Below are 72,089 nucleotides of genomic sequence, written 5' to 3'. Positions count from 1 at the left end.
TGTACTTATTTATCAATATAATAATCATATGTGTTTCATGAAAGTTCTTTCCATTTGACACCAAAAAGAAAAAAGAGAACAATAAAAAACACATATTTATTGATAATTTTTTTTATGTATTTTCAAAACTTGTTTACTTAGATAACAGTAGAAAGATTTAGTTCCCGTCTGAATTCACAGAACGGTACAGTTGTAACAATTTACGTCATGTGAATGAATTAACTTTGTTTCTTTAAATTTTTAAAATTATTCAGAGTACATTTTACATGTGGATTATGGATAACATAAATCATGGAACTTTTTTTTTTCAAAGTTGCCAGATTGTTTGTGAAATATAATGTGAAGCTCAATTTAGAAGATAAACAATGGTTACAAAAATGAAAATTGAAGCAAGATACACAGCATGTGCCTACAGTATTTTCTATAATAGTTTTGTATATCTACATTCAGATCTTGGTAGAAAATGCCTTGCAAGAGGAGGCACCGCCATTTGTACAGCTAGCAACATTTTGTCATCGGTGTTAAAATGTGCAACTGGGTTCGAAACGCTTTGAACGTGAAAACCTTTATACTGCAATTCATTTACGATAAATATTGCAATTTTCTGTTGTTTTTACTTTATGCTGATTATATATATATATATATATATATATATATATATATATATATATATATATATATATATATATATATATATATATATATATATATATATATATATATATATATATAAAATGATTGTGTATTATTATTTGCTAATTTAATTCTTAACAAATTTTTCTTTGTTATGTTTTTCTCCTTTCACATTTTAAAGAAACAAAAATAAAGCATTTTCAAAACTGACATTTTAATTAATATTGACTTTTTTTCGTGTTTCGATGTCAAATATTAGATTATAAAACTCATTTATCATTGCTTTGACACTCTGTTAAAAAATTCAAATTTTGATTTTTTTTTCTTTTTTTTCTTTTTTCTTTCTTTTTTTTTTTGAAATAGACATTAAGAAAGAATTATAAGGAGTGTAATAAGTGTTGCTATCCTGCAGATTCGTCCACCTAAGGTGATAAAAAATAAACAAATGAACAGAAATACAACAGGTGAATAAATGGTTGACGATTCTAATGACAAATTCCTGGTTTATTCATTATTCTTTGTCCCTGTGAATTAAGTCTATATATTTACCAAAAATAGCGAAAGGGGGGGGGGAACAAAGTCAAGTAGGTTATGGTCAGTTAGTCATACTACATAAGTCAAAGAGAAAATCAAATAAAAATGGAAATTGTCTGTGTCTGTAATTATAGTGTGGGAAACATCGCGAGAGCCACAAGACGAGGTCAATCCTAGTTTTAGATACCGTGACCTTTCATTGATTTTGGGATTTGTAAACCACTTGTCACGTTTTGACACATTATAACATTTCTTCATAATTTTGGTTGCAAATATACTTAAGAACATAATTTGTGAAACAACCCTACTTAACTGTGGTTATTGCATGGTAACTTTTTTTCTCAAAAGTGTTCCCAGACACTGCTCATTGATACAATGTATAATATATATTTTTAAAATCTTTTCTATTTTAAAATCATATTTCCTTGCCACATTTACCACGTGCAGGTCGGAATACATACGCCTATTCTCGTTGGTTAATACAGTACCTATTGCAGTATGTCAAATGTAACAATCCTTTCTTTTAAATTTTGGTACATCTAAAGCAAATGTCCACAGTGCTTTGCAAAATCACCAAAGTATAGGTTTCATAAGTAATTGGTGTAATTAGGTCTTCAAGTTTTTATTTTCCTTATGCTAATTAAATTAATACAATTACATGTATATTTTAACGCTGACCCGGCCCAGTAAGAAATTATAAACATGACCGTGCCCGCGGGGTGTGACAAATATTCCATGATAATTAGAAAAACCAAGTCCAAACAGAGAGGTTGATGTTATTACAATTAAGATAATAGACCGATAAATACTCAAGAAATGATAAGCCAGATTATTTTGTTCATTCATATAAGACTTATTTTACTGATGTTTACAGTAACACTAAAGTTAACAATGATGATTCAATAGAAATGTACACCTTTGTCATGTTAAATCGCATGCCGACACATGCAACTACTAAAAATTATAAAACATCTGAAAACAATTTCATAGTAAGTGAATAAAATATTTTTAACTCATTACAAAATTTTTTAAAGAACATTTAAATGTTTATAAATTTTGAGGGTCATGCAGGATTTTGCGGCAATAATACTTTCAAACGGGTGGGTTAGGGTAAAGTATTTTATTTTTAAGAGGATAAATGACATATTGTAAATAATGAATTTATCGGGTGGCAGTGTACATGTATATACAAAATTTACGATTAGACTATTGTAAAAATTGTATTTACTGTCATCCATGCAGTAAATTCAAAATTTACAATACGACGTTATGAAAAAAATATATCTTAACCTATGACAAACAACTTGCCCAAATTTGAAAAAAAAATGGTCATAACACCAAATTTTATATTTTATTAAAAAATTGTAGGAAGGCAATTCTATTTTTATTATATAACACGTTGCTTTGACTCAAAAAAATATAAACAGTTAACATAAGATTTCCATAATTACATTTAGTATATCATATTTCATTAACTTTTTTCCTTTTATTTAAGCGACTCGGATCCATGCAAAAATACAAAACGATTGTAATATTATCATACGGCAGAGAACCAAGACAGAGTAAACGAATTACCACGTACAGAGAGTAGTTCAAACACTACTAAAATTGTTTGGAGAGAAATATTGCGGGATAACATCTACATCTATTTACAGTCTTGCCAATTTTATATTAGAGTGTACACATAAGAGTACTAATTCAAAAGTATTATAATACAAATCTTACGGCCTCAAGATTTTCGTATGCCCTTTACGACAACCTTGAAACATTTTAAAGGACAAATCATTCACCCATTGCCGTTATCGTTGTTAAAATTAAAGATGACAGTGAAATGAGTGAATGCCATATGATCAGTAAAATTCAATGCTGTTGTTTTAAGTTAATTACGTCGTCATTTGAGTGGCACCCGCTGTCACACTAAAAATAGAGGAGAAAGCTGTTAAATCCGCGCGCCAAATTAGCGCGGATCAATAGATTTTTACCCGAGATCACTGAACCTTATCCAATACAAAAGCTAGGTATGCATTCGGTTTAAAGCTCAAGACGCAGTGAATTGTGAAGCTGTTGTAAAGGGGGCCAATCATATATTTAAGTTCAAATACAACTGGATTTTATTTACATATAAGGAAGGTAGGAAAAATGGAAATTTTACTTTTTATGATCCAAAACAAAATAAATGTGTATGCTACAGAGATTAGGGGGTATATATACCATTATCCTACTTAACAAAGTATTGTTTTACTATAAGGGGTGTAGTATGACTTAATATGAATGATTCATAGGGAATTTCAAGATGGCTTTACATGTACGTAGATGTTATGTATCGATTTATTTTGAACGGATGTAAACATCAGCATCGCACCTGGACAGGTGAGTTTGCCATACCTTACCCTACCTTGGTCACCGAGAGAAAAAATAACACAAAAATTCTCATTTAGAGAAGAGAGACTTGTATATAAAACATAAGTACTGTTTTGTAACAATTTATTTATTGAAATGCAATTGTACAGTTATGGCGTCTTCGTGGTTTTTAAGGGAGACTAATTTGGAAGGGAAGGGTAAGAAAACACCTACCACGATTGCCTTCAACTCCAAAATTAACAATTCAAATTAGTTATTATTGATAGAAATCTGATCCAACATAAACTGAGATTATTATATCAAAAACAAAAGAAAGAATCAGATAAATGTCTGTATTTCAAAAGGAGGCTTAAAGACTATTAAAATGAATTTCATTTAAGAGAAACAGTTTTATTATACAGTAAAAGGTTTTATGTGATATATCAGAATCAAATTCAAAGCATTCATACAATTCATACAATTAACGCCATGATTATCATGGCAAACACACGACTTCCGGTTAAAAACTGAATAAGTCGCAGAACATTGCTAAACAGTGGTAAACATCGAAGTCTAACAAAGAACATGCAATTTCTTGTTAAAACATTTACAAGAACTTTCCAACAATGGAAAATTTGAGGCTAATAGTTACACCTTCAATTATGCAATAGACAAGATCGAGAGAAAGTCGGGCATGCGTTGATCAGATAATGCGGAGTCATGTATCAATGGTTTTACACACCGGCAATAAAACAACAATGTGTGATGCTGCATAATTTGAAACCACTTGCCAAAAGTAAAACACGCCCGTTCGAGTTAATAAACGGATTCACAGATAAGCTCAATGAATTTACATACTAAAATACTTGTGTACCGACGACGTCGATAATTTTACTACTCTGACATATATTTACATCAATTGTTCTACCATCTTAATTCATGATAAACTTAACGTAAAAGGCCAATCTCTATGAAGTTAAGAAAAACATTTATAACCTCTTTGTAATTTCAATTTACTATAATTCAGAAATAGACTTTGTATTACGTACAGCGGGCTTTTAGTTTATACGGTATACCGTATACCCCTGCCACTGCGATAGCTCAGTACCACACCAGCCAGGAGCCCAAATGACACCGAGATCTCATATTTTTAATTGCTTTCAAATTTTCTTAAATTAATCTCCGGGATTTACTAGACAAATGCAGTTCGATCTTCAGCTTAACATCTAGACTTAATACACACATAAATGCATGAAAAACTGTACAGTGTAAATGATTTTTTTTTCTTGCATTTTTAAAATATACCTTAGGATTAACATGTAAAACTATGTAAAAGTTTAAGTTTATACATCTAAAAAAGATTTTAAAATTTCAATAAGGTTAATGGACGCAATGACTTTTTAATAATGTCTTAACGAGATTTTACTTTCGAAATTTTACGCTGCTCTTTGCCCTCAATGACGAAGGCTTCACATGGTGCCGAACTCTCCTACCACCTAACGATCATTAATATAAAGTGATTTTGCGTCATAGAATGCCTTCTACATGCAATTTATCATCTCAAAAAAGAGTAAATTAAAGTGATCAAACATGTACTGCAAAAATACAAGAATGAAATTGAAAGTTTTATTGCAGGTTAAGCAGACATTCAGAGATGAGCCATGTGTAAAGTCCTATTGCTTTCTATCTTGACTTTGGGCTTTAGGACTGCACACTCACAGTTCTATGGTAAGTTTTATAGATATATTTCTTTAAAATGCAAATCGTAGAATATGTGCAAATATTGGCTTTCGATTGTAACATTAATTGTGCTGATTGCAAAGGATTGACAATATGCGCCTGTCATGCGCTTAGGGATAAAAACAATGGTTCCTATACCTATTTTCTATTCTACCTTGACGTTGGTAAATGCTATACACATCTATTCCCTTGTTATGTGGGTTAGCTCATCTCGAAGAAGTTTGGGAGAATTTATGTTATACTCCAATTCTTAGCGTTCCAGACCCCGGATTAAGTTTTGGAAGAAAGTCCATTCCACATATAGTAATACGTCATACCAACCAAATTTGCATGTTATTTATGAATGGATGATAACTACCTACCACTCATGCTTCGGGTACTCTGACATAGTAATTACAGTTTTAGAGTTTTTGGAGCAGGCCCTTTCCCTAGTAACTTTAAACTCTGCCGTGACTATACTTGCATGGATGATGCATAAAGTGATGTATTCTTCGTATGTTGTATCATAGTTATGTTTCCCGAGTGGTCCAATAATGGTTTTGAGGCAGAGCATTTCTTATGTAACTCAAGCATCACAAACTGGTATAACTGACATGTTGTAAATTATGAATTCACAGGCAGCGCATAAATATTATATAAATACTGCATGTAGCTGAGTGTAACATTGAAAATTTTCACCCCAAGAAAACCATTGTCAACCGAGGCGCATATAATATTACTTTTTTGTATTTACTGCCACCCGGTAAATAAATAAAATTTAAAATATGACATAACTAAAGATGCACAGCATTGTTTTGCTTTATATGCTTAATTTTTCAGATGAGTAACTACAACCCCTAAAATATTGTACATAAATATAAGATTGAATTTTTATATGGAGCAAAGTAAGATATAACAACATCTGATTTAGAGTTGTCTGAGAAAACAATACAATTTTAGCAATAGTGAGGCATGTCACAAGGGCCAGAAAGTCGATATTGTTTAGTTTATAATTTTCCATGCATTGATAATAAATATACTTATATCCTAAATTATGAAAGATCTATAGACAAATTTTTACACTGCAACACACACAACCAATCTCTATTTTTCTACCGGTATGTTATCAAATGCGTATTTCTTAAAAGATCAATTAAATTAAATTTTAGTCGGATATTAATTACATGCAAAAAATCTATGCAACATTACTCTAATTAATAATTGATTACAATTCTTCACACTTCTGTTTCAGAATGCCCGGATGATTGGGTATCGTACGATGTAGGCCAGAGATGTTACAAGTTTAAGGCGGTTCCCACCGCCCGATATGACATGGCGGTAGCTCACTGTGTGGTTAGTTATTAACAACATTAAAATTCAGTAATTCACCACTCTTCTTCTTAATCCAAGGTTTTCGGTCCGCTAACGTATCGGACCGAAAGCTTTTGGCTATAGGCTTTGTTGGAAGCGTAGTGGAGATAGCTTCACCACCTTATATATTTTTCTTTTGAAGAAAAAAACATATTTATTTCAGTGTAAATTTAGAGTAGGTACACAAACTTTAAATGAATCTAATTGTAAGCCTGTTTTGACTTTCATAGGAGGAAGCCAGCAGTGCCTATGTTTTGGCCATCAATGATGCCCAAGAACACAGTTTCATCAGCGATTGGTTGACAAACCAAGACACAGTCAGGTAAATAAGTCAATCATTACCATGCTTAGGAATTTTATATTTAAAATGTGACACGACTGTGACAATTAATTACCAAGTTATTTTAGACCTACAGAGAAAACAGAAAGAAAAACGCTTAATGTTTTCTTCTCAGTATCGAGAAAATCATAGTATAAGACTATAAGATAAAGCAAATCTAATTTGATTGGAAAGGATGGGGGTGAATGCGATTTTTCTGTTTATGTGCTGTCAAATCTTGAACTAAGTATTTAGAATTTAAACGTAAAGAGTGAATAAAACTAAAGATCAAAGAGAGCTAAGATGGGTTTATTTACCAATACCAAACACTAAAGCATAATGTGGCCGCTGTAAATCTTCATTTGTAAACAGGAACACCGGATTATCATCAGGAATTAATAATAATGTATCAGTCATCTTCAAACAGTTTTAAACATAAATGCATGCCTTCTGCTCTTTTAAGATCTGGTCGGTAAATCAGACATTATAAATTTAAACATGACCAAAGATAATTTAGATGGTACTAACGGACTATCAAATTTGTGACCATTTAAAACTTGTTTTCTCACTTTTGCCATCATATTGATCATACTTCTTATGTAGAAAAACAAACAACACAATATCTACACCATTTTTTCCAAAATAAAATTAATTTTTTAACTTGTCATTTATCTAAATAAATTTAAAGTTATCTACAGGAACTGTCAGAGACAAATGTTTGCTTTAGACATCTGTGTTTGCAGGCGATGACTACAAAAAAAATAAAATAAATAAAATTAAACAAAAGGTACCACTACAAACTAAAATCCCAATTACTCTGTAGGCGTGTTCGGTATAGCCGATATAACTTTGTCTGTTTAAAGGCGTGTTCGGTATAACCGTTAAAACTTTGTAACTGTTATAACTTGGTCTGTTTGTAGGCGTGTTTGGTATAGCCTTTATAACTTTGTCTGTTTGTAGGCATGTTTGGTATAGCCGTTATAACTTTGTCTGTTTGTAGCCGTGTTTGGTATAGCCTTTATAACTTTGTCTGTTTCTAGCCGTGTTTGGTATAGCCTTTATAACTTTGTCTGTTTTTAGGCGTCTTTGGTACACTAGTGGCATCAAGAATCCGTCTAATCCCAGCAATTACAGATGGGACGGGGATAATACGAATCTGAGGTTTGACCTTAATTTCTGGAATGATAACGGGCAGCAGCAACCCGGAAATATGATTGCTTACGCTTTCAACGGTAGGTCGCTCTGTAAACTGCAGAAACTATATTTGGTAAAAACAAAAATAAACTATATTTTTATTTTAAATTTATAAACTGAAAAAAAAACCAGTTTCTACCCAGAGTTGTCGTCCTTTTAACGCAACTATTGTTTGATAGGAACGACAACTCTTCGAAAAAATTGGCAATTTGCAATATATTGTAACTTCATTTGCCAGACAGTAAGGCATGCCCGGAACTTTCTCCACACTGTTGATGAGAACGTTCATAAATTACTCCATCGGACAACTTCGTAAAAATATTAGTCAATGACATATTTTTGGGATATTTATGCTTTAAATTTGATAGAGTTTTTTTTTGTGATATCAAAATCAACGCATTTTGCATAACAATATACATTTACTTGCTCAACCTAAGCCATTTTAATTAAACATACAACATTGTAAAACAAACAAAGATACTGTAGACACACATGCATGGCCATGCTTAATAGAAATCAACATCACAAGAAACAGTTTAATTTTATATCACACATCTGTTAGAAAGTAGGAAAGTTCCAAACATGAATGAAAGTGGAATTAATATAATCTCAACCATTTTGTGTTTTGATGTGGTTTTAGGTATTAGCTATGGATGGCAACATGTTTCATCCAACAGGAGTTTGTCCTACATTTGTGAAATCAGTCAACAAGATGCCTACACCATTTTGACACAAAAACGTGATTTCAGTAAGTGTGTTCAAAAATGAAATGTTGAATGAATGATTGTTATTTGAAAGAAGATTAATACGTGTTTTCAGTACATCTGTTAGACAAATTGTTCTTTCTTAAACCATAAGCGAGATTTTTTATATATATATACAGATTATATACATGAATAGACTAGTTGATAGTATATACTTTTAAATAAATTTTGTAGGCTTTGGGGTAGTTTCCACAGACAAGAACGATATCAAATACGGTCCAACCTTTACTGTGGTTCCCTCTGACGTCACAATGATCGCCAAAACTCCATCGCTGTTTATCGAGTGCCGGGCGTCGTCCAACCCCCCGGCCACTTACCAGTGGTACCGTGGACCAAAGACTAATCAAACTCTGGTAAAAATCCTCACATTGTACACAATAGACTAGTCTTACAATTCACTTTTTAGAAGTAGGGGACTGAACAAATCTGTTTTAGTAGAATTTTACGTGTATCGTTGCTATTCTATTCAACAGTGGATTTTAATATAATTTCAACATTCCTCATTATAAATTGGTTCTACATTTAATTTTGAAACCTTATTTTAATAGTAATGGTTTTTAACAATTTTATGTCTTTTTTTAGTAGTTAACTTAAGCAGGGTAAAATTCACTTCTTTTTTTACAATTACACCTGATGTAACGTGTTTGACAGGTGAATAAGGAAGAGGTAAGGCGCAGTCATATCTAAGGACAAAACTATACTCTGATGTATATATAGTATAGAAAACTAACGTCTTATACACGGACGATAACCAAACAGGTGCACATGCATCTATAAAAAAAAATCACACGTATTCATAAGCTGTATTGGTATATAACCAGGAGATTGATGATCAATTCATTGGCGGATCCATGATTTCAAGCTGGGGAGGGGCAAACTTAATAAAAAATGAAGACAACAAAAAGTCAATACTTGCAATAAATATGAGTTTAATAGCATAAGTTGAATTAAGTCTTTCTTAATTGATTATTTTACTGGGGCTCGCACAGGATCCCCCGACGCTGCAATTAATGTAGTAACAAATATAATCACTGATTCCTCAATATACCAAATAAGGTTAATACACGGGGCTGAGACCGATTTTAAGTCACAATAAGTCTCTATACTTCAGCAACTCTTAAGCAGAGATGAGCAAAGTGCAGGTATTTCACTTACAAAAATAATGACATGAAATTTTCGCTGTGACATGAAATTATATCCCTTAATACATGGCATCTGAAAATTCTAATATTACATGTATTATATTCTTGGTATTAGCGGACCGTCTAAATACTTATATTTATAATGGTATTCGATGTCTTACTAAATCCACAGGGAAACAAAATAATTTTAAAAGTTTATGACAGTAATAGCCAAACATACTGGCTTCAAAGAAGTTTCAAATGTCATATGTACATGTACTTCTATCTATTTTGGAAATATACAAGGATATACAAAAGTCTATTACCTATACATTTATTTTCAAAATCGAAAAAAAGCACACAACTCATTATTCTCTGGAAAGGAAAATAGGACCGGAATTTTTTGCTGGCCTTTAGCTTTTAGACAGGATATACACACACAAAGAGGATGAATATAAACAAATGTGACAAAAAGTAAAGAAATAGCTGAGGAACCTCTCGTTACTTTTTTTGTTTGTTTTATGCATCTGGAAGAGCAAATTATGTTAAACTTAAAAAGACAGCTTCTAACCTAAACAAACAAATGATATGCCGTCGCATTCAAACCAGTGAAACATAGATCTATTTAAATCAGATTCAATGGGAATTCAATTTAAAAACAAATAATCATCCATACAATGTTTAAACATATCAGAAGATTTCACTTGAACCATTTTAGTTCTTGTATCTGTAAGTTTCCCTTACCATACCATCAAGACATACTTACCCACATGTTTATCATGATATCTCCCGCCATTTTTGTGACATTTCCCCCCTCCATTTCCAGATTAGTCCCCAGACAAACGTTCGGTACACGTTGACGAATGGTAAGCTGTCCATTCAGAGCCCCGTGGAAGAGGACGAGGGTCAATACCAATGTAGGGCCCATAATCAATACGGAACCATTGTCAGTAACCCCATCAATATCGACTTTGGATGTAAGTCCTTTACACCGGATATGAAGTATCTTTTGTATTTTTTGAACAAGACTTTGTCGGATTTTGAAATTTTTGTTACATAACTACAAGTTTCGCATATTTGTCAAACACATGTAACTGAAAACGAAGAATATAAACGTATAAAACCACTTAAAAAAATTAAAGCCTCATTGTGGAATCAAAGTGGAGAGAATAATATACATGTACATTCGGTTGCAAAAGTGTTTTAGGTGATAGTGGGGAAATCATGATATTTAAATCCGTTACAGGAGTAATTTTTCTGAAAGCAAAGACATTCTCCATTTTTATTTTTAGATCTTGGAGAATTCTCCAATGTTGAAAATGCCCCCACACGATCTCTGGCGTATGAGGGAGCGGTCATTGAATGCTCGCAGATTAATTATAAGCCAGGTAAGAATTCAATCTCTGGCGTGCGAGGGAGCAGTCATTGAGTGGTCGGAAATTAATTACAAGTCAGGTAAGAATACAATCTCTGGCGTGCGAGGGAGCAATCACTGAATGCTCGAGAGGTAATTACAAGTCGGGTAAGAATACAATCTCTGGCGTGCGAGGGAGCAGTCATTGAGTGCTCGAGATATAATAACAAGCTAGGTAAGAATACAATCTCTGGCATGCGAAGGAGCAGTCATTGAGGGCTTGGGAGATTAATTGCAAGCCAGTTTAGAATGCAGTCTCAGGAGTGCGAGGGAGCAGTCATTGAGTGGTCGGAAATTAATTACAAGTCGGGGAAGATTTGTATTTGTTTTACCCTTATTACAAATTAAGCGGTGCAGATCTGAAGTACCGCTTTGAAATAATATCTTTAAAAGTAGGTTGATGTTCATTTATCTTATGTGTTTTATCTCACGTTATAATCATTCTTTATACGACATTATTTTCATTGCATTGCCAAATGATGTCTAAATTATTCTTTATACGCCACGTTTTCATAGCATTGCCAAATGATGTCTGAATTGTATTTAGTTTCAATGAAAGTAGTGCTTTTCAAAGAAAGATTAACAGTTACAGTGCTGAAATTTAGCAAATGATATATGTTTTATTATATTACGGGGTTATCTATGTATTACTGGTCTTGTTTCAGCGGCAACCTATACCTGGAGAAGACGCAGTACGAAACACGACAATTCACACAATACAAACGGTTATATAAACGAAGATATTTATATCATCGAGACTGAGAAATTACCATACATCTTCATCTCCAATAACGGCAAACTTTACTTCACCGAGGCCACATATGCGGACGCCACGGATTATTACTGCGAGGTAAAATATAGGCCCTTTACGAGATGTTAATGATATATCTAATTATCTAATTTACCTGTCTCAGTATTCTAATTCAGCTACTCTAAGTTAATCTGATAAGTACATGTAAATGAAAAAAAAAATGAAACTGCAGATGTTTCACTGATAAAGTGTTATGACTTCATCAGTAGTTAGTTATACGAATTGTATGAAAATTTGGGGGGTTCTTTTTGGATCAAAATTTGTCCGTCTGTCTGTCAAATCTTAGACTCTTTTTCAAGATATCCGTGCTAATGTTAATCAATTAAACTTACATGAAGATTCCTTTGGTGAAAGAAATTTAAATGTGCTTTAAGAACCCTCTATTCACTGCACACTAAAGAACTGATTCTATGGTATTTTTTACGGAGTCAGAGTAATTTGTCCTTTGACAAAAAAAATTAACAAATTGAAATATTTAGCCCATTACTCAAATTGTATAGTGAATTTAGGCATTCTAAACATTTGAATAGTCCAAGATAAATAAACGGAACACTTTCTTTGCATGCATTTCCCCCACTTTAGTAAATTTCTGTTCATCAATACTTCAATATCTTTAAATAATTTTCTTGGGGGTGAATGTCACATACCCTATGTTGAAAATGAAATAGATAAGCTCATTATTTCTACCTTTATGCGACAAAAAGTTTCTCCATGTCCAGATAACATTTTGATTTAGTGTATAATTTAAATGGAATTCTTCCCCTTACAAAACAAGCAAAAGAAACAGAGTGAGGCGAACAAATTGAGAAAAATAGAATTGTTGCATGGCTCATGAATTTTTAGGTTTCAGAAAGTTAGAAGTTTTACAACCTAAAAATTCTACTTTTTCAGCGTGAAAATTTATAACCGTATTGTACAACACATAAATATCACGATGCCTCGCTCCCATACGAGAATGCAAAATAGATGGCGTAGAAAGTCGTGGACCGATTATTTTGACAGAATCTGCATATTACTCCGATTCCTAATCTATAAATGTCACGTGACGTTGTAATTGCTGATAACGACACGGTTGATACAACCTTAAGTTTGTATTCCCGGCATTTACACATGTATATCTCACTCTGCTGGTTTACAGTTTATCAAAACTTTGCTAAAATTATATTTTTAAAATAAATCTTGTAATTTATGATACAAATATAATAAACAAAATGTGTCATTACGACTCACTGCGTTTCTTTAGGCAGGAAACAGAGAAAAATACAAGAATTATCATGATAGGGTGGAAACTTGTTTTAAAGAACTACTAGACTATAAGAACAAGAACCACTAAAATGGGGTCTCCTAAGGGAAACAAAAGACCAACAACACTATATCTTGTCTTATTTATTTTTAAAATGGAGGTTTTTCGTAAACTGTGGGTTGAAACTGTGAAAATCATCTTGGTTTGGGTTTCACAGAGTTAATTTAGGATTCATTATTCAGAAAAAATATGAGCATTGTTTCCCATGCGCCTTGTGTTGTATCTTGACAGGTAACGTTAAACGTCCCTAGCAAACAGAATGTGGTCGGCTCAAGTCAGGCCCCCAGCCGAATGAGCAGAAAGATCCCCTTAGAAATCCTCAATCAAGGTAAGCCTTATGGAATAAATGCGTATCCACTTAGAAATCCTCATTCCAGGTGAATTATTAAGCCTTAATAATGGCATGTATCCCCTTAAAAACCTCAGTTAAGGCCAGCTATTAATTTTTGAAAATCCCACATCAATTATGGTATATGTGCGGTATATGATTCAATCTTATAATTAAATGTATGCTACAGAATAAACCGAAAAGTTTATTTTGAAGCGCTAAGACTTAATGCATTTACCATACTGTTTAGTAAAATCTTCATGTTTTGTGATACATTTTTGCTGGACTTAATTAAAACTGGGTAAGAAAGGAAAGACAGTCGCACCTTGTTTAATTTTAATCATTTACAATATTACCTTTCAGCTGCAAAGACAGAGTGGGGTCCAGTCATCCACCCTGACTTTATCGAAGTCTCCCCTAGTCCCCCTATGAGAGGACACAAGGTCAGAATGGAGTGCTTCGCCTACGGCACGTAAGTCTTTACAGAATACATATAAATAATTCTTGTATACAGATAATCAAGAGGCTCAAGGGCCACAACGCTCCATAAATCACACTATTATAAGTTTGGCTCAGGTGAACTGAAACGTCATATGAAAGTAAAGTTGAACACAAGGGCGGACTTTATATTTATTTCTGTGAAAACTGCTTTATAACAGGGCTGTAGAATACGAACAGACTTGGTCCTACGGCTGGAGTAAGGTTGGCGGGAGAATGCCGGACAGGGCAAAGTATCACGACTTTAACCGAGTGGTGGAGATCGATGATATCCAATACGAAGACGAGGGGACGTATCAATGTATCGTCAAAAGGAAAAGCTCTATTGCCACAAAAGAAGTCCTGCTGTCTGTAGAATGTAAGAGAATTAGACGAGAACCATTACTTTCATACCACAATTAAAGTTGCCACCATGGATAATATACACATGTATACTGATAAGGTGTTATGCATATGATCAAAAGGCAGATTTAGCTTATAAAGTAATGTTTGTTGAAAATGTTTCATAGTAAATCTTATTTGCTTACAGCTAAGCCCTATTTTCTGATTCCCTTGGACCACAAACACTTAGATGAAGGTGTGGAGACTTCGTGGCGGTGTCTGGCTTACGGTAAACCTACTCCTACCTACTCCTGGTATATCAATGGAACGCTATTTGATCCCAACAGCAATAACGATATAGTAGTAAGTGTATGTCATAGTTATTGAATATGGCCCTGCTGTGGCTCTGCTTTAAAATGCAGCAGTAATCGCCATGCCTGTTTGTGAACACTTTAATGTGTTCTTTTTTTAAACTCAATAATACATTGTTACTTCATCATGTTTACCGTAAAAGTGAAAGAAGGGTATATATATAGATGGTTCTACTTACAAAAAAACTATACCACTTGATACACAGTTTAATCATTTTGTTATATGCTTGATGTATATATAATATATATGATTTCTAGCTCTCTGATTGACTTAGATAAAAGATTGTAGAAATCATTTTCACCTCGCCATTGGGGTTCAGTGAATATTGACTCCTCAGGTAGCTAAATCACTGTACTGATTAAAAAACAGCAATATATTATGTTCCTCGCAGGTTAATCGGAATACGATGACCATAAGAAACGCTAACGCCCTCAAACATAATGGCATGTACCAGTGTGCTGCCACCAATGTCCACGGCACGTCATTTAGTGCAGCTCAAGTCCGGGTGCTGGGTAAGGATTAAAAAAATACTGATTAAATACAGTTTCATTGCCGAAAGGCATCAAGCTCTTTGAATTTGGCACATCGGTCTTGTGAATTGTCAAACACATAAAATTTCATGAAAAAAAAAATAATTTATGGACTAGATTTGCTATAGATAACACTAGCTATTTTGTACGGTGGTGCACCGTCCACTTACTTTCTCAGTTTCTACATGTATCTAATTATTTTGTGCAGAATAAAGATGCATTATGTTTTCACCACCCTACTTCTACTAGCTTGTTATTCATTTTAGCATTCCAACCAACCTTCAAGAAAAAGCAACTCCCAGAAAGCATGGATGCAGCTCTTAACGGAGAAATCATCATTCCTTGTGAACCAGAAGGAGCACCCAAACCGGAAATCACGTGGTTAAGGAATGGTGCAGCGATTGGTGGAGACTCTCGGGTTCAAGTTATGCCCAATAATTTTTTGAAAATAACCAACATTGGCTATGGAGACCAGGGCTACTATGAATGCAGAGCAAAGAATACTCACGGAAGTGATGCAAGTTTTTGCAAGCTTAATGTGAAAGGTAATGTCATTTTTTTTTTGGTAAGCAAACTACTAGTACTACAAAAAAATCAGCAGTTACAAACCAATTAGCTAGAAGTTAGAAATAGTAAATGTACCTCATCAAATATCGGGATATACAAATTACTAAGCATAGAAGTAGCACTATATCAAAAATCGGGATATACATTTATATATGGAAACATTATCACACACATAAAGGATTTCAAATAAAAATAACATCTATACATGCAAATTTTACTGTGGAAAAACTCGCGATCAAATTGAGTAACACTACATTCCAAAAAATGCGAGTACATGTTAATAAACATTCATTACATTTAAAAATGTGACTTTTGTGATCAGAATTTTTTTTAGTCAAAATCAATAGAGAAAAAGTGGATTTAATATGTTTCCTTAACAGTTGGTACAACAATAAGTTACCCCCCTAGTCCCAAGACCGAGGTATACCAAAACAAGACGGCTCTGATCTATTGCACGGCGTCCTATGACGTGTCACTGGATCTCGTGTATGTGTGGACCTTCAGCGGGAAAATAATAGATCTCCAGAGAAACGCTCACTATGAAATGGTATAATTCCACAATCACCGTATTAATTTCTATAGTGTGAAATGGTATTTTACAAAATTCATCTTATTTAGCTCTATCTAGAGATTTACATAAAATAAAACACAGGCTCATTTGAAGAAACTAAGCCATGAAACACCATAGTGACATCTATTACTATTACATGTAAATTCTCTCTACATCAACTATAATTTTTGTTTACAACAGGCAAACTTGCCATCAGGCAAGGGTTTATACATCAAAATGGCACAGTTCTATCATGCAGGGAAGTATGAATGTATTGCACGAACGCCACTAAACGAAGCTAGGGCGGCAGGGGAACTGGCGGTGTATGGTAAGCGATATATTCTAAAGTTTAAAAGAGAAATGATCACTTAGTCAATATCCATGAAGTCTTCAGTCAGCATTCTTTTAGAACTTTCATGTTTTATATGCTTTCTCTCTCAGGACCCCCTGGCGTGGTTGGCGGTCTTTACGCAGACCCAGGAACCCCCACTACTACCTCCATCGATATTTTATTCTTTCCTGGCGCAAGTCATGGGTTTCCCATCGAGTACTTCATTGTAGAGTTTGAAATTCAGTCGGAGAAGGGAACGTGGTATTTCAGCAATGAAACACACAGTAAGTAAAGGTTTTTTTTAAAAAATGACACAAATTACTTTTTGTTTAGTACATGATGTGACCACTGAACGTGCAGAAGTGATAAATAAGAATACTTGGTAGAATTAGAACATGATTGTTCTTGTTTTTAGCCGTTTTTGCGCCTTCGACGGTCATTTCTGGAAACGACCGTGACATGCGGACCATTACAGTGCGCGGGTTAAATCCGGGCAATGGATACAGCTTCCGGATAAAAGCAGTAAATGTACAAGGAGTCGGTCCACCCTGTGTCCCGTCAAGTGAGTATCTAGCAGATATAACGTATTATGAAACTTTATTAAGACTGGCTTTACTTTAAAGAAATTCATTTAAAGACATAAATGTACAAGGACGAATACTGACGAAACAGCGCAACTCAAACTTCCAAAGTAAACACCATAAAAAGACATCATAGTCTAGGGATACGTTTTACGAAAATTATAGTCAAGCTTAATATTTTCTTTTTTTATTAGGTGCTGTGAACACATTAGAGGCTGCCCCGGCTGAGCCCCCTAGCAACCTCAGTAGTCGAACAGAGGGCGTGGAAGTAGGTCAACTGATGATCACATGGAAGGTTAGTGTAGATAAATTAAAGAACTGAAAGTGATGAAAAGAATTAAATCTGCAAGTCGAAATCAGTAGGTCAACTGATGATCACATGGAAGGTTAGTGTAGATAAATTAAAGAACTGAAAGTGATGAAAAGAATTAAATCTGCAAGTCGAAATCAGTAGGTCAACTGATGATCACATGGAAGGTTAGTGTAGATAAATTAAAGAACTGAAAGTGATGAAAAGAATTAAATCTGCAAGTCGAAATCATTCTAAGACTGTAATAATGTTATGGACCGTCCGTAGAAGGTCACGATTCCAAATATAAGACGTCGTAGAAAGGTCTGCTATGCTCGAACCACCAATCATGATAATTGCAGGCCACACAAAGGGGTCGAGCAGCTGGTTATGTTGATTGCTTCTGTCCATCTGTATAATCAAAACTTCCAATTGAAATTGTACTTGAAACGTTATAACACTTTTAAGTTACTTTACGATGGAGTATTATCAAACATTTGTCATATTACTTATATTAATACAGCTTCTCAAAATTTTATAACATCAAGCATAGAAAGTTTAAGACCAGGAAAAATGGAAAATAACACTAGTATGCCGTCAGTCTTGAACTAGTCAAGGCCATATCATGGACCTAAAATGTTTCTGAAATAATCCTTTAACCTGAGCTGGTTCTTAATGTTGTTGGAATGCTTATGAGACAGGTCAGTGGTGTATTTATAGCGAATTTCGGAGTTCACGTCACTTGCACTATGAGAGACAAATGCTACATGTGTATGCTCTCTTCTGACTTGGTGGTGGGTAAGCAATCTTTACATGACAAATTAAGCTGGGATTTGCGTTGACTGACATTTGATCACTAATAAGTCACCACAAGTCGCACGATTGCCTCCGACTTTTATTGCCGTCGATCTTTTCCATTGCTGGTGATTATAAGCACCATCAATCGATTATCGCATGTATCAGAAATCAATAATCTTATCCATCTGCAATCGATGTCTTACCGCTAGGCTTTAGGAGCAAATAAAAACTGCAACCACTTAAGGAATTCAACCAAAGAGTCAAAAATTGCATGAATTTGTGACGTCATTTATTGTAAATGTTTACCTGAAATTAAAAAATAATTATTATGTGGTCAGTGTTTTACATGCGACTGAAATTTAATCTAGTAGAGGTACATGTCAATTAACATCAAATCCTTAAAAGCAGTTAAGTTATCTCTTCTAGTACCTATTATTCAAAAATTTCAACTTGCATTATGAAGTCCTTGTTTTTCTTGTATGGTATAAAGTTATTGGATATCTAGACTCCTTATTTATTACATTTAGTTGTTTATAACTTTATATATTGTATTGATATTCTTTTCTCTTCTTTTGGTTTTTATAGAAATTACCTCTAAGATACCATGGCGCCAATGACTTGTCATACATAGTGTACTATAGATTGTTCAAGCCGAACTCTGCCACCGACTCTTTGTGGAACAAGGTGAATTTTTCATCAAGTCAATTTTGAGGGGAAAAAAAAACAATACAAGTATTTCACCATTAATACCTCTGTTTTTTACTTACAGAAAATCATAACAGACTGGCAACAGGAGCAGGTGGTTGTACAGGTGGGAGAGGACTACTATTGGACGCAGTACGAGACTAAAATACAGGCCAAAAACAAACACGGAACCAGTCAGAATACCTCTATAGTCATTGTGTACTCAGCTATGGGCAGTAAGTACTAACACACTTACCTATTAAGCTCTGTAATATGACCAGGTTTCTCAAATTCAGTTTGTCTTATTCCTCAAGTAGAAACAATACGGCAATAATATGACCTATTTATTTGGATTTGTTTTGACCTACTTTATGAATTGATTTTATTAGGAATCTAAACTACAAACCAGACTGTATACGAGAATTTATTAATTATATACCTACCGTGGTCTTAAAGAGATTTAGAACCATGTAGATAAAGAAAGTCTTAAGAATTTTAAGTACCAGTATAGGAACTCCTCGGATCTTTCAGACAAATGGGAAAATCTCACTCCGAATGTACGAGTACTACTGTAGGTAACAACAACTGTGATACCCGTAGATAACCACCCTCTTTAATCCACCCTACATCATAACGAAATGCAAATTAAATCTACCGCACGGAATGCTAACAGGACCGGACATAATATTAAAGGATCGGCATCATCATAATAACAGAAATACTACATATAATGATGAATATACTATATACATGTATAATGTGAGAAGTACATAATATATTGTTGTGTTCACTGCATATAATGTTAGATCTACCGCATATTATGTTAAAAGCACTTCATATAATGATAAAAACACCTCATATAATGATAGATGTACATAATATAATGACATGTCTACGTCATATAATGAAAGAAGTACTGTATATAATGGAAGTTGCACACCATATACTGTAAAAACTACTTCGTATAATTAAAATAGTACATGTACCACATATAATGAAGAGAGCACTGCATATAATGTTTAATCCTCATATAAGACAGTCCCTGCGTTCCATCACCCTGTACACGACATATCTCTATTGCAGGAATTTCTTTCATCCGATGATCTTAAGAAAGTTCATGATATTTTTAAAGCGTGCAGGAAGGCCCGAAAAATTGTGATTTTGAAGACTTTACTCTTTGTATATAGCGGTAACTTATGGGCAGCGGGGAAAAAAGGAAAACAATTAATTAATTAATTAAAACGATTAAGAGAAAAACAGTTATTATAATTTCAATGGCTATAAAAACTTCATAAATGGCATTAAATACAACCAATAAATCGTTTTGCAATTTAAATACACATAAAAGAAAAATTAACGACCCGGCACGTAACGAAGAAAATGTAAATGCAAAATGAACAGTTACATGTACCTTTGCAAAACGAACGATGCATATGAAAAAGACGGTAATACATAACAAATCTTCTTCCTCCATATCTGGCCTCTTTCATCAAGTTGAAGATTTTGCCAGTTGGGTGTGCGCATGTTTGATTAAAAGAAACCACGCATGCGCACACCCAAATGATTCTATATACACAACACTGTTATTTGCCAAATAAATGAACTGGTCTCTTATTATGTATGTTAGACGTATTGAAATCAACATTCATAAGCCAGTAATGATACAATCAGATATGTCTTCAGCCCCTCTAGATCTAATCACATCTGGTTAAAGTCAATGAAATAATATGCTATAAATTAAGCCTATATCCCCACCCTCTGTAAATTCATTATTTTTTTCTTCAGTGCCGATTGCAGTCCCCACTGAGATCAGAGGAGAGGGCTACAACTCCACAGCTTTAGTGGTATCCTGGAACCCGGTGCCAGACACCAGGGAGGAAATCAAAGGCAGATTAGGAGGCTACCAGGTAAAATATTGAGTGTAGTAGCGTGTCATACAGGGGTCGGCTCCCACCCCTTGTATTTTCAGTTATTAAATTCATACAGTAATGTAACGAATGAAAAAAGAACACATGGACCTCTTGTAAGTCATGTTTGAAGGAAAATGCTTGTCCATGAAAAATGGTATTAAATATAAAGGAAAGCGCAATTTGAGCGGGTATGGAACCCGTTAAAATTCAAGGATCCGCCAATGAAGTATATTTAACCAGATAATTTTGTCAAAGTAATATCATGAATGGGGAGCTTACGGAGTAAATTAAGTATCTCTTCGTACACATCAGCTGATACTTTGGCAGGATATCGGATGAAATACGCCATAAGAATAATTATAACTATCGGGGAACCTCTTTGTTAAATTGGGATTTTGAAAAAAATATGAATCGGAGTTCCTATTCTGTATAAAGATAACATGCTTGCCATATTCAATAATGCAAATAATAATGAACTCTCTCTCTCTCACTAAATTGATTTTTTTTTCAGGTAAATTATTACCTACGAGTTCAAAGTGAAGATGACACGAAGGATTATAAGTACAAACAGTCTATAAGGTTTCACGGCCAGAGGGACTCGGGAGTGATTATAGGTTTAGAACCCGATACGTACTACATTGTGGAGGCCCAAGTATTCACCGATGCCGGGCTCGGTCCACTGGGAGAACCATATCCCGCGGAAACCATGAATCCAGGTACATCCTAAAGTTTCCAAATTAGACACGTATATAGGAAATTTAAATATAAAGAAAGAAACATGATGTCAGTGAACCCCCCCCTCCCGACCCACATCAACATATCCATTATAAAACAGAAATCCACTGATAGCTATTGTGACCATGTTTTTGTTGTAGCTCCGTCCCTCTATCCACAGGAAGTGGATGTGGTATCGAAGGACGCTTCCTCTGTTATCCTCTCATGGCGAGGGGTTAGCACATCACAGAGTGAAGACTCATTAAAGGGATACAGGGTATGTGTCAGATTTAAATCAGACTTTTCAAAAATAAGCTTTTCTTTAAGTTTTAATACGAATATAATTGTGGAAACTGTTTTACATGGCATGATTTTAAAACCATCAATATTGATTACTAAATATATGTGATTGAAATGGTTAATAAGGTAAAATTTTATTTGTCAGATAGGGGAGGGAAATGGAAGTGCTAGTTATTGAAAATATATGTATTTGTTGCAGGGTATCGAAGCCATTAGTTGCTAATGATTTATGGATAACACACTGACAATAAAAGAATTCTTTTCCAGAGCCTACTCAGACACTATTAAGCTTAATGACAGCATTACTTCTGTTTTCCCAGATCTTTATTTGGAAAGCTAATGAGCATTTCCGTACGGCGGAACCTATCGATGTCGCCAAACACCCGACTGAGTACACCCTCACGGGGATAGAGAAGGACTACGTGTACGCGGTCAGGGTCGCGGGGTACAGTTTTGGAGGAATCGGGAGGAAATCTCCAACATTATACTTCACTCTAGGTAAGACTGTTGTGTGATTATGGATAAGAATATTAAAAAAAATATTATCTAAACTTATTGAACATTATTTAAAAAACAAGAGGCCCATGGGCCACATCGCTCACCTGAGCACGTTGGCTAGGAGGACGCAGAAATCAGTTCAGTATTTAAAAGTTTACCGGAGTAATGGGGGTAGGGACAAACTTATATATACTCTACCTCCGGATGCTTCCATATCAATATTGCTAATCATGACTTTGCTGTTCTTGAGAAGAACAATTTTAACGATTTTTTCCCTGTGTATTCCTATCTAAAACTCTGATCCCTCATTGTGGCTCCATCCTACCAACCCTATATTTCAAAAAAGAACAAGGTTCACTTAGGGCCTTTTTTGGCCCTGTGAATTTCTGAAAAACTGAAACTGCTTAGTTTTAGTTGACAATGCATTAAATTTCATTTAGACATTTGGCGATTGCGAATCTACCAAAAATGACATAATTTTCTGGCTAGTCAATGCATTATGACGTCATGAAATGCGTCATTTTCTTCATATCCTGAACAATTCTACAAAAACAGCCAATTTTTAAAGCTATTTTTCGATAATTAATATATAAAATATGCAATTATTTACTGATAGAACCGTTTCTGAGGATTACAAAACATGTTTTATTTTTTAGATCAGAGAGTGCGCTCATATTATTTTTCTTCTCTGAAAGTACTTAAATATACATGTACCTGTTTTTTTAAAGTTCAAGAACATTGCAATTCAATAAAGCTTGTTTTCCAAGACCTGGACTTTAAGGAGAAAAATTTTAATAGGAAATGAAAGCACTAAGTCTCTACTTTATCTTGATGTTTAAAATGGAACATAAGGTGTTAGTCAATAAATTGGTATATCTACAGGGCCATTTTATTCATAAAGTGAACCTAGCTCTTTGAATCTACACTACCCGAGGATGCTTCTATAATAATATAACTAATCATGACTTTGCTGTTTTTGTGCAGAATATTTTTCAAGATGATTCCTATATATTCTTATGCAAAACTTTGATCCTCTGTTGCCCCCCCCCCCCCCTCCTTCAAACCTGGGATCATAATTTGAACAAACTTGATTCTACAATACCTAAGGTTGCTTCTGTATAAATATAACTAATAATGTTCTTGGAAGGAGGTGTTTTTAAGATATTCCCTACGTAATGTGTATGATGATCAGATTCTTACATACAATGGATATATTGGTTTTCATTTTACTCTGAGTTAATGATTGGAGTGATAATTAAGACAGCTCTGTCTGAGGGTAAATCACACAGTACTTAAATTTTCTCTTATCTAGAGATGGGGACTGGGTAAGGTTCTACTTGCACCATGTTTCTTCCCTAGGTTCCAATTGATTGATAAGAACCATCTGTCTCAAACTTCTTCAGATTTAACTACACCAGAACTTAACATCAGTACCCTAGGATACTTGCCACTGGTGCTTATAATTTTTATTTTGCTCTTACCATTCACTTCTTTATGGCTTATTCAACCTGCACCTTCTTCTTCTAGCTTCCAAGTGCCTGACTTTCCCAAATCTTTGCCTTATATACCCTTTAGCTAGTCGTTTCCAAGGGTTGTCAGGCCATTCCACTATTTGAAGTCTTTCATGCGTTTTACGCAAATGCCCCTTAACCATTACACCTATATATTCCTATGTAAAACTCTGAACCACGGTTGTGGCCCCACCCTACCCCAGAGGTTCATCATTTGAACAAACTTGATTCTACACTATCTGAGGATACTTCTGTGTTAATTAATATGACTAATAATGGCTTAGCTGTAATTGAGAAGAAGATTTTTAAAGATATTTCCTATATATTCCTATGGTAAACTTTGACACCCGTGTTGTGGCCCTGCCCTACCCCCAGGGGTCATAATTGGAACAAAATCTACACTACCCGAGGATGCTTTTAAGTTCTATTATAATATGAATAATCATGGTTTTGCTGTTCTTAAGAAGAAGATGTTTAAAGATATTTCCTATATATTCCTATCTAAAACTTCAACCCCCTCTTGTGGCCCTGCCCTACCTTCAGGGGTTTGATATAAAAAATTTGAATCTAGAGTATGTAATGAAGCTTTCACATAAGTTTCAGCTTTTCTTGTCCAGTGGTTCTTGAAAGAAAGATTTTTTAATGATGCCACCAGTTTTCACGAATTCTTAATTATCAGGGCGTGGCACTTCCTGTGAACAAACTTTAATCCCCTTCCCTCAAGAATGCTTTGTGGCATGTTTGGTTGAAATTGGGCCATGGTTCTTGAGAAGAAGTCGAAAATGTGAAAAGTTTACAGACGACAGACGGACGCCGGACACACTTTGATCAGAAGAGCTCACTTGAGCCTCCGGCTCAGGTGAGCTAAAAATTGTAATTGAATGTATTTCATAAAACGATAGATTGCATCACGTTTTTCTTTGCAGCTGGCTCACGTGTGCCTATTGATAGAACTATTACGCAACAACTTCTAGCAGACCGATCTAACAGAATCCAGAGTGGCGCCCTCTATACAGTCGCTTTATCACTCCTTATATGGACAGTAGTGCGATATATTCACTAGTAAGCAACGGGTTCATAATATCAGGATGGAATCTCGTATAAATTGTGATATAACAGTAGTTACTGTAATGTTTCTTTATCGTTACAATTCTATTATACTAGTGAAACTAGTTCAGTGAAATCCATGCAATAAATCTGTCTTAAAGAAAAGAAATTGTATTTTTTTGTATATAATATTTTTGTTTTTAGAAATTTTTAAGAATTAATTTGTAATTTGATATAACATACTGGGTATAAATGTTATTTGAAGTTTTGTATATGAGGAAAGGAACGTCAGAATGATGTATGTTTTTGAAGACTTATTTTTTTTATCTCATTGCCTTTATTCACTATAATTTTATGTATACATCATCATCCATTTCATCTTTCATGTTTTATTCAGCATAATATTATCATATCATTTTATTAAGATTTTCATTGTTAGAGATTTTGTGCTAAAACCGTGTCGGGATGAATGTTAAGCATATTATATAATAATTCATTTCTAAGGAGATGGGTGAACATGACGAGCGATAAGCCTATAGTGTGACAAACATGAAGATGAGAAATTAAATTTCAATTATATCAAAATTTTCCTTGATATTTCGTCTAACATTAAAATATACTTTATGTAAAATCTCTACAATTTGCAAAAATCTCTCAAAGATTGAAATTATTTGCCTGTGAAATATTAGACACACACTAAAGCGGGAAAAAAGAGTCATTTTGGCATACTATAGCACTATTTTTCGATGTGAGTGGGTCTTCGCTCCACCTTTTTGAAAGTTAATCCTCAAAGTTTGCATAAAAATATACATTTTTTGGTTACCAAAAATATGGAGCAATGGCCCACTATACCTTAAAAATATACTTTTATGACATAACATTCGCTTCTTTTCGAGAAATACTTGAAGTCCATTAAGTCAAGGGTCATATCACAAACATGATTTAAATGCCACTGTTCGTCAGGACTTGTTTAGTCTAGTGGTTAGCGTGCTAGTCTCGAAAGAAAATGATACTCAGGATTTTTATTGCTAGGGTTCCAACCCCACGAATACCACATAATTTTTTTTAATAAAAGAATACATTTTGCCGAGAAAATTTTCCTCAGAAAAGTTTTGTTTATCACAATTTCATAAATTTCAATAATGAGAACTTTACTCTAAATATTAAATTCACAAACTGAACATTATATTTATATTTCTGAAGCTATAGGCTTTCTGCACGCTATGTTCGCCCATCTCCTTTAACGTTTACTTTTCTTACATAACTACCAAAGGTATAAATGTTTTGTATACCAAGAAATAAATGTTAAGCATATTATTTCATTCATTTCCAATTTAACGTTTATTTTTCTTATATAACTACCAAAGGTATAAATGTTTTGTATACCAAGAAATAAATGAGATTTAATTTTCAGATAACTTTTATTTTGTATTGCATAAAAAATGTTCTAACGCAAAAGCTTTTATGACTACATTGTTATCAAGAAGTAAAAAAAAAATTAATTTAACCAGAAGCAGTGGTTAAAAAAGATACAAAAATTACTGATGCAATAGAGCCGAAAATCCATAGAAAGATAAACAGTATGATTTTTTAATAATTCTTTTCCACGTTTCTAACAACTATACAAAATCCTTGTTTCGCATATATTCTTCTTCAGTCAGGCCGGCCTAAAATAATCCAAGATTAGTCTGAATATCTTGACATAAATTTTATTAACAGTATGGAATCCAGATATGGCCACGTAGATCACTATCGCACCATCTAGCATCTATTGTTGGATCGATGACGCGATATCGATGGTGCGATAACGATGCAGCGATGACGATGATGCGATTGCGCGACAATGCGATGACGATTGTGTGACAGCATGATGAGCGATAGTGAACATCGTCATCGTACCATCGTCATCGCAACATCATGTCATCAATATTGCACCATCGCGCTATCCCTTCATCGTACCATCACATCATCGTCATCGCCCTATCGTACCATCGCTTCATTGTCATCGCACCATTGTTTCATCGTCATCGCACCATCGACCCAAACTTCGATGATGCGACAGTGAACTACATGGCCCTACCTGGATACAACAAGGAATACATATTTTTTTCAGAATTCATTTCAGAAGCAAGTTATTTACAGGAAATTCAATTCGGCACAAACACAGCAGTATCGGTTTTTTAAGATTTCAATTACATATTGGGGGGGGGGGGGTTCCGTCTGATACCCCGACTGGCAGAAAATCAATAGACGGGGTCAATTTACACCAAATATAAAAAGCAGCAGTTGATATACGTACTTTTTTGGGCAATATTCTTTAGATTTGTGAAAAATGAGCGCAGTCATCGGTGCGTCTAAGGTTTCAGTCATGGTGTCAACAGAATTTATTAATGATCAAAGAATAGTAGCATGCAAAGCTGTGAAACAAAACTCAAAGCACGGTACCAGTAACTTGCAAATATGGGACGAACATGTAGATACTTGTACCCAAAAATAAGTTTAAAGACGTGATGTAACCACCGGAGACCTCCCCAATATAATTGAAATGAAAAGAAAATCGAATTTGATCCTAAGTGTCATCACAGATGCGTTCGACGCCCGGATGTATATTGTAAAGATGTAATATTAATGTAGAATGATTTAGGTATACTGCTTCTTTATTCTCGTGATCTTCAGACTGAAACTAATTCTAATTAAGTTTGAGTTATTTACGGCTTGTTTTAATACACAAGGTAACTAAATATGAGTCATTAGATGCATGTTACATGTACATTGTACATTTTATGCATGTATCTGTACATTATACATGTACATCTAACGAAAGGGTTGGGGGATATTTGCATGTATGTCTCCCATTTGACGAAGGAAAACATTATAGTTTTTTGAATTCTTATTTTGAATTCTTTTTGTTTTCTACTCTTGCAATCGTGGCATACTATTATATATTTCCGTCTTCAGTATGCAAATTATTTTTCAATAGTATGTCGGCATGCAATATAGTTATGGCAACAACTAGAGTGTTCCAAGGAACGCACGTGTCGCCTGCTTTGTAGCTTCATTGAAGATGTACTATAGTAAATAAATCCAAGAGTGGTCAGCTTTTTTACTATTAGCACGATAGTTCATGCATTTGCCTGCAAAGACAAAATGGCATCCATGGATAGTATAAGCCTGCTAAAGAATCTGATCAAAGACAAGAGGCCCAAAGGCCTTAACAGTCACCTGAGTATAATACAACAATTTAGAGGATCCATTGAAGTATAAAATGAGGCTTAGTTACCCAAAATTAAGAGAAATAGGAAGATCAGGATCAACAAAATACTTAGTCCTGTATTCATAAGTTCTACCTGCCCCCATTTATCACTAATCACCAAGCACACTATTAACAAAACAAAAGTGCTTCTATACAATGTTTTTGAAATCGCGGACATATTCAACCACACACATTGGTCTCTCTTGGTCTTTGAAGAAAATTTAATATAATGAGTTATTTTTGCCTTATTTTTATTTATCTATCATTTACAAGATTACCTGGTCATTAAAACTATGAAAGTACTTTTTGTACTATACAATAAAAATTCTTGCATATAATTTTCTTATTCTATTAACCTTTCAAATACATTATTTACAATGATTAATTATCAAAGGTGAATGGCGAAGGGGATTACCTTCTCTCAGTAGAATACAAAATGTTAGAACTCTGAACACTTAATCAAATGGTCCATAATATCAAAAATCTGGTAAAAATACCCTTGCTTATTAAAACTATATAAAATAGAGTAATTATGCAACAATATTGGAAAATTTCACTACATTCCAAGAACCATTATGATCACACGAGCTTTCTTAACATGTACAGCTGTAAACCCCCCCCCCCGGGGGGGGGGGGTCGGAGACCTCGACGTCACATTAAGTTAGGTATGTCACGTCACGTTCTGGGAGCATCTCACCCTCACGTTCAAATTGACTTAGAAATTCTACGGAGCACTGCATTCTTTTCTCCATTTGTGCCTTCGGGAAAGCCTTGTACCCATCTCGCACCCACTTTCTTCATATTACGATCATTTATTAAAATACGCTCTGTCGTTCCATATGATTTCCGATTTCAGTAGCAATATCGAGCACAATGCATCGGCGGTCCATGTCCATAGACGCTCTCAATTTGTCTACGAGGAAAGAACGACCTTCCAAAAGGCTGCTAGATATTTTATCATCATCACAAGTTCTATTTTCCTTGAATGTCTTACGCCACTTGAAAACCGGCTGCTTACTGTACTTTTGTTCTGCCTGTATCATTAATATATATGCGTCTGAGTCAGAGTGTATCCGAGATTTTCACAAAACTTAACTGACCGTCGACATTGTCTAACGATGTCATCATGATCAACAAATCATTAATAAAAAACACTAAATATCCCGCAAAATCAATAAAAATTTCACACCAAGGGTTATAAAAGTTCAACTAATTGTAATTATGATATCATTTTCGTTTTATATGAAACTTAGCGCATTTTCCCCACAGTGAGTATCAAGAATTGAAATGATAATGAACAAAAAATGTCTCCCCCGCATTTTCAACCGTCCATTTCTATGGCAACTACCAAAGTATTACTATCATGAATTTTTAAAATATCTTTTTATTAAGAAAATTCAACAAGCCTCTATATTTTCACTTGAAATTTTCAATCACTTCCATTAAAAAATAAAGAAGTTATAAAAAAAATTCCACGAACTTTTGGATAAACCCTCGTATTTTTACACGTTATTTTAGGAATGACTCTAATTTTTGGCCAAATTATTCGAGTATAACCTGGTTTGGGTCAGTTTACGCTGTATAATCCGCGAAGCACGTTATTACCTCTTCTGTTTTTTTTTTTTTTATTTTAAACATTATTACACCTTTTCATTCTGCATATTTTTTTTCCGTAGTTTGATTCCAATAGTCTTTCGTAGGAGACAGAATAGTTGGTAGTCTTTAATAATAAGTATTTAAAATTGAAAAAAAGCAAAAAAAAAAAAAAAAAACAAAAAAACAAAAAAACAAAAAACAAAAAAAAAACAAAGACCTATAAAGCAAATTATAGACAAACTCTGACATATCGGAGCATTTCTTGACTTGTATATAAACGAAATAAAATTTGTGCTATGAAATTAATTTTGTGTTTTTTCTTAAAAAATAATTTCATTACAATATTGGTTTCAATGATTTCCATCTCTGCTCATCTTGTTTTATATTTCTTTGATTCGTATGATGTCTTCAGTGTTGAAAATTGACCGTGTAGTGATAATTTCCAGACTAAGCCTGCTATATGGTTTCATACTACACAAAGCAAATCAAACACTTATAACTGAAAGAGAAGCGATATTATCGCTCTAAGCATGTTAATCTTTTCCCTCTTTGAATTACAAGAATTGATCTCTCTCAGGAAGAAGACTTTTTACCTTTATAAAATGTAATTAAAATTGTTTCAATACTCTCTGTGTTGATAAAGAGAAAAATCCACCGTTTCTCTGATTAAAGATATCCCACTGCAGACAATGCTGTTGTCTCCAGAAAAGTTAATCAATGATTTGTCCGATTCCGAAAGAGCAAATACGTGCTAGTGTAGTGATCACTTTGGTGGTAGAGATGGATATGGATACATCAGTAGGATGAAGGATATGGAAAAATGTTAAACTACCGGAAACTGGGAAAAAGATATTTGGAAAAGATCCAGAAGTGATAAATAGACAATACATCTGAAATAGGAAAATGCAGAATGTATGTATAAAAGGGTATAATAGCGTATTATGGTGTAATATCGCAATCAGAACTGTAGATTCTCTTCACAGCTCTCTAGAATTTGCTAATTGAAGAGTAAATATGGCTTTACAATTGTGCCTTTGCGAGGAGGATGAATTGTGAAGGTTTGTGATAAGTCCCTGATTGGCTCATTATATTGAATATAGAAAAAATGAGAGCAGACTTTTGTCAAAGTGAATTGAGTATATGATGTGTGATTTAGATTCTGTATAATGAGATAAGAACATATAATGTACTGCTGATATACATGTACTACTTAAAGTGAATAACTTAAAAAAAACACTGATAAAAATGACAACTGCAAGCGCGCGAGTCTACCCGATGCTTGCAGACGATCGCAAACTGACCGCTAAGCTTACAGTAGCAGACGAACAAGCCATGGATGGGGAGGATGAATGGACAATTCTCCACGAGAGATTCCCGTGGAAACGCTACAAATCAGAGACTATAGAGCAGAAATACATAATATTCAGGAAGGAGAAAATGCTGTGTATCTCAAAACACTTACCTTTATCGTCTGTTATATTCGGAGGCATTATTTTTGCGCTCAGTATTTTCCATTTTGGAGAAGAGAAGGTACCGACTATATTATCAACCTGCATCTTTCTCCTGGTGAATATTGCCGTTCTTAGTCTGTACTGCGCTAAGGAAATTCAGACTAACATTTCGCACATCGTTTCACAATTTGTTAACATTTTGCCCTTTTTCCTGTTAGTATGTATACAGATTTTGGATCTACGGGATATTTCGGTTACAAGTACCCGGATGGAATGGGTGGTGTTCTTGGTCTTTTTAGCGTTTGTCACCCTCCCTGTAAGATACTGGGCTTGCTGTGGGTGGATTTTCGTGTTGTTTCTCGGACACATATCAGCTATTGTTTTCAAATTGCTAAGAAGGGGAATTTCCTCTACTGAACTTGTATATCAGGTGAGTTTTTAACATTCAATTAAACATGCATTCCACAATAAAGTTATTTCCACAGATTGAAATATACATGTATGTAATATTTTTAGGCAGTTTTAAACACCTTTTTGTCCTGTGTACATGTAGAATTGACGGGTTTTCTAATTTCTATATATGTCCATTGCCATCAACTTTGTTAAGTTAATCTTACTGTGCAGTCTTAATTTCACGATAACAATTTCTCACCGCGAAAATTATGCCGTTACAGTAGATTAAATAATGCTGTAGATCATAAATATTCGCGAATAACATTTAGTTTGTACTAAACTTTTAAAATATATGTAGATATGCGTCAGTGCTGAGATATCTTTAATGTTCACTGAAAGAGATTTATACTGTTCATTTTAATAATAAAGGAAACTAAGGTTGTTCTACAGATGGTTCAAAGTTTTAAGTCCTCGCCAATATTATAGACTCAGTTTTTGAAAAAAATGTAATCACAGGGAAAAAAGCTTATAAGCTTTTTATAATAAAATTATGTACATGGTTTTATCAAAAGCAGACTGTAATTACCATAGTGTAGACATTTCCCGTGTTCCGAGAAAACAACCATGTTTAACCAGACTGGAAAAGCATGATAAAAAAGTATTTGTATCTTCTCTTTGTTCTGTAAAGCAATGAATGAAGTCTTTATTAACTTTAAATTGATCACATATGAATACAATACAACATAAATGAGAATTTTAAACCAGAAAATATTGACCATGTACATATCAGCGTGTGAGTCTGCTACTGATGTGTAACTGCTTGTCAAGAATCTCTATATACGTATCATCTAGTCTACGACGATGTTGGATTTGCTATATTATATACATTTACTGGTGCTGTGTTAAACAAGCTTCCAATGACAGGTGTTGCCGGGTATCCCACTATTATATACCGGAGATGGCTCTCATTACCATTATCTACAGCCACGGCTAAAATCTCATAATGGCAAATCAATAGGATGCACTTCCATTTACATCTTAGTCTCCCGGGGTTTTATTTTTCTGTGCGACATCTGCTGTTTACTGTCCATTTCAATATAGGACTCCGTATCATGTTAGAACATACCTATATATTCCAGGTACACTGCATTTAAATTCAGTACCATATATAAAAAATTCAACATCAAATATGGTCACGAAGAATTTTGCAAAATACCTATAAATATAAATATCCTTTATGTAAACAATATTTTTTTGCTTTAAAAAATCGTGTTATTTATTTTTATTCAGAATAACCGAATTGTCTTTGTAAATTGAATAAGGGGGTGTTGATTATGATGCATCCAAAGCATCAACGGAAGTTTGAAAAATAATCCTTAATTTCATTTTTTAGATCAAGGAATAAAAAAAACAATTAATAAAAAAATTGTGTATTCCTAAAAGAAAATTGTCCTGAATAGATTCCATTTCTTTTAGGAAAGGGAGAAGCTGTTTGCTTCTGCTTTGGTTCAATTTATTTTTTTCTTACTTCTGTATGTGATTTAGAATTTTAAGAAGTCATGGCAGCTCCTAGTGAATCTGTGACAGACCTTCGTCGTCCAGAAATGCCACCATTTGATACCGTTACTAAGAAACTGTCGGTTGTTACATTGATCCGGAAATTTCCAACATTTCTCAACGCTCGAACGTATTAAAAAAACGAAAACGTAGCTGGAAATAAAGCCATGAAAAAATCAAATCACGCTCTGTATGTACAACTCAGAAGTCAGAAATCTACAATTAAATCAATAGGTTACTTTAGTATAAAAATGAGTGACATTTGGATCTGGAATAGTCAAGGTTCGTAAAGATTGTTTACATATTAACTGGATTAATTAATAATCATTAACATAGAGAAAACTCTCTATTTTATGGGTGATAAAACTTCCCAGTTCGGTAGCGTAAAACTATGAAAACCCAATGGGTTTAAAATTATAAATCGTTTTATTTTATATAGGCCCCCTCCTCCCCCCATGTAGCAATATTAAAAAGATTCAACTTAAAATTTAGAATGCATTTAATGATAGTGAAAAAATGAATAACCTACAATAAGTCAGGGGCAAATATAATTCAAAGTTTTGATCTCTATCAGATCTCGATATCATTAGGAGTAATTTACATCTTAGGGAGAACCAATGTACCAAGTTTGATGTCGGTCAAGCAAAGGGTTCTCTAGAAACTGAGCGGTCGGTGTCTCCCTATGTCCAATATGACCTTGATCTTTGAACTTATGATTTCAAAATCAATAGGGCTTATTTACTTTCTAGGGGGAACCAATGTACCAAGTTCAATGTCAGTTACGCAAAGGGTTCTCAAGAAACTGAGAGGTCAGTGTCTTCGTATACATGTATGTCCAATATGACCTTGATCTTTGGCCTTATTACTTCAAAATCAATAGGGGTTATTCACCCCATGGAGAATCGATGTACCAAGTCTGATGCCAGTCAGTTTTGAAGATATGAAGCGGATAATATCTTCCTCTATCTTGAGTAGTTTGACCTTGACCTTTAACTTTGTGACCTCAAAACCACTCCCTAGAGAAAACAATGTAACAGTTCTAAGTTTGATGTCATTCGAACAAAGGGTTCTCAAGATATTTAGCAGACAACACTTGGTCTACCGTCCGACAGGTGCAAAAATAATATGCTCATTTCTCTTAAGGGGACACCAAAAAAAAAATACCGAGAATGAGAGAACGACTTCTTAAGCGGTCCTACTAAACAGAGAACTCTAAAGAACTATAGAGAACTCTAGCTATATTTGGTTAATTCAAGTAAACAGTCTGCATAATTGATTTGATAATCACTTTATATGTCATTATGATATTCTATTAATAAAATTAACAAAAAGTTTATTTTAGGAGTGTATTCCTATGAAAATAGTTAAAAAAAACGTAACAATATAAGACGGTGAGATATTTTTTGTAATCCCGATCCCGATTGAATTTCCCTAACCTCGTTATCTGAATTAATGTTTTTTTTTCCCACATTATTTTACTTTTTTTTCATGTTATGTTAAAAAATTATGTAGATTGCTTATTCATTTAATCCGGTCCAAAAAATTAAATAAAATTAATTTTTATCACTTTTATTACAATAAGTATGATATAAAGTCTTCAGTGATGAGTAATTCGTCGATTCTAAGCATAAGATGTGTGAAACATATATTTTTAAAATATTATTTTGTTTTTGTATTATATATTTAATATTAGAAGACATAAATAAATCGCTGAAATACAATAAATAATTAAAAATCATTAGGGTTCTCTAAGGTTCTCTAGGGTTCTCTGTTTAGTAGTACCCATTTATACTGACAATATAATTTTAATGCAATGAAAAAAATTAAATTGCTAAAATATATTCACACATTTATTTTTATTTTAGATATCTTTGAATGCAACGATATTTTTCTGTACCTGTGCATTTGGAACCTACATGTATCATCAAATGGACATGTATCTTAGGAATGCTTTCTATGTGATGAAGGACTCTTTCTTCACTAACATTGCAATAGAACGCACCCAAACCCTACAGGTGCGTAATTGTCGATTACTCTCAGATCCTTAAGGTACAGTGTATGGCACGTATACAAGGCTATCAAATTCAAAAGGTATGTAAACTAACTGAACGTTCTCAGATCCTACAGGTATGTAAACTGAACGCTCTCAGATCCTTGAGTGTGTGCACTGAACACTCTCAGATCCTTTGGGTATATAAACTGAACACTCTCAGATCCTTGAGTTGTGTGCACTGAACACTCTCAGATCCTACAGGTATGTAAACTGAATGCTCTCAGATCCTTGAGTTGTGTGCACTGAACACTCTCAGATCCTTCAGGTATGTGCAATGAAGGAACAGTCATAGATCCTATAGGTATGTAAACTGAATGCATTCATATCCTTCAGGTATGTACACTGACTGAACGCTCTCAGAACCTTCGAATTCAGGTATGTGCACGGAAGGAACAGTCATAGATCCTACAGGTACATGAATGCATAATGACTGAAAATTCTCAGATCCTACATGTATTTACACAAGTTGAAAGCTATCAGATCCTACAGGTATGTACACAAATGGAAAGCTCTCAATTCCTACAGGTATGTACACAAGTTGAACTTAACGTACTTGTATATCAACTTTGTTAGTGAATTGTGATCTTACGTGGTACAAGATTAAGATACCACTTGCTATGGCTGACGATGTTAAATATGAATTTTTCGACATGAGAAAGTATTGCTGTTCAAATTTTGGTTTTTGCACTATGTGAAAAAATTCTGGGCTTCAAAATATTCGCTTTTGTACAGTTGTCACTTGGGATTTATGACCAATTGTTGTATCAATCAAAATCAATAATGATAGGCATATATTTTTTATATATATTTCAGAAAAATCTGCTTTCCTCCACTTTGCCAAAAGCTGTTGTAGCAAAGATATCGCGAGATTTCTCGGTATACAGATCGAATTCCTTCCGCGAGCTATGTCACATGTGCCATGATGACGTCAGGTAAAGTACCGCGTTATATTTTGTTTCATACATAGTTGGTTTAGTTAGAAGATATTTAATGTTTTTAATTAAATTTTATCGGGCAAAAGTTCTAAAAACTTAATTATTGTGAGTTATATCAAACAACTTTACACATATGGGAAACAGTTTAAAATGAATAAACACAGAAAAACATTATAATCAGAGGGTCAAATACATGTATATAACATACAATTTGGAGAGAATTCGCAAAAAAATAATTATTGTATCAACCAAAATGACCTGACTTGTTAATAAATTATTATTAAGGGATACATTAGATTTGATATTGGTTTGCCCTCATATCAACTGTGACGACATTTAATTTTCCTTGTCTTCTCAACATAAGATTAGTACATTTGCAACATTAATTGTATTGTATTTCAAAGCGTATATGCATGTGCTTTTATTTACTCTCTATGGAAAGAGTATTTTTCATCATTATAATCTGTAGACATTCCGGATATATTTTTTGAATAATTGTAAAAGAAACCAAGATTATTTTAGGTACTGCTTGTTGTACTGTTCTTTTATGCCATTTTTTCAGCGTGGCACTGTGGAATCTTTGTACATTAATGGATTTAAAACAAAAGTTTTGTAGGTTTCACATACGTCTTTTTTCCTTGAGGTGCAACGTTAAAGCTCACACAGTTTCAACATCTCAAGTTAATTATTAAGTTATTTGATGTAACCAATTCCCACTTTGGGAGAGGACTCGTTTGAACTACAACCGTTGGCATATTAGAAAGATGGAGAGTGGGGAAACTCGTTTGGCCCACATTAACTCTAATTAGAGAGTTCTCTGGAAATTTCTTAAGTTACATATTTCCCATGAACATACATCAAAATGACATTGTTACATTAGTAATACATTTGTTAATTAATAATAGCAAACATCATAAAACATACTTCTCACTGTTAAAGGACGAAAATAACACGGGGCGAAAATAACCCTGCATACAGTATTTACTTTACGTACACATGTATCAAACTGGCATTAATTTGAATTTTTGGATCCCCAATTTCAATATATTCTTCCACAATTCGAAATTTGCAAATTCGATTTGCTATACCTTAAATATTACTTAAATGAGAATAATGCTGAACACGTTTGTGGAATCTTACCCCACTCCAAATTGATATTATAATGAATCCTCCAGGGTACTCGTTTTACTCGCACTTCGTCACACTATCTTCTTCCTCTAACTCTGAATGCATTAGCTAATTCATCTTCGGGATATGAAGATGGTGAAAATATAAAGACAGAGTTGGTGGAGTCCTGTAGATCTGCAATAAGGTTTCCGAGTGTTCATTTTCATCATGGGGACCAAACGGGGTGTTCTAAAACTACGTTTTTCTGCGAAACCTGGTTTCCCAAAAGCTCTTTTGCATTTACTATTGCCATATCTTTATTTTTGATAGTGTCCTTTAGAGGGGGGAATAAGATTTTGGAATTTTCATTTTATCCTAGGAGCCAAAAATCGAAGTTTTTACTACAAAAAACTAAGTTCTCAGATGTCCTCTTAAATTTAACACCGTAGTTAAATATCTTTTGGAATACTACATGTATATGGTTGGTAGTGTCCTGTAGGTATGAAATAAGGTTTTTTGGGTTTTATTTTCATCCAAGAGGCCAACTGGGGCAGGCATGACTTTCTTCCATTAAAACCTTGTTCCCAGAAGTCCTATCATATTTTAAACAGTAGCCAAATGGATCTTACTATATAAGAAAGAAGGTTTTGGAATGTTTTGTTTCTGTTTGTTTGTTTGTTTTTTGATTTGTTTTGTTTTGTTTGTTTGTTGTTGTTTTTTTTTTTTTTGTATATCGGGAGGCCAATTCAGGGTCCGAAAAATGATGTCTTTCTACACAAAAACTACTATCCCAGAACTCTTACATTTTTCTATGGTATGAAGGAGAACAATTAGTCTAAGAGGCAAACGCTTACGTGTGGGTATTACTGTCTAAAGAAAGTATTTAGTTTGATCATTTATTTAAGTTGTGAAGTTTGTAAACTCTAAAGTGAGCTAAAAGTATTTAAAAATGTATACAAATGATAGAGAATTGACATTTAAAAAAAGCTTTTGTATGCGTTATATAAATAATCATCAGATTTTTTTTTTTTTAATTTTAATGTTGTCACCTCTTCGGATTATATGTAACAAGCACTTTATGATTAATTTAAAAGAAAAGAAACCTCACCTTTCACTTTTTGGAACTCAGTTTTTCGCTGCAATTAAATTCAATAGCAATTATGTACTGTTTATATATAGTGTCTAGGTATTGAAATCTACTCAGGGGTTGCGCAATAGGCAATCCTCGGCTGATTCCGCTACGCTCCATACAAACCTCGGATGTGATTGGTGTAGGAATCTGCATCAATTTGATGCTTTTCTCCACCGGAACTGTCTTTTAACTCATTGCATATTTCGCATTGCTTGAAGTTCACCCAAAACATTCTTCTATCTTATCTAATGCTTCCTTGTATATTTGTTTTGATTGCAACCTTCTTTTATATAGCCGTATGTGAAAGTAGAAACTTAAGGAGTTATCTGGATTTCAAAGGAATAATTTAAGAAATTTCGAATTCGATCATATGATTGTATGACAGATGGACTGTATTAACAACAATATACTAGTATCCAGACTTTCTTTTTGAAGAGGTATAGAAATAGGTATAAAATATCTATTTCTTAGTTACCTCTTAGCGTGAAATTTTTATATTTTTTTTCTATACAATTTAAAAACAAAGTCCACCATGGGTTTAAAGGGCTTCTTTTTACCCAGTGATGGATATCCTACTATTTAGTTTTGAGAACACATAAAATTATCACAGCATATAACGTACAGAGACAGTGACGTCAGAATTTTTAAATCTCTCTACAATTCACGTTCAAGAAGGAAAATTCAACCTCTGACGATGGTGGAATAGAGAGGCTGTCATAAGTGCAGTTTCTTGTGCTTGTAAAATGCTCTCAAATGAATTCGAAAAAATGGGATATATTGCTAAAGTGTACTTAGTTTATTATTCCCTCTGTAGATGTTTCTTTCCACAACTACAGTAGAAAGGTTAGGTTTATTCTTGGATTGATTCTTTTAAAAGATATATATAAATAGTGTAATTTGAATTCGAATTTGTCCTGATCAGAATATTAATGTCCCTTATCCGAAACTTTTGTATAGGCCTGGAGGGGTTTGCAGTTTGTTTTCACATCATCACTTCTTTGATCAAGAAATATATTTGGGTTTTTTTTCTTATGGATCGGAAATTAAATTATTATTTCGTTCCGATAAAAAGCCTTTTTAAATGACATTTCTAATGTTAAGCACAGTTTCTAGAGGATTTCAATGTATGTTTTAAAGTTGTAATAAATGTAGGTTATGAAGTCCTCCACCTTTAATTTTATAATAGAGATATGGTTCTATGTGTTCCTTCTCACTATTTATCATATAAATGTATTTAATTTAATATGATTTAGAACATTTTCAGATTTTGCTTTAGTCTCACGGATATTCATCACTTCCTCTCACAAAATAGGTTATCCTATTTTTGTATTCATATGAAACGCAATCTATTTCTTAAAAACTTCTCCATGAAAAGAAGTTTATTGCGTGGCCTTCAATTCGACATTTAGATAAATCGCCGAACTTTTATCAATTGAAAATATTCATTTTTATTCCTATATTTTGCTACATAAATATGGAAAGTTGACGATAGAAAACTTGAAGTCATCACGTTTATCAGAAAGTTTTGTTGTTAGTTGGCCATTAATGTCTTTCGCCAGTAAAATATCCAGATATGAAGCAGATGTGTCAGACTCTGTGGTGTCTTTTATTTCGACTTCAAAGGGATATATCGAATCAACGTCTATTATCACTTGCATGTGGAGTTTGTCTCCCAGATGATTCGATACACAAGAGCTGTTCTACGTACGAGCAATTTCGAAAACGAGGTAAGCTATTGACAAATAAGTTGATAATACAAGGATATCAATAGCCTCGTTTAAAATCAACATTTTCTAAATTCTATGGTCAATATAATGACCTAGATAGCAAATACAATCTATCGTTAAAGAACTTGTCCCATATATTTTTATAAATAAAACCGTAATTTTATGAAAAATATTATCTACAACATTGTTTATTAAAATATTGAATAAAGTAAGGGTTGTTGTAAGCATATTTTCAGAGAAATTTAGAGTTGAAATTTAAATAACGGCGATATGCATATTTTAATCGGATTTCGGCGCCATACTGCTGTGACGTCATAGGCAACAATTCAGTGATGGAGAAATGAGAATCTGTATACTTTAAACGAAGTTATCAAGCAAAAAATGCTTGATAATAAGGGAAAGTCTGAAAAAAAATTCTTACATGCTTTTCAATTACTATGAAAGTATGAACTCATTCTAGTTTAAGTATAAACATTTATTTAAAAATGAATTTATAAATACCATATAAACGGATTACGGTGTGGTGACATGGTGTGATATGTTAATAAGAAAATAAAATAGAAATTTTAAATCACGTACAAACTTGCTGATTTATAGCGGAGCTTGTCAATTTTAATAACAGAATATGATTAGAGAAGAAAGGGTAATTAGTAAATATCCCGTCATCTTTTGTCATCATTGCAGCTGCTTTTTCAATAAAAATGGAACTCGTAAATTTACTTACCTTGTCATTGGTAAATATTATTTTGTTAAAAAACATTCTGATTGTACACACAAGTACTCTGAAGTTGATATTAAAAAAGATGCTTGAATTTCTGATGACAATATCTATGTGGTTTTTGGAGACCAAATCTTCCAACAATCTGTTGGAATTCCCATGGGTACCAATTGTGCCCCGTTGTTAGCAGACCTATTTTTGTATTCATATAAAGCAGAATTTATTCAGAATCTTATACGTCAGAAAAAGAAATCTCTTGGCCTTCAACTCGACATTTAGATATATCGACGACGTATTATCAATTACCAATAGTTATGTCCATTCATATGTCGACACTATATATCCCAGTGAGCTTGAAATAAAAGATACCACAGAGTCTGACACATCTGTTTCATATCTGAATATTTTACTAGAAAAAGACGTTGATGGTAATCTAACAACCAAGCTTTATGATAAACGTGATGACTTTAACGTTTCAATCGTCAACTTCCCTAACTTATGCAGCAATATACCCTTATCACCTGCATATGGGATGTGCGTGTCTCAGTTGATTCAATACGCAAGAGCATGCTCTATACGTATAAACAATATCTAAAAGAGGTAAGTTATTGACAAACAAGTTGGTGAAACACTTGAAGAATATCAACAGTCTCGTTTAATGTCATCATTTTCTATCATAAGTTCTATCATAAGTCGATACAATGACCTTGTCTGCAAATACAATTTATTATTAAGTCATATGGTGATTGAAGTTTTTCATACTAATTGTTAGGTCATTATTTACACACTGAATTGTCCACGAATTTTTCCATTAATTACCGTTCATGACAAGGAGCACACGGCGGGTGTGACTGTCAGCAGGGGATGCTCACTCCTCCATGGCATCTGGAGGTCCGTGTTTACTCTGCTCCCGATTTGTAATGTTTTAATGGACTTTGAGCTTGAATGGTGTTCGTTATCTCCATATTTCATTATCTTGTGCAGGAGAGTTCCTTCTTCTTCGGCTCGTTTCCTTCGCTATCCTCACTGTTAACAGGTTATTTTACCATGTTTACAGATTTTTCGGATTTTTTCTTGCTGGCAGTTCAAACCTGAAAGGTTTGATAGCCAACTTCATACAGACAAAATCGGTGATTTGGTCGTCCATAACGCAGAAAACCCAGTTTGTATCGCGTGCATTTTAGTAAGATTAACGTAGACAGCTGATCAGCCATTGTTGCCTATGAAGTATCATGGTCACATGATCGCTATCTAATTAACTTTGATTTTTAAGTGAGTGGTTTTTATTTTAATCAATAATGTTTAATTACCGCTGTATTTACGCAATAAAACACGAAATTTATGAACTGTGATCACAAGGAGCATAATACGCTTTTAATTTCAAGTAGCTGAGACTTTAAGTCGAAAGTTGGCTGATGTTTTTCATACAAAAATTGTTAGGCCATTATTTTCAAACTGAATAGTCCACGGATTTTCCGTTTGCTGGATCATGACAAGGAGCGCACTGTGAGTGTGACACAATGTGACCGGTCGACAGGGGATGCTTACTCGTCCATGGCAACTGGTCCCAACTCTGATATTTTTAGAGGTTCGTGTTACACTGCTCCCAGTTTGTATTGTTCCAATAGACTCTTGAGCTTGATTACTGTTCGTAATCTTCTCTGATTTCCTCTCCCAACCCACCTTTTATCGTCTATATGCACCGATGTAAGTGTGAAAAAATTCAACTATTTCTCTGATTTACATACTCCCTTTAGGAGCTCAGTACTATTGTAAGAATTGTTATCTCTGTTCTGTATAAAGATCTGTGTTTTCTCCTTGTGTTTCCAAAGGCCTTTATGCTTGTCCAATGCGTATGTATTAAGATAACTTGTTTTCACTTTCAAACAAAATGGCTATTGATTTTTACACTATCTACGTACTTTTTACACTGGAACTGAGGATTTTGAGATTAAGAAGAGTATACCTTCTGTAAGAAAGATATATGAATAGGGATTTCAATGAAAAAGGAGAATTTTTACATGGACGTAATTTTTCTATCACAAAATCAAAAAAAATTCTTACACAGTTTGTTTAATCACTCATGAGAATGTGTTTTTCTTTTATTTTTATCATGTTTTGCTTACATTTAAGTAAAAAATTTAAAAAAAAATTCTAATATACATGTTTTATGGTTCCTAATCGTTTTAGAAGAATGTACCTTGAAATGAGCCCGAGGCTACCGTCACTTTAGAACAAAATAGTGTTAAAATCGTATCCCTTGGCTTCGTTAACGTTCACAAGAAGACTGGGAGGGGGCTACAATGCAGTTTAATTTGTAATAAGAAAGACCAATGTTAATGAAATGAATTTTGATGATGTCTTTTTAGCTCTACTGGTCATAGAGCTTGTAAACAATCTGTCTATTTCTGCGCATTCGTCTCTCTCAAAATATTAATCCTCCTACAGGTTTTGCTTGATCCCAATAAAACTTAGAACACAAGTAGCGCAAATTAAGATACATATTTTTTGATAAGTTTTTGATTTTGGTAAACGATGTTGCGATTGTTACTTAAAATAGGATAAGTTGTTAAATTCTTACAAAATGCTATATTAAGGACATTTAAGGTAGTACTCAATAGATAGGCAAAATTTTCCCTCAAATTCAATTTTGTTGAAACTTTGATATTACGTTCTAGGATACAAATTCTTTCTTTATTTGTATTTTGAAAGAAATTCAACCACACATTTTTTGCCCATATAGTTTGAAATAAATTCTATCAGACCCATATAAGAAGATTGTGAAGTCAAACATTCGACCCGAGAACGTGTATTATATAAAAAATTACCAAACGATCTATTACAAACTTGTGTGATGCTGTTTATTAAGACAGCCTTTTTGTTACAAAAATTCAGCAAAATATATTAATACCAGTAAATTTGAGTACAATGAAATCTAAAATAGAACATACATAGCCCGGGAGTTGAAAATTCTCGTCTAAATATGTTACACTCTAAGCCCTCTTGAGAGAAAATGTATTCTTCAATTTTTACAAAAAATTAACAGAATAATTGAAATAGAACCCGGATTAAAATGTGTCAAAATAAGGAAAATTGAACCTACAGTTTCATATATTTTAGCTATTCAAAGTAAACCAATGCCCCCCCCCCCCCAAAAAAAAAAAAAAAAATTAAAAGAATCAGTAGAAGACGTGACTATATTTGACCTCTTAATATGGCCTTGAACTTTATGGAGACTCCTAATAAATATGTACAAATATCAGGTCTGTACTAGGAATGATCAAAAGTTACTTTGCATTTAAAAACAGACGGTAATAGTTGATGGCATAAACACGATCCAAAATGTAGGCTCCGGAACGACAAATATATAGGATGTCTCTAATTTTGTTTTTATTACAAAACATGGCGAAAACATGTGACAGTTTATTTTTTTCCTAGAAGTTCCTTGATTATTGACATTCTGGTGACATTAGTCTTATTTCTGGTGTACTTTATGAAAAATGGGCTAAAAAAGATGTCATGGGTGTTTTGTACTACCTTAAAACACATATATTTATTCTCACTTTAACAGTTAATTTTAATGAAGTTTATTGAATAGGATGATTTAAAAGGTAATGAAAACGAACAGTGATCAATCTCATAAATCTAGTGAACAAAACGAATCGTGAACAGGGAAAAACACGGACCTCTGGAAACACCAGAGATGGGATCAGGTGCCCAGGAAGAGAAAGCATCCCTTATCGACCGGGCAAACCCGCCGTGAGCCCTGCGTATTGATCAGGTAGACGGAGTATACTCCGTAGTCAAATTTAGTGTAAAAGCAATGACCTTACAAATGGTTTAAAACATACGACCCTAAGATTGGTTGTGTTTACAAACAAGGTCATTATAACCACCGTAGAATTATATGTTTGCAAAAAGCTTACTTTAAACGAATTTGTTTAAACCAGGTATTTGTCAGTGGCTTTCCTTGGTTTAAGGTCAGACGATACGTTCCTCAAATATCTGTTTTGATATCTTCATATTGTATGGAAAATATTAGAAATTTTAAATACTTTCTGATTTCTAAACTGGTTTCTAATTGTCTTTAAAAAATTGAAACACTAAAAAATGTGATATTGGCAAATTAAGTTTTTTCCCAAAAGGATTTTATAGGAAACAACATCCTCTGGTATCTTACACAAATGCCTGGTAAGGTACCTCAATTTTTTTGCGAGAAAGCATATTAAAGTAGCAATACTTCAATGACAAAATCTTAGAAAAAATATATATTATTGAGGAACGTATCGTCTGTCCTTAAATATTAATCGTATTCAAAGCATGCTCTTGCGTATCGAGTCAGTTGGGAGACATAAGCACCACATGCAGGTGATGCTGCAGTATTGCTACATGGAGAATCTGAAGTCATCCCGTTGGTCATACAGTTTAATTATTAATTGGCCATTATCGTATATAGTCAGTAAAACATCCAAATTAATCTCAGCGAGATCCGTAGAGACTAAACATTTTGGTCTGGTGTCTCTACGTAGAGACACCAGACCAAAATTTTTAGTCTCTACGGATCTCGCTGAGATTACATCCAAATATGAAACAGATGTGGCAGATATGTTAAATTCTCTTCGATACTGCTTGCATTTAATAATTTTAATGAATGATGTTACCGTAGTTGTTGTTAATTAAAAATTTCTTAGAATTACAAAATAGTTTGTGCCATACAATATTTGTCTGATTTGAATGAAACATATGTGAGTTATTTTTTTCTTTGTTTTTAAGTTTGATTTCAAAGAACAGTGACTCGCCATACATACATCATATCAGATATTTTTTAAAAAAAATGGAATTATTATAAAAAGCCATGCTCTATCCAACTACTTAACCAGTGGAGCTGCATTTTCATAAGAGATTTCTTGGTTACTTTGGGATAACTTAATCTTTCAGAATGATCAGCAATGATACACTATTTTCTTAATAAAGGTCTTACTCTTTATGTAATAAATTTCTAAAAAGAGATTAATGTTTCTGATTTCAGTATGCTGTTTTGTAATGTTGTGGGTATAAGTGATCTAGCCGATAGATCTCCCCAGTCCTGCCTAGCGCTAATCAACGACCTGATGGTACAGTGCACTGTCCTTGCAAAGGTAGGGCTTGAGAAGGGAAAAATGAATATGAAAAAAAATTCGGTCATCAGGAGAAAAGGTAAATTAATAAACCTTACAGGATATACGAGACCTTTTCCAGGTCCAATTCGAAACTGTGATCGTGATTCATGGGTCGTTGCTATGACATGTCGCGAGATTTCTTTAAATACGCACAAAATTAACGATTTCAACCAATAGCTTTGTATAAATTCAGTATTATTAACATTATCGCGCACATAAGCCCACGCTTATGTTTTTACTTCTCATTTATATAATTAAGAACGATCATAAAATCCACGTTAAGAGTTAATTTCAAGAAATATTGTCGCCATGGTACCTACAATAATCTTTTTTTATTTTTTATTATGCTACAGATTTGGCAGTATTTTATATCCAACAAGAATAATTCATAATGCTCTATAGTGGCTAATACTTATCCAGCAAGAATAAGTCATAGTCCTCTATATAGTGGAGTAAATGCCTAATAGCTATTCAACTAAACTAACTCATAGTACCTTATAATGACATATTATATAAGTGTCTTATATTTATCCAACTAGACTAACTCTTAGTACTCTATAATGGAAGACGTGATATTTATCCAACTACAATAAAATACTGTTTAAATTGAAGGTCTTCCTGCTTACACTGTGTAAGACAGGCCTTCTTGGTTTTTTCCTTTAAACACCTATAACATCAAAGGTATAGTATAGGACAGCCGTCAGGGATGGGACCCTGACTAAGCTCCCTCTACAAAGGTATAGTATAGGACAGCCGTCAGGGATGGGACCCTGACTAAGCTCCCTCTATAAAGTAACTAGATATTGTAGTTAACCCAACAGCACCACGCAGGATGCTTTTTATCTGAATTCAATACAATTACACACATATTCATAAACGTACATTGAACAGGTATAATCACAATGACTTAATGATTTACTTAAGAGTTGCATTACAGAGATGATGCTGTTTTGAAGATGTTAACCCCGGATTTTACTGGTAATGGTTATATCTCGAGGTAAAATTGACAAAGCATTGGCAAAGATAAACTTTCCTAGTTGTATACTTAATTGTGATTTGATTTGTCTTGATTTATACAAGAGAGAATAATCTTAATGATTCAAAAATGTTACTCCTAAGGATGTATTAAACAGGCTCTGGTTTCTGTAATACTTTTTTAACCAATAGTATAATAATAACAACACAAGGTATCTAACTCCGAATTACATGGAGTAACCCCCAGAATCGCAGTCACTTACGCTTTCAGGAAAAACGCACTGGCAAAATCATTATTATTACCATTATCTTCTACAATAATTTATATGGCATACCACTTCGTGGTGTGAGACAAATTTTCTAGTCGGCGAAAAGAGTTTTGACACTGTTTATGGAGATAAAAGAAAATAAAGACAGACATCATAGAAGAAAATATTAATAAACAGTTTGCTAGTGCATTTTCTCTGAAAGTTGAATGCGATTCTGGAGAGGGATGTATACTCCATGCAGCCATGCAATTCGGAGTTAAATACCTTGTGTAAATATTATACTACGGGTTAAAAATATTATTACAGAAACAATTGCCTGTGAATTATTCTCATAGAATAAATCTTGGCATTTAAAAAAAAATAAGAAATACACTATTTTTTATTAAGGTTAATTTCTAAGAATAAGGTTCCATAAGGTTTTTAACATAAAAAATCGTTATTTTCTAATACAAGTGTTATCAACATAGAGACACATACATCTATACACTGTAATCTCTGATTTCTGTAAATGACATGGACATAGTCAAAACTAAAAAAAAAAAACCCGTTCTTTCTGATCAGAATTAATGTTGTTAAATGTAGAATCATCAACTTGAGATACGATTTTTCACAAGATTATTATTTTGATACTGAAGTGTCTGTCATCATGAAAGAGAAAAGAGATTCAATTTTAGTATATGAAACCAATACAATCTCACAGGCACTTCTACCTTCATAATGTAGAATTTAAAATTATAAAATCCTGTCGTGTTTCGATGGCAGAAAACGGTAAGCTGTTTTCATTTTTACAGAAGCATTTTATGGAGGAAGTCGGCTGGTCCCTAAATGAGTATAGTGTCGTCTGCGGTGCCATGGAGACACGAGCGGACCACCCTATACTGACTGTCTATATGGCTATGGCTATGTTAGATTATTTCAGGTATGTTAAATAAACAACCAATAGCAACACTTCATGCTAAACAAACATTCTGTTTTCACAAAAAGAATTTGGTCAGAAAGCATGTCTAGACCAAAATCTCTATCTGTTGTCGTACATTAGACGTTGATATTGGGCAAGTGGTTATACTATTTTTAGTACATTTATCATTGACCTTGACTACAACCTTCTTAATCTTTTGTTCCAGATTATTTTTCATCTTTTAAATATATTAACTTATAATGATTAGTTGTCACCATAAACGAATGTCATCGTATACGTGCCACCATGACCTCAATATATCTTTTGCTTCTAAATTCATCTCAAGAGAGAATTTGAGTTTGAAACTGTTTTAAACATTTCTTGTTGGGGTAATTTTCTTTGAGTTACTAGTATTACAATGAATGTTGTTTGTATAAAGATGAATCGACAATTTTTGTAGGGAACTGAAGCAGAAAGTAAAAATTCCTAATGTACATCTAAAGATTGTCGTCCATACTGGGGATTTAAGTACAGCTGTCTTTGGGATCCGTAATTGGAAATATGACCTTCTTGGAAATGATGTCATCAAAGCCAAAGCCTTATTAAAGCAGACTCACAACGGGTAAAGAATAAAATCACTGGTTTGCTCCAAATTGATATTATGTTTTACAATTTCTATAGAATTTACGGAGAAACCTTGTAGTTTTCATATCAGATTCTTCCTTGTTAAGCATAATAACACCAGAACCTTTAATTTGATGTTCCTAAGGTCAAAGCTTATTATTCAAGTCAAAATGACAGGTTATTTTTTAAATTCTGTTGGTAGGAGAACACAAAAATATGCAAGAGTCGGTGATGTGGTTTTTGATATTGATTCTTTTACATGTATTTTTAAATGTCCATTTTGAAATTTTTGTAAGAAATGAAAGAACTGAGGATTTCGAGCTCTGAGAAATCCAACTAAAAAAAACTTTCTTCTATAACATATTTTTGATAGTTTGATGTATTTCTTAGTTTCTTTAAGACTGGAATTATATATTTTGATTGTAAAATAGGCAAAGGGAAAAAAAACTTTAAAAAAACAACAACAAAATATAAAACTTTCCCTGTTTTACTTTTCTGTTCATTGAAAATATAATTTACATCTGCAAGAATGTTGAACAGTTCAACGTAAATCATAAATCTTTATTTAAATTCTTTTTCTAAATATAATTGACATTGATTGTACAGACAGGTTCTTATCTCCAGCGCTACCAGATCAACTCTACATGACGAATTCATCATAGAGACCATCTCAGAATCAGCATTCTCTGTCAAATACGTCGTCAAACGGGTAATTATCCTGTGATTAAACACTCGGATTGGAAATTAGCTAATGAGAATACATAGCTTAAAGGAAATGTTTATTTCAGTTCAGTTCCTCTGATTATGAAATGGGAATCGCGGCTCGCAGAATTCACAGAAAGGTAAATGTTGCCAATTGACATCGGGAAGTGAATTAAAAAATTACAGACTGAGACGGAAAAAAAACATGGATCTTAATCATGATCTTTTTTCATCACTGATAATTTATGTGAAAGTTAATTTAAAAACCAGACTGGTTTAGTTTTGAACAAAAATATGACACTAACCATTTAGAAAGATTAGAATATTTTTTTAAAAAAGAAGGTTACTAAAAATACAGTTTAAGAAATAAGTTATTTTCTTTAGCAACTAGAAGAGGACGTCCAAAAGCTCAGAGATAGGAGCATAAAAATTCGTGAGTTAAAAAGGTTGGTTATTACTAAGTATATGAAATTGAATGACAGAATGTAACTGTAAATTTGCTATAACAAAAATATGGAAACATAAACTAAAGTATCAACAGGGGGTATAAAGTAACCTCATTTTTCAGTGAGATGTATGCAGGCTTTCAAGAATGTATAGAAAACACGATATAATTCGTATTCTTTGTTGTGTTTTGGACAGAAATGTTTGGAAATCGTTGCATGAAAAGTTTTATAACATGCTGGAAACTATCCTTTGATTGCCATATTCTTAAATTGTGGTTCCTTAAATTCCTCATTGACAATATCCTTGTAGTTTTTGGAGAATAGATATTCCAACAATCTGTTGGAATTCCCATGGTGACAAGTGTAAGTCCATTTAAACAATACAAATTATGGGCAAAGCCAATACCGACCTCTGAAAACATAGGTTGATCAGGGGCCATGGACAAGTAAGCATCTCCCATAGTGTGCCCTTTTTCATGTTAGGTAAACGTGTACACACAATGTAAACATTGTATTGAGCTTTGTCATGAAATGCGGAGAGACCGAGACCTTATTTATAAATATGAAAACTCGGATCGACCTGTATTTACTGAACAAAAATACATCAACTCCTCTTTTTAACACATAGGGAATAGACATCAAAACAAAGTAAGCTGTTATAATATCATTGTTATTATCAGCACAATTGGTATGACGTAACAACAAATAACATAAAAAAAATGCTTTGTGATTGGATGTATTCCTTCAATATACAGAAAACACAATGATATTTTTTAAAAACAGCTGACTTTGTTTTGATGTCTATTCTCTGTGTTAAAAAAGAGAGAAAACTTTGTTTCAATTATTTTCAAATTTTGTTTTTTCAATCTCTTTAATATAGCCTTTTCCTACGGTCAATCCATAAATATATCCGCAGAAAAGCAATTCGTGCTCGGTCGATGTGTTTTTGTGAAGTCAATATATCTATGAATTGACCTCATGAAAAGTCTGTATATGTAATATACCATTATCATCTACATATATGATTTATATCTCCCGGTTGATACAATGAGTAAGGGCATGTTCTACGTATGAACAATTTCAAAAACGAGACAGCCTACTGACAAAAAAGTTGATGACACAAAAGTATCAGTCTCCTTTAAAGTCAATTTTTTTCCGAATTCTTTGTCGATATAATGACCTTGTCAGCAAAAACAATCTATCGTGGGGTCGAATATTGACAAGTCTTTTTTTTAACCAATTGTTACGTCATTATTTTCATACTGAATTGTCAGAGGATTTGTCCGTATATCAGGTCATGACAAGGGGAAAATGGCGTTCGACAGGGGATGCTTACTTCTGCATGGCACCTGACCCTACTTTTATTTTTCCAGAGGTCCATGTTTGCTCTACTCACAATTTGTATTGTTTTATTGGATTTTGAGCTTGATTATTGAGCATTATCTTCACCTTTCATTTAGATAATTTCCAGACTCGCTTGATCATTGCAAACATTAGTAATTGCATATTTTATCGCTAAAAAAAACTTAGGTTTGTGCCAATTGCACAAAATGTACAATAAAACTCAGAGACATTTTAATCTTTCGTACATATATGAAGAAAAGAGGCCGTTTTCTGGCGTCTCGTGATTATAGGAAACAGAATTTTACTCTTATAAACTATTCTTTGCTCAAATGCATTGAAGTCCTTTAGTTACAAATGTAGTTCCATCGTAAATCGTCAAAAATTTCTCGAAGTAAATGAATGTATTTTACTTATATTTCTATGAAATTACTAATTTACTTTTAATGTAAGGGTGATGGCATAAAGTTAAAACTAAAAACCTTTTTTGCAGGAAACGATCAAGTATACAGACTTTATACCAGAACTCGATTAAACACGTGTGTGACAGAAAAAAGGAACATCTGAGTGTGGTCTATATCTGTCTTTGTGTTGGTTTCATTCTCACAAACTTTTACATCAACACCGTCATCTCTCATACGTAAGTCAGTTACATTCCCATATAAAATGAAACAAATCTTCAATACAAAATATGTAACTTACTAAATATTTTCTATATACATCTGTTAACAAATATTTTTCTTAAATGAATAGATGCATTGTTTGTTGTTATGACAACAGAACTTTAGTCTGACAGGAAATTCTACTTGTGAAAAATTCATCATTTATAGGATTCTCACTAATTTGATATTTACATAGATGATTAAATGCACCTATATAGGGATACTGTAATAGTTACCTTTTCAGCTTGTTTTGGAGAAATGTAAGCTACCTGTAGTCACATTTGAAACAAAAAAAAACTCTTTCATTTTGAACAGCCTTAACAAGTTCTATCAAAACAACATTGCTTTAATATTATTTCTTTGTAAAAAGTTACATTATATAGTAATTATTGGTCAGTTTATACGTGGTTGCTTAATCTTCTTTGAAACATTTCTAGTAATCTTATTCTTCATATGGCATCACAAAATGGCGAATGTTAAAGAATTTAGTGGTGTTCTTTTAATAATCAAAGTTCTATAAGAGAGAGTGTCGTAATGGCAACAGGTTCAGTATGTACTGTTTGTGATCGCTCTATCATGATTAGCTGGAGCAGTGTGATGCGTTTATTTTTTTCAGTTCATCGACAGACTTTATAGTTCTAGCCATATCGGTACTGTTTCAACTGAGTTTTATCCCCGTTAATCTCCTCATTGGTAGAAAAGAGGTGAGTTTGTTCTAGAACAATATAAAAGCTAAGCTAATAACATTGAAAATACTTGTTTTGTTTTGTTTTTTTTGTTTCTTGGTTAGGGTTTAAAATTATTTGGGTTTTTTTTCATGTCAACAGGCCTAGGAAAACGCTTAAAATATTTATTTGTTTATTATGCTGTATTTATGTCCTAAAACTATTTACTTCAACATGTTCTTTTTTTATTATTTCAACGTGTTTATAGAATTAATATAATAATACCCGTGGGACTACATTAATTTCATTAAGATTTCATTACAAATCTTAATGGTGACTTCGATTTTAGTGCATAGTTTCATTGATTCGAATATTTTGAGTAAGCACATGACGCAATGATCATGCGGCATTTAAGAAATGAAGTCCGCGTTTTCGTGAATGTTGCGGGATAACCTCCGAGGTCGAGAAATGTTGTTTGAAATATAAAAGCCGAGGCGTTAGCTGAGCTTTTATTATATAATTTAACGCCTCGGCTTTATATTTCAAACAACATTTCTCGACCGAGGAGGTTATCCTGCATCATTCACGACAACAAGGACTTTATTTCTATTCAACTAACAGCTCTAAAATACGTTTCACCTATAGAAAAACGAATGTTAGGTCACCATGTCGCGATTTCGCTGTTCCATTTAACACCAGAGGACCAATTTGTTCGTTTACTTGTATAGAATGCAGACGATTTAAGCTTTTGTTGGGTTAAAAATATCCTTTGATTGTTTATAATTTGTTTGTAGCATAAACTGATTAATTTTTATGAATGTATAATAGCAAAATCAGTTGTCTATTGCATTGCTTTATCAGTAAAATCACGGAGTGTAAATGTTTTTGGGAGGTCCTTGGAACAGCCCAACTTAGCTATAAAAACCCACATTTTTCAGCTGTTTTCTCTTTAGACTGCGAAGACGACACATCGATATGGTTTAAATGAATATTAGATTTTACAGTGAAATATTCATTTCATCAGTCTTGTTTAAAGTCATCATTTCGTAAATTCTATGGTCGATACAATGACCTTGACAGTAAATACAATCTATCATTGAATCGAATGCTGTCTGAGGTTTTTCATACTCATTGTTAGGCCATTATTTCCTCACTGATTTGTCGACCGATTTTCCCGTTATTTCCCGATCATGACAAGGAGCACATGGCGGGTGTGACCGGTCGGCAGGGGATGCTCACTATTCCATTGCACCTAATCCCACCTCTGATGGTTTAGAGGTCCGTGTTTGCTCTGCTCCTGATTTGTATTGTTTAATGGACTTTTGAGCTTGAATACTGTTTGTTATTTCCATATACATGTATTTCAATTCAACTGTACAGCTTTGATATGTGTTTCTGATCTGATAATTTTTTTATGACGTTCGAGATTTATTGGAGAATAATGTCCGCGGCATTTCTTTGATCTCGGCAGAAACCGGATGTAAGCGCCGGCTTAACAGCCTCAGGGCTTGGAGAAGGATTTTTTAAAAACATCTTTCTTTTTCATATTTCAAGAATCACATATAGTTCCTTTATCTTGGTATTAGGACTTTCTGATCAATCAAGAGTGTTTTGTTTGTTTGTTTGTATGTTGTTTAACGTCCCTCTCGAGAATTTTTCACTGGAGACGCCACCACTTGCCGGTGGAGAGCTGCAAATTTTGTCCTATACTCGGCACTTACGGCCATTGAGCAGTGAGGGATCTTTTTCGTGCCAGCACCTACTGCGACACGGGACCTCGGTTTATACGGTCTCATCCGAAGGACCGGTCTCCACGACCCACAGTGGGATTCGAACCCGCGACGTAAGGATCAACTCCTTACTCCGCGACTCTAGAGCAGACGCTCTAACCACTGCGCCACGCGGGCGACCAATCAAGAATGAAAGGTCATTGAAATTGACTACGATATCCGGGTACTGTTTCTGTTTATCATATGATTAACTTTTCTGTTTATTGACTTTGACATTTTGGCACGTGTTTCTATTTTATTATTCCAGGGTCATAAGTCGATTCTAACTTTAATATTTGGGCACTTGTTTTTGATTGGAGTCGTTGCTTACTTCAGTTTTTCAACTGTGATATTATTGGTATGTTGATAATTTTATTTAGTGTTTTAACACATTTATAATCTGAATAAAAGAATAAGTGTGTCGTTAACAATGTATTTACCTTATTAACAAAATTAAGAAACATATCTTCAGCAAAAGGAAACATTAACTTTTTATTTCTTTCATTTTCTGTTTACATGTAACCCATTCTTTAATTTCTTTTCAGGTAGATTGTAAAACCAAATTTTTATCATACAACGATACAACGGTTCTCGCCTCTTCACCGCTCAATGATGACATGTGTTCTTTCCAGTCCTTTCTCACAGTAGCAGCTAGTATTCTGTTGGTCGCTTTCTCCACCTGTGGTGTGATTGGACTGGCCAGCAAGCTTTGTTTTATTACTACTATTGCGACACTACACTATCTAATAAATCTCACTGTCTTTCCTTCATTTTCTAAGTGGTTTTTAGATTATCCCGGGTGAGTATTATTTTTCTTTATTTCTGATTTTATTGTAAGTTTGATTGTCATACTGTTGCCTTACTGAACTCGACATATTTGCAAATAAGTACTTTTTAAGTAAATATTTTTTTTCCTTTTTAAATCAATTGTGAATTGCACTGTGTGCTGTGCCTCTACTTACTATTTAAGGGATATTTTAAAGTTTTATATGAGTAATTGGTGGCCTGTCCCATTTTAAAAATTGATCGAAAATTATAGAAAATTAAATGAATGATTACTTTATAAATAATTTAAACATTGCCGGGATCTTTTAATTAATCTTCATTATCCTAGTAATATCTCAAAGATACTGACATTTTGCATAAATCTTTTTTTTGATACTGTATCTTGCTGAATGGTCACGACAAATATTATATAGTAACGTTTTTAAGAATATGAGTTTTATCACTTGCTCTTCTCTATTATTCTCCACAATTTAAAAAAAACATGTCTAATTATTGTCTCATGTAAAATGAAGAGGAATCAAAACGCGTGACAATGTTTGTTTACAGGTCATCAGTGCCAAATCACGATATGACGGTTCACTTTAGTGGAATTTGCGTCTGTGTCCTCTTTCTTAACATACAGGTATTCTCTTAATCATTCTTCATTTACACTCATTTACATTCTTACAAAACTTGAAGGTTTTTTAAATCACCATCTTCTGAAATTTCTCAGGAATCACTTTTACTGAGCTAAGTCTTTCAAAATCTTTCTTCTGGAATTTCGTCTCATCATCTTAATTAATTATATCAGGCAGATGATTTATTATTCTCCAATTAATTTTCTTCAAAACTCATTAAACATAATGGAATCCTATCGATTATGTTTGTTTTGAGCTTTTCTTTCTCTCTCCCAAACTAAATTAGCTTTACTTTATCTTCATATGAAATGTGTTTCTCTTTCTATTTATCTAACATCTAGGTTTATCTATAATCAATCATCATTGAAGTTTATCTTTCTTTCAATTGACTTAACATACTAATATATTTATTAGTATTTTTATAAGGATTAACACTAACTAGAACATGGACGCTTAGACTCCACAAAATAAAGTATAAGGAATAATTTAAAACATAAGCTCCTTATTTTTAGTTTTGGAAAAAAAAAACAAATAAAAGAGCACTTTGTTAAAGTATTTGAATTGATCTCCCAATCCATACTTTTTCAATCTTATGGGGAAATTAATGTTGTCCTTTGTTTGAGTTATTAGACTTAATGCAGGTGTTATTTTGTTTTAATCAACTTTTTTCTTATGTAGGAATTTCATTATCTTTTAAAATAATCTATATGTATTTGAATGATTTTTTTATAAATATTATTCGTGTGAGCTTAGATGAAATAATTATAATGCATCGTTCTTTTTCACAATGTAAAGCATTGTTGCCTTACCTTTAATTAATCAATTATAAATAGTAAGCTAGTATTTATCTATTATTTATTGACTGATATGAACTTTATTAAATTGATTGTAATTTCAAGGTAGCGTGGCCGAGCGGTCTAAGGCGCTGGTTTTAGGCACCAGTCTCAATGAGGCGTGGGTTCGAATCCCACCGCTGCCATGATTATTTTTTCATGCTTTTTTATGTGCTGACCGTTGATTACTACGGGCTTAGAACCTCCATGACCCTATATCACACCAACAAAATCACACAAGTTAAATTGATGCATAGCATCAAATCGGCCGCAAAAAATATATTTAGCATTTTAAGTATTTCCACAAGAAAGAGTCCAAATAGAAAAAGAAGAAAAAGTATACGATACATTTTTATTGCAAACTGTACACTTGCCTAACTTTTCTATGCATTTTTTTTATACTTTAAGGGGATGAAGGACACATGGTCACATGACTCTGTTTAACTACGTCATAGTCTCCGTTTATATAAGTGCAAAACGTGTAAAGCATCAGTTCTTGTATAATTTTTTGACAATTTCTTAACTTTTATTACCATCTTATATAAAAAAATTAAAAAGTTTTAACATTTTGTAAACATTAACAAATTATGAAAAAGATTGATCCACTCCTCTGTTTCCCTAAACTGCAAGTCGGTGACGTCATACACGATCTGTTAGTACAGCAAGATCATACTCGGTGAACAGAGGGGCGGTATTATTATGTAAAAACAGGTCATAATCAGTATATAATGAAATATTTTGAGAAACGGGGAACACAAAAATGATTTTTGCATGGCTGATGACGGAAATCTTATGTAGGTATATCTTATTTCGCTTATTTAGCTTACGTGTGACGTCATAATTGGTTTTTCCCGTACTCGAGAAATGTAACATGACACGTTTTTGTCATGCTTATGTCCTCTTTAACGATGTCCTGTGAAATAATGAGGTCAGCTTCATCATTCGAAAGTTAATCAATAATTTGAAGGATTTGCATTTCAACGTAAATTAAAAAATTTTGAATGATAGATTTTTTTGTAAATTACGTTTTTTATTGTTTAAGTTGTCTTAAAAAGTGCGCACTTTTCCCTATCCAGATGCAGTGTGATAGACAAAACTTGCTTTTTCGAATTTTAAATCCTAGTTATACTCTGAAATATTTTAAAAGATGCATGTCCACTTTGATATTTTTTATGTATGCTTAAAAAATCCCATTATGGACAGAGTAATGCGCCCGGAAACATGGAGAATTAAAACTCCACTTAGATACTGTAGGGCATATTATTTGTCAATCAATATCTCCAAAATAAGGTAAGAAATCTAATGATATAACTGCTTTAAGATATGTGGGACATACTTAATTAGAAATATACAAAATATGAAAAAAATTGAATGACAAGTATTTTTTCAGCTCAAGGTCCTTCTCCTCCTTAAATTTCAGTGATCAATTGTTAAATATTTATTTAATCAAAATAAATAAATTCATGGAAATTAAAATCGGACTACGCGCGATTAAAAGAATAGGAATGTATTATTGTCAAATTAGTTGATTCAAAGACAAATGCTACAAATGTCTTATCTATATATATATTTATTAACTTCAAAAATATAGCAGCTGTTTAGGAAGTCTTATTTAATAATTAGATATTTAAAGTTTTATTTTAAAATTAGATAATTAAACGAATTGACCAATATTGATTTAGAAAAAAAATTAAATACACCCCAAGAAAATTTTCTCTCAATTAAAAGCATAATGAATAAATTTCCCTAAATTACAGAGATCATGGACGTTTTGAGCACTTCAAAATTATATAAATGTAAAAACAGATGGCTTCTGCCAGTAATACTTCTTGATATATTTTTACAAAGCTTTTCAAAATGCGGGCAAATTAAAACAAAATGATATTCATCCCCTACCTCTCCTTTACAATTCTACATATTCTATTCTCCCTGAGTATTTAATTATGTCGTCCTGTTTCAATTTGAAGATTATGAGAGGAAAGCTTAATTCGACTTATTTGTTTTTTGTATATAGAAGGTATAGGCTTACAAAGATAGTGCTGTGAAGAAAATTATCTACAACATGTTTATAAATACATATATTACATTTTGATGAACCATTGATTTCTTCCTTTACATTTTGGACACTAATGTCAAACAATCTTTGTTTTATAATTGGGAAAAAAATTACAACTTGCTCTATCTTATTCACACCAAATATATCCTAACCCAATTTCATACAATTTTTAAAATAGACAACAAGGTGATATGTCTGTAGCCTAAGGCAAACCCTGTTGTCAGACTGTATATATATATATAAATGTGCTTTATAAATAAAAATTAATTTCATTACAACGTGTATTGGTAACGATCCTCTGATAAAACTAATGTCCAAATAACTGTATCTCACTTCCATTCTCAATGACCGTGTAGTGTAGGGCAGCGCCGCGAGAATTCCATCGGCATCGAAAGCAAGTTTTTTGACTTGCCTAAATAGCCGAGCGGTCTAGCGCGCTGTTCCTGTACTGCTAGGAGACAGATTCCGTAGGTGGAGAGTTCAACCCCGGGCATGGGCGGAAGTGGGTATCCTCATAAAAAAGTGAATTTCTTTGTGCTTTATATATATATATATATATATATATATATATATATATATATATAAAATATTTAATTATTTTAGTTGGATATAGTGAAAAGCACAAGTAAAAATAAAAAATTCCCTTCTCGCGAGTACACACACTCACACACACACACATATAGATAGATAGATAGATAGATAGATAGATAGATAGATAGATAGATAGATAATATTATTATTATAAACTTAACCACCCAAATATTTTCACTATGTCTACTGAGAATGAACAAGGTTAAGATTACTAACAGTGATCTATCTGGAAAAAATCTTCAAACAATACAAATCCGTGAACAGGGCATAAAACACGGACTCCCGGGAATCCTAGAGATGGGATCAGGTGCCTAGGAGGAGTCAACTTCCCCTTACCAAAACCGACCCTGAGCCCTAGCTATTGATCAGGTAGAGGGAATATTCCATAATCAATTTTAGTATTAAAACAAAGGCCTTACAATTGGTATGAAACTCGTCAGCCAAAATATGACGAGTTATATTTCCTTACAAGGTCAGTATAACGACTATAGAATTTACGAAACAATGACTTTAAACGAGGTTGTTGAAATCACTAGTAGCCTGCCTTTGATTGATAATTGATCGTACTCTGAGCATGCTCTTTAGTATCAAATAAGTTGGGAGATGTAAACACCATATGCAGTTGATAGCGGAATAGTTGAAGTCATATCGTCATACGATTTAGTTATTAGTATGCACTTATCGTCAGTAAAACATCCAAATATGAAACAGATGTGGCAGACTTTGTGGTGTCTTTTATTTTGAGTTCACTGTAATGTAAATCTTTTTTTTTTTCATTTTCACATTTCATAACCTATTTTTATCCCCTTGTCAGACAAAACGACAAATATAGAATTTTAAACTGAGTGTTTTCCCCCTTTTTTACATTTCACAATATGAGGTTATATAACCACCAAAGATAATAAAGGTACATCATACAATTCCGTATGGAAATTATACGATTATAGTTTTTGTTTAATTCAATTTTGAAGTATGGATAATGATTTCCTACATGTAGTATATGCTATACATCTGTGGCAAAGTCATGGGAATTCCGATAGATTGTTGGATGGAAAACCTGGTCTGCAAAATCTACATAGATGTTGTTAATGAGAGACTCAACATTCTTTTTATTATTAACCACAGAGTACTTACATTAAGAATTAAAATGATTTTTGCAGATGACAATTGATAAGTATGCAAATTTATGAGTTCCACACATTTATTTTATTTATTGAAGAAGAAATTGTCTTTGATGCCAAAAAGCCGGGTTTTTAAATTATAGTAGGGAATGTATGTGTTTATCAATTAGATGTTTCAACCTCAGATCTCAAACCTGTTTGTTTATGGAAATAATTCTATACAGCTCTACATTTAAGAAATTAAAGGTATATATTCCAGTGTCAATCTTTATTTGATATAGATGAGGTGCAAACACCAGATTTGGATAATGTTCGTACCGTTACCTACATGTCACCCTCAACATTTGAATTGATTTAATTTTATATTAATCTTTGCTTAATTGATCACTAGAAACACTCATATTATGTAGGAATACCTGTGTCTTATTTATACTTTTTAGAAAAATTAAAAAAAAATGTACCGTATGTTCCAGCCAAAACAAAACAAAACAATAAAAAACTAATAATATCCCAAATAAAATATTGTAAGTCAATGAAAAAGGCAAAGATCATTAACGAAGCCCACATTCTTTTAAACAATATATACTGTGTACAGGGCAAAAACACATGGTCACTTCTAGTCAGGTTTAAACTGACTTCAAATATGGGACAACCCAAATCAATTAAACTGGTGTTCCTCGTAAAGATTTTGATTGGGTCTCTGCATTTATTTGATGCTTATGCTGTAGATCTCCAGTCTTTCCAGTGGGCTAGTGGCTTTAACCTTAAGAAATAGACGAAAAAACCAACAGCTTTTAGACTGTAAACAGAAATACAGATTGCTGGTGCTAGAATGCTTTCCATTTGAAGTAGCGACCGCCTTTCTTAACTTTGTTGACCATCATAAGGTAAAATATGCATTGTATATATTATACTTCTGCACGTCTAAAAAGAAATTGTTTTGCACGAACTGTTTAACCTTAAAATTTGAAGGTAGAATATATGTTAGGTTTCAGGACCTGCGAGTCCCTTATAATAATGATTTATTAGGTACTCAATAATGTTGTTTGGGACACAGACTTGTATATATCTTTTATTGCAAGTGCATTGTGATGAAATGAAATTTAAAGTTTATAAAATATAATTGATCTTTAAATCATTTTACAATCTGTTTGATATAAGAGGAATATGTTTATGTAAAATATTTTAAAATTACATCACCGTCAAATTCATTCATGTATGTAATCCATATATGTATCTTATTGTTCTGTTTCCCTTTATAGAGCGTGTTTGAGGGAACATTTAATGATGTCGGTGTTGCGATCCTTTCGATGCCTTCTCATGAAGAAACGCTAGATTTGGACAATGAAACATCCGAGATTGATGACAAAATATTACAAATTATTGAAAAAATAGATAAGGTGCTGTATGAAGAAACACTAGATTTGGACAATGAAACATCCGAGATTGATGACAAAATATTACAAATTATTTAAAAAATATTTAAGGTGCTGTTTTAATGGCAAAAATTCATTACCGAGGCCTTTTTAAAATTTTTATTACTAAGTGAAATAATTATAACTGATAAGTGAAAAGTGAGTCAGATTAATCTTGATTTTTAAGTTTACATTTAGGTTTTGCTCCATTTGATTTTTGTGATTTAGATTTAATGAAATTCTGCCAGAAGCAACAATTTTGAACAAAATAAAACTAAAAGAATTTCATCAGACAAAATTATCACAATTCTGAGGAAAGTTGATCTTTATATAGTATGGAGTTAAACAAAAATGATGCAAATGGCACTGATTTATGGAAACGTTGATCTTGCATTATTCTAACCCCAAATATTTACATTATTTTATTGAATATGAAAATGTGGATGGAATTAAAGTGTTATTTTGCACACCACATCACACAATCTCTATAAAATGTCTCTTCAACAATATCAGGAACGTCCTTTGAAGTATCACGGCCTCCAAATGTCAATTAACGTGTTATATTAAGTAATTATTTACAACTACTCAGTATCTCCGGATATTTCAGTCCTCAATAGACATGTCTCTACATAATTGATTGTACTTTTGTCATGAGGAAAACTTTGTTTTAAAATTATATTAAAAATTTATAATTACAATATTTCAAACATCAATAAAAAAGTAGAGTCTTAGTGCTTTCATATTCTAAAAAAAATGTCCTCTGAGAGTGTAAGTATTGAAAAGCAGGCTTTGTGAAATTGCAATATTCTTGAATTTTGAAGAAAATTTGTGTATTTGAATACCTTCAGCAAAGAAATAAAGTATGAGCCCACCTCTCCATCCGAAACATAAAACAAGGGTTAGAATCTTCTGAAACAGTATTTTTTTTTCATTATATAATCGAACATTTGGATCAGAGGTTGAAGTCTATGCAAAATATTGAAAAACAGCTTCAATTTTTTACCATTTTGGAAGAAATTTTCAGGATTTGAGGATAATGATGTAATTCATGATCTCATAATACATGGAACTACGAGAAAATTACGAGAAATTTAAGAGATATGCAGTCACCAAGGGTCCAAGTGAAATGAATGTATTTTCAACGGAAACAGCAGTTTTGATTTTTCACAAATCCACAGGGTAAAACAAAGCCCCACGCGAACATTTAATTTAATACTTTATCATTTTGTCTTTCACTTATTTACAACTTTCAATTGTTACTGAGTACATTTATTAGTCATGTACTTTTTGATAATTGAAAACTGTAAGTTCGTGAAATAATTTTGTCATAATAATTTTCCCTTGATCACGTGTTATTTTTCAACCAATTAGCATCCTGCAGAAGTTATAGCAAGTGTAGATATTAATGGTGAAGTCTATTTTATTAGCTTACTCTAAACAAAAGCTCGTTTGATCTCTCAGATCACCCGTCGTCTGTGTCCGTCTATATGACTGTCTGTAAACTCAGGGCTCTAATTGGCGACTAATTTAGTCGCCATGGCGCCTAAAATATTTGCTTAGCGCCTAAATTTTTTCCATGAGTCGCCAAATTGGCGACCATTTTAAATTGACTTGGTGATCGTCGAATTCCGGAACTTTTAACATTTCTGAAAATTTTGTTTTTCTGTAGAAGCGAAAAGACATTTAAAAGAAAAAAAATTATTTTTAGCAATTGACCTGTCGTGTTTTCTTAGTCACCTCTTTGATTTTTTAGTAAGCACACGTGTGAACAAAATTTTATTTGCGTTGCGTCATGGGTCCATACATGTATATTGATAAAAATTAACTTTTAAAGTTGGCACCTAAAAAAAATTGCCTGGCGACTAAAAATTTGCATTGGTGACTAAATTTTTTGGATAAGGCGCCAGCTGGCGCCTAAATTTTAGAGGTCACTTAGAGACTTGTAAACTTTTACCATTTTCGGTTTCTTTGGGCTAATTTCAACCAGACTTGACACAGAATAGTCTTGGGCAAAGTAATTTTAGTTTTGTTAAAAGGGCCATGTTGTTTTAATCTGTACATTTTTGTAATGAGAAAAAACACTATCAAAAGTAGCGACAAATTGAAATTTACACAATCAACTACATTTGTATTCAAACTGTTTTGGCGTGTATTATAGAAATTATGTTAATTTGGCAAAGAACGTTGCATACATGTATATGTATAAATACAATGATCTCGCAATAATACCTCCACAAGCACCCCTTCCCCCTCCCCCCACACAAATTCAATATGAAAATCATGAAGGAATAGAGTAATATAATATTGCATACCAGAACACAGTTTCTCTGCAACGATTTTAGGGTAATTGGCCCGATCCTTTGAAGTAAGGAGGCTTTCAAATATCAATTAACATGCATTAAATTAAGTAATTATTTACTTCCACAAAGTGATCTCCGGGCATTTCAGTCTCTATTTCCTCAATAGATATTCCTGTAAAATAATTGTTTGTACTCTTGTCAGAGGGATTTTATCCTTGATGTCTCGTTATTTTTCTATCAATCAGCATTTTGCTGTATAGATGAAAGGGTTTGTTCTCTCTATAGAAGGTTTCTCCTATTTGCAATCATCATTTTTCAAGGCTGCGACATTCTAATTACTTTTCATCGATTTTACAGATTCTGCTGGAGTTTTCGTACAGCATGGTACATCGGGTAGCCTCTTCTGTGACGTCACACACATTTATCAGTGGAGTGAGCTATGGCGTCCAGGTGCGTTTTCCCGAAATCATTAGCAATTATTTATCTGATAATGTTCCAAACAGTGGCTTCATATAATTAATGAAAGCTGTCTGAAATGCTTTGAAAGGATTTAGAGGAAATCATTAAAGTACTAGTATGCAGTTCAACTTAACAGTACTCACTCTTGTACAACACATACCTGTACTTTTATTCAATATGGCTTTTTAGCTATACAATCCAGTAGATTTCAAGTTCTATATCATCATGATTATATTTGGATAACAATTCATGACAATAAAAGTTAAAGGAATTGTAATCTTTTAAATATTTTTTTGAAATTTGTTTAATTTTAATTTGTTTATTGCTGTAATAAAAGGTCATATTATTCAGATAGATTATATTCAGATTTATTTTTAAAAAATAGTCTTTTTTGCTGCTTTCGTGTACATGTATTATTTACTACAAAAATAAAACATTCCTTGAAAAAAAAGTTAAACGTGAATTATGGAACATGGGCTACACACATATTGTTTGCTTTACTGAACCACAGAATTAAGTATATTTCCTATCATCCCTAACCAGGTAACATACTAGTATCTTTTATACATGTAATTAATATATAAAAATTGTTTTAGTGTTCTTTACAAAAATTTCGATATAATTTCTAGGATCATCAAGATGTGGAGGATTACAGACATCTAGATCAATTGATGAGTTTTGTGAATCAAGTTCAAAAGATATGCTCAGAAATGAATGTTGAAAATATGAGAGCAGGTAAATAATAAACAATATGACGTAATAACGATTGTCAAAACATTTAATCATTGTTTTTCTGCACACGCGCCAAAGATAAAAGCATTTGTGTTTAATATCGTTAGGTGTACACTTTGGATCCGCTTTGTCCAGTATCGTAGGTGGATCCAGAGCTCGTTGGGGTGTTTGGGGAACAACCGTAGATATTGCCAATGGAATTCACTCTACATCAGGACCAAACGCAATTAAGGTATTTTGTGTGAATAAGAAAAGAATAGTTAAAGATTTCCCTTATATGTCCGGACTGAGCAAACAGCAGGATATGTAGGCAATATACCAGGTATATAGAGAAACATGTTATAAGTTGGGGTATAACGTCAATATCTATATGTTCATATATATGCTCTGATTTTGCCACTTAATAGTGAACCGATATAATTTACCAAGTTTTTTTTTTAAGAAGAAGAAACTTTAATGAACTGGTATTCTTACTGAAATACTGTGTTGCTTGTATAAAGTAGTATCATTTAAATAGTGTTCCTCTATATTTTAGATGTTTTCATTAAAACGGAGCATATTTTGGTACAGGGGGTTCAAAATTATTGAAATGAAAGACGATGTCCTCTTTAAAGGAAAAATAGTCCAGAAGAGTCAAAATTAGGTTGGGTCATCTCAACACCAATTAGCCAGCAAAATGAAACTTTAGTAAAAGGTTCCTGACATAGCTTAGCTTTTAAGTTTGCTCAAATCATTACCCAGGGGATAGGTTGGGACCACAATAGGGGATTAGAAAATATATAGGATTTTTTAATTTCCTTCTGAAGAACAACTGTGCCATGATTAATCATATCAAAATGTTAACATCCTCGGGTACCGCAGGTTCTTGGCTTGGGATGTAGGATTGGCTATGATATGGATTCTCAGTTTTATTTTAATGGGAAAGTATGAGGAAATCATAGAAAATCTTCCCATGAGAACGACAGGGTCATGATTAGTCATATTATTCTGTAAAAATTTTCAAGTTAGTTTGAATCATGGCTCGGGGTTGAATGGGGGCACATATGGAATCAAAACACGGGAACATGTAGGAAAAGAATCTTTTCAAGAAACACTGGGCCATGATTTGTCATATATAAGTGAAACATTCCAATATATCCCTTGGCGTAGGGTCACGATATGGAGGCAAAATTTTCCATAGAAATTTAGAGGGGGAAAAAAAACTCTTGAAAATCTTCTTGTGAAGAACAGCAGGGCCAAAGTGACCAGATGAACGTTTTAGCCCATATGCCTCATCTTAAATTTTGCAGTTTCAGCGGATTTAAATTGTTTTATATTTATTTTTAACAGGTGTCAAAGGAGGCTACAGATATTTTGGAGACATTTGGATACAATTTCGAAAACCCAGAGAGTTTAGAAGTTGCTGATGTATCTGTAACAGTTTTTACATACAGAGAATCTTCACCCACTTAAAAGTATAATGCTGTGTCGGAAAATGCACAATAATGATTGAAGTATCGGTAATAAACTTTGGTCAATTTCTGGAATACTTTAACACCATTCCTTTGTCATAAATTTCTTAAATTTCAAAACACAAATACCTACCTCTAACCCGTGGCAAAAAAGAGCATAATGTAAAACATGTGAATGATAATTGATAATAAATTTAACAAAATATTTTCGCTTGATTATGTTTTATGGAAAATGAATTACATCTGTAAAGGATTTTGCTAAACAGAGAATATGTCAGTCAAAATACGATCTAACGATAACAGACCTGCCTACCCTTCCGCTTTTGGCGTAATTCTTCCGCTTTTTACCACGTAATTACGCTGTTACGCCATGAAATTTAAGTTTACGCTTTTAAATATTTTTCCTAGACAACTTAATGAAAGGCTATCGTGGAAGTTAAAGTAAAGGCTTTCCTAAATAAAAACGAGAAGGTAATTAATACTAATTAATCGGGGGTTTCGGTTCTTCACGATTTGATTATTTACGATACAAACAACATACGTAATATACTTTGTAGTTATGCCTTCTAAACGGGTGGCATGCCAAAATTAAGAAAAAAACTTTTGAATGAAATGTGCAATAAGTAAAGTCGGTTTAATTTTCAATTCCGTTTATTCTTACACTGCTTAGAACAACACTGAGACAAGTAAATGTAAGGAAAACAAAAACGAAATAGCGCAATAATGTAGAATTTGTATTAACATGCAAATGAAACTTTGAATTATGTGATTTTCTATAAATTTTCCAAAAGTTCATTAGGCATGTAAATCAAATAAATTTGATATGACTGCATTTAGGATACCAGTTTTACAACACATTGCCTTTTTTCAATAAATGATTTGAAAACGGAACATTCATGCTTGCTTTGTTCAATGATGTACAGTTACAGGTTTATTTAGACAATATAGTATAATTGCAAAACATCAAACTAAGGAAACATAAAGGATTACGCCTTAATCTCTGAAATTCCGCCAAAATGAGTATTGAAATTACACCCTCGCAATGAAAAGGGTAGGCAGGTCTGCGATAGGTAAATTTGCAAACAAGATCATTATAACGACCAAAGAATGATCGAAAGGATTGTTGAAGGCCCTATAAAAACAACCTATGTATTAGTAGCCTGGTTTGGTTTAAAAATTAATCATACTCAGAACATACTTTTGCGTACCTAATGTAGCTAGGAGACATAAAAACATACGCAGGGGATAGAGGAATTATACTACATGAATAAGGGTTGACGATGGAAAAGCTGACGTCACACTATCTGTCATATAGTTTAGTTGCCAGTTCCGTATTAAGATCCAAATATGAAACAAATTTTGCAGAGCCTGGTGTTTTTTTTATTTGGCAATCACTAGGATTTGTCGAGTCGACATATTATATGAAATGAAATGTGGAGATAACGTTAAAACTATACAAATCGAGAAAAAAAAGCAAACACGGACCTCTAAAAACATCAGAGGTGGGATAAGGTGCCATGGAGGAGTAAGCATCCCCTGTCGACCGGTCACACTCGCCATGTGCTCATTGTCATGACAATTCAGTGTTTAGATAATGGCCTAACAATTAATATGAAAAACGTCGACTTAATGATAGATTGCATTTGCTGACAAGGTCATTGTATCGACCATAAAACTTGATGACTTTAAATGGGAATGTTGATATCCTTGTTTCATCAACTTGTTTGTCAATAGCTTGCCTCGTTTTAGAAATTGTTCATACGTGGAGCATGCTCTTGCGTATCGAATCAACTGGGAGATATGAACCCCGTATGCAGGTGATAAAAGTGTACTGACACACAAAAGAAACGCAACAAGCAATAAACTACAAATATCTTATTTTTTATCTAATGATTTTCAAAAATGAATACAGTAAGGTAAAACTTGATTTAAAATCATCAGAGAATTGATAAAAATGTTGAATGTTATCTTTTTACTTTATAAAGTAACACATGCATGTAACTGTTACCCCCCCCCCCCCCCTTTGGCCATTCAAATACAGCGTGCAAGTCCGCCATGCACAGCATTTGCAGCTCGATTTCTATGATGCATTAGGTTCATCAAACTCTTGATCTGATTGAAAAAAAATATTCTTTGGCATTTTTAGTGCCTGTTTTTCAGATGCTAAGGTCGAATTTTCTAGAACCTAGCGCAGTGTAGTAACTCTTGGACTTCCGGTCCACGGACTCTCATTCATACAGGAGCCTGGTGAGGCGCGAGGTAGTGCATGTTTCCATCTGCAGCTCTCTTTCATCTTAAGTTATTTTTGAGAATTTGCAGCTAGAGCAATGGAAATGCGTACTGAAGTCATTTGGGGGAAGCCTTAGCATCACTTCAGGAAAAGAAAGGAGATTTTTTTCGGAATATTGCTGCATTACTTATGATTAACAGATACAAACGTTTGAAAACCCAAATTAATGCCAAATGATTTGTTAACCATGCAATTTTTGATTTCTGTTTAGAGGACTTAAACGTAACTTCCGGTAATGGTATAAATCAAGTACGAAATTATTACCTATATATAATTTTCCCCGTAAAATAGGAAGTTTCTTTTGCGTTTCAGTATATATATTGCTACATAAGTAAGGGAAGTTGACGATAGAAAAGTTGAAGTCATCACATTTATCATAAAGTTTTGTTGTTAGGTAACCATAAACGTCTTTTTTCCAGTAAAATATCCAAATATGAAACAGATGTGTCAGACTCTGTGGTATCTTTCATTTCGAGTTCACTGGAATAGATCAAGTATATTATCTACTTCAGAGCACTTGTGTGTACGATCAGAATGTTTTTAACAAAATAATTTTGCAAGTGACAAAGTAAGTATATTTACCAGTTCCATTTTTATTGAAAAAGCAGCTGTCTATAATATCAAAAAGCCTGGACTTTAATTTATCATGGCAATGGTTGTATATAGTGTTGAAAAGTCGTGCTTTTTGATGTTAGTGGTTGGTAAAATTTTGTGATTTTAAATTTTGTAAATGTTCCTTGGAGTTTTTAAGTATCCACATCTGATTTACACAACTTCTCGAATATGTTGTTATACAGTACTCCTGAAGTTTCTCCTTCGTGGCTGTTAATATTTTAGTGAGGAGTAAATAAAGAGGCTTGGTAGAACATTTACTGGAACCCGCTTTGTATCTTTGTTTAAATAGACTTTATGAAGTTTAGGAATCCAGTATAGACATGGTCATTCAAATTCATTTTTATTTTTGGAAATATTTAGAGTATTTAAAACTGACATAGGATTTTGAAGAATTTCCTCCTTAGAAGTGGAGCTATGGGTATAAGTTGAAAGTAACTATTGTAAATTGATAAAATCTTCCATGCACGGATACATCTAAATGTTTAAATGATGGCCACAATAAAGGTTTTCTTCTCATATAGAGTTTTTGAATATATCCTGCTTCATAAGAATCTAAAAACAAGTAGGCTACAAAGGAATATAATTTATAGTACCCGCCGGAATGCCAACAGATTATTTGAAGATCTGGTCTTCGAAGACTTCAAAGATATTGCCATTGAGGAATACCAGCATCTTTCAATAGATGTAACAACTTTAGAGAACTTGTGTGTAGAAGCAGAATGATTTCAACAAAGTAAGTTTGTAGTCTTTTTTGGTTATAATAATGTGGCAAATTATCATATTTAGCTAAATTGTATTTTAGCTCAGATTTCCTCTGAGAGTTATCTCTCTTAGATTTAGAGCCTATCGAGAGAGACGAATTTAACTTGATACTACATTTAATTTTTTTGCAGGTAAAAACATATTTAAACAGTATATTTTTTTAAATAAAATTTATGTCAATAAATGTATGTGTGCTTTATTTTTCTTTTTTGAATACGTTACAGAGCGTGTATACTACGCCCTTTCAGCCTCGTGGCTTCAATAAATAAAGATAAAGATATTCCTATGCAAGAGATTGATATTCAGTTGGTTCTGTCCACTTAGTCATTTCCAGAAGCCTATCTGGTTAAGCATTGTAATGTACTTAATCATGAAAATTCAAAAGCTAATAATTTCTGGTTAAGCATTTCTAATGTACTTTATCATGAAAAATCAAATGCTAATAATTTCTGGTTAAGCATTTTTTATGTACTTTATCATGAAAAATCAAATACTAATAATTTCTAGATTACTCCTAATTTAAATATGGACATAACGAACAGTATTCAAGCTCAAATGTCCATTCATACAATACAAATCAGGAGCGGAGCAAACGCGGACCTCTAAAACACCAGAGGTGGGATCAGGTATCATGGAGGAGTGAGCATCCCCTGACGACCAGTCACACCCGTCATGCGCTCCCTGCTATGATCGAGAGAAACGGGAAAATCCGTAGACAATTCAGTGTGCAAACAATGACCTAATAATTAGTATGAAAAAAGTTAGTCAGCATTTGACTTAATTAATGAAAGATTGTATTTGCTGACAAGGTCATTGTATCGACCATAGAACTTATGAAAATTATGACGATGACTTTAAAAGAGACTTTTGATATCCTTGTTTTATCAACTTCTTTGTCAATAGCTTGCCTCGTTTTAGAAATTGTTGGTATGTTGAACATGCTCTTACGAATTGAATCAACTGAGAGACACAAACCCCATATGCAGGTGATGAGGGTATGTTGCTACGTAAATAAGCGAAGTTGACGATTGAAAAGTTGAAGTCATAACGTTTATCATAATTCTTAGATTTATAGATTACTTCTTAATAACTCGAATAGTCTTATTTATTCTACATCCCCTCCCCCCCCCCCCCAAAAAAAAAAAAAAAACTTGTGAACAGGGCAAAAACACGGAATCCCAGAAATTCCAGAGGTGGCATCAGGTGTCTAGGAGGAGAAAGCATCCCCTGTAGAACAGTCACACCCGCCGTGAGCCCTATGTATTGATCAGGTAGAG

At 33.3% G+C, this 72,089-nt stretch overlaps 2 protein-coding genes and 1 non-coding gene across 4 annotated transcripts; all 3 read left to right on the top strand.

Annotated features, from left to right (window-relative positions):
- Positions 1 to 3,158: 3,158 nt before the first annotated feature.
- On the top strand, positions 3,159 to 26,747 carry LOC133186857 (contactin-5-like). 2 transcript variants are annotated; one of them, XM_061322221.1, is made up of 28 exons: positions 3,159 to 3,297; positions 5,143 to 5,235; positions 6,479 to 6,579; positions 6,828 to 6,919; positions 7,997 to 8,148; positions 8,751 to 8,858; positions 9,049 to 9,227; positions 10,822 to 10,972; positions 11,288 to 11,383; positions 12,075 to 12,259; positions 13,755 to 13,851; positions 14,215 to 14,323; positions 14,511 to 14,707; positions 14,879 to 15,033; positions 15,434 to 15,554; positions 15,839 to 16,117; positions 16,520 to 16,686; positions 16,891 to 17,017; positions 17,131 to 17,304; positions 17,436 to 17,582; positions 17,796 to 17,896; positions 19,274 to 19,372; positions 19,458 to 19,608; positions 21,158 to 21,279; positions 21,794 to 21,998; positions 22,158 to 22,273; positions 22,617 to 22,794; positions 25,232 to 26,747. In XM_061322221.1, the coding sequence occupies exons 2-28, from the start codon at positions 5,169 to 5,171 to the stop codon at positions 25,366 to 25,368; spliced, it is 3,813 nt and encodes a 1,270-aa protein (XP_061178205.1). In that variant the 5' UTR covers positions 3,159 to 3,297; positions 5,143 to 5,168; the 3' UTR covers positions 25,369 to 26,747. The 2 variants fall into 2 exon arrangements, with proteins under 2 accessions (XP_061178205.1, XP_061178206.1); XM_061322222.1 differs by lacking the exon at positions 3,159 to 3,297 and adding an exon at positions 3,418 to 3,537.
- A 4,699-nt stretch (positions 26,748 to 31,446) lies between these two features.
- LOC133186547 (adenylate cyclase type 6-like) lies at positions 31,447 to 67,226 on the top strand. The gene is made up of 20 exons (XM_061321778.1): positions 31,447 to 32,082; positions 35,468 to 35,617; positions 36,469 to 36,587; positions 46,304 to 46,412; positions 48,469 to 48,596; positions 49,036 to 49,197; positions 49,806 to 49,908; positions 49,988 to 50,041; positions 50,286 to 50,347; positions 52,182 to 52,328; positions 52,967 to 53,054; positions 55,053 to 55,142; positions 55,330 to 55,583; positions 56,117 to 56,192; positions 61,517 to 61,675; positions 62,051 to 62,188; positions 64,861 to 64,953; positions 65,592 to 65,697; positions 65,802 to 65,926; positions 67,024 to 67,226. The coding sequence occupies exons 1-20, from the start codon at positions 31,447 to 31,449 to the stop codon at positions 67,144 to 67,146; spliced, it is 2,922 nt and encodes a 973-aa protein (XP_061177762.1). The 3' UTR covers positions 67,147 to 67,226.
- Trnal-uag (transfer RNA leucine (anticodon UAG)) lies at positions 57,086 to 57,166 on the top strand. The gene has a single exon. It is a non-coding gene; the product is annotated as a tRNA-Leu (tRNA).
- Positions 67,227 to 72,089: the final 4,863 nt, after the last annotated feature.

This window comes from Saccostrea echinata, unplaced genomic scaffold (genome assembly GCF_033153115.1).
Source record: "Saccostrea echinata isolate AGI-Se365-2 ecotype Australia unplaced genomic scaffold, CSIRO_AGI_Sech_v1 ptg000014l, whole genome shotgun sequence".
Lineage (NCBI taxonomy): Eukaryota > Metazoa > Mollusca > Bivalvia > Ostreida > Ostreidae > Saccostrea > Saccostrea echinata.
This window is presented reverse-complemented; position numbering and strand designations above follow the sequence as displayed.

What these genes read in the sequence shown, in the direction of transcription:
- LOC133186857 (XM_061322221.1), top strand. Translation starts at nt 5,169, where the DNA reads ATGTGTAAAGTCCTATTGCTTTCTATCTTGACTTTGGGCTTTAGGACT. An exon ending in TGGCGGTAGCTCACTGTGTG is followed by an intron (nt 6,580 to 6,827) that starts GTTAGTTATTAA and finishes TGACTTTCATAG; the next exon opens with GAGGAAGCCAGCAGTGCCTA. An exon ending in GACACAAAAACGTGATTTCA is followed by an intron (nt 8,859 to 9,048) that starts GTAAGTGTGTTC and finishes TAAATTTTGTAG; the next exon opens with GCTTTGGGGTAGTTTCCACA.
- LOC133186547 (XM_061321778.1), top strand. Translation starts at nt 31,447, where the DNA reads ATGACAACTGCAAGCGCGCGAGTCTACCCGATGCTTGCAGACGATCGC. An exon ending in ATGTGCCATGATGACGTCAG is followed by an intron (nt 36,588 to 46,303) that starts GTAAAGTACCGC and finishes TTCTGATTTCAG; the next exon opens with TATGCTGTTTTGTAATGTTG. An exon ending in TCCTCTTTCTTAACATACAG is followed by an intron (nt 56,193 to 61,516) that starts GTATTCTCTTAA and finishes CTTATGCTGTAG; the next exon opens with ATCTCCAGTCTTTCCAGTGG.